This window comes from Caloenas nicobarica, chromosome Z (assembly GCF_036013445.1).
Source record: "Caloenas nicobarica isolate bCalNic1 chromosome Z, bCalNic1.hap1, whole genome shotgun sequence".
Taxonomy (NCBI): Eukaryota; Metazoa; Chordata; class Aves; order Columbiformes; family Columbidae; genus Caloenas; species Caloenas nicobarica.
The window spans coordinates 36,158,926-36,231,014 of NC_088284.1; the positions used below are offsets into that span (position 1 = coordinate 36,158,926).

The 72,089-nt window shown below is 43.7% G+C and overlaps 1 protein-coding gene across 1 annotated transcript; it reads left to right on the plus strand.

Annotated features, from left to right (window-relative positions):
- The first annotated feature begins 20,324 nt into the window (after nt 1–20,324).
- FEM1C (fem-1 homolog C) lies at nt 20,325–41,626 on the plus strand. The gene is made up of 3 exons (XM_065657639.1): nt 20,325–20,450; nt 21,061–21,790; nt 38,319–41,626. The coding sequence occupies exons 2-3, from the start codon at nt 21,247–21,249 to the stop codon at nt 39,626–39,628; spliced, it is 1,854 nt and encodes a 617-aa protein (XP_065513711.1). The 5' UTR covers nt 20,325–20,450; nt 21,061–21,246; the 3' UTR covers nt 39,629–41,626.
- The last annotated feature ends 30,463 nt before the right edge of the window (nt 41,627–72,089 follow it).

Sequence of the window (72,089 nt, forward strand, 5' to 3'; positions counted from 1 at the left end):
CAGGCTCTTCTTGGTGACAACCAATGATAGGACAAGGGGCAATGGGTACAAACTGACACACAGGAGGTTCCACTTAAACATGAGAAGAAACTTCTTCACAGTGAGGATGACAGAGCACTGGAGCAGGCTGCCCAGGGAGGTTGTGGAGTCTCCTTCTCTGGAGACATTCAAAACCCACCTGGACACCTTCCTGTGTAACCTCATCTGGGTGTTCCTGCTCTGGCAGGGGGATTGGACTAGATGATCTTTTGAGGTCCCTTCCAATCCCTAACATTCTGTGATTCTGTGATTGTAGAAGTGTGTACTGGCTATAGTAAATCCTTTCAATTTTATATTGCTTTATCAATAAATAACTTTTAAAAAGGTAAGGCTGTAGTCAATGGTTGTAACTTCTTAAACACAGTGTGAATTCTGGTGACTTGATGAAAAAAAATTAATGTAAGTGTGCTACCCTAAACAATTTCACCGTTCTTTGGTTTCTTTTGTCACTGTACTGGTGCATCATTGAACATTGGTGTTGTTGTATATATAGATGAGTTAGACACAAATCCTGATCAGAGGCAAGTTGAGTGCCTTAAAGCACTTTTCTCCTCACAGACCATGTGGATAATATTAATTTGTAGCAGGTGGGCACCTGTTAAACCAATGAGAATCTTTTTACTGCTTGTGGTCTGATTGCTACTTCCCACATGTTTCTTCAGCTCAGCTGGGGAACAGTTTTTGAATTTTATTTGTCCATGGCTTTGTATTTATTAATCATATATGCATCAGGTTACTACATTTGGTAATTTGTTGCCACATCTAATAGGAGACCATTAATGCATTGTAGAGCTTTGGGCTGAGAGGATTAATTTAGCAGAAGTTAAGCCCTCTGGCAATCTAGCTTGTCCTCAGTATTTCACTATGACAGCTTAGGTGTGGCTGGGCTGAACCCCGGAGTGATGCCCAATTACATCAAATAACCTCAACCTGGCAGGACAAATCTGATCATGCACAACGGCCAGTCTGGCGTTACGTTTACTTTGTACAGTTGGATTCACTGATAGTGCAGTGTAGACGAGACCACTGAACTTACACGCTTGCACAGATTCATGTATTGCATAATATCTACTACAAGTCTGAGTGTGTTCAACGAGAAATTCTCCTGACTAGATCCATGAACAATGAAGTTTATTAATGCAACAGGTTCAAATTCTTTTAGATTGCCATTGATAAATACACTGTCTGCAAAAACACACTTCAGTTGCAAAGTACACTTTAGTTGTAAAAACACACATTAGTTGCAAGAAATAAGTATTGGTACCAAATGTATATAAATTCTAAGATGCTTATATAGCACTACTTAGCACTACTAAAGTGATAAATACAAGCTTGAAGTCTAAGTGTCCTGGGGTCTTACCCCAAAGCATCCCTTTGGATGGAGAAGAACAGGCTCAGCTCATTGACTTGTCCCAGAAGTCCGTTATGCTGCTCCCTTAACTTCCCAGTGATGATGTCTTCCCCCACCTTCCTCTATTGTTATAGTATTTTATACTGTTTTCTACATTTAGGTGGAGCTTGAGTGACCCTAGTCATGCAGACCTTTGTTATCGACTGGTGTAAAAACTCTTGCTTCAATTCTTAAGGTAAAAACTCAACTGAGCTTGTTCAAAGGGACTTAGTGGGTGTGATGGAGGCAGCTACCCTTGGAGATGGAGGTGTGTTTTGGTATTGATTAAAATGAGAGAAGTTTATCCATCAGACAAATTTCTGGCTTAGTAACTGGCATTTTGGACAGAGCTGAACATTTATACTTCTAAATTGACAGCAGCTGTACCATCTGGTTCCTATACCTTCCTTTTCACACAAGACCTGGCCGCGATATCTTCACTCCACTCCCCTGGTACACTGTGGTTGCCCATGCACAGTCACCCAAGAACGTAGGCCAGGTTGGGGTGTGAAACATACAGAGCAAAATTCCTTCCCTGTCGCGCAGCTGCTTTATATGATGAAGATGTGTGAAGAACTTTATTCTGAGTAAGTGTAGGCTTGATAATTGGTTTCACTGTTTTTCCGCCTCAGTATTTAGTCTACAACAGCGTACTGTATCATATATCAACTTTGCTTTTTTACTGATTTTGATGGAATTTGGTGTCATCTTTCTGCTTTGGAGGTACAGCTAATACTCAAGATCTCTGCCTCGCACCTCCAGGGACCAGAGAAAATGAGCAGCTCTTGGGTGATGGAGGCTGTTGAAGAGGCATCTCTGCATATGCTGAGGAGCAGGGGGTAGGGGAATGCTCCCATATTCTCTTCTCCTGCAGCCACAGCTCCAGCCTGCGGTGCTTGGGAACAATGCTGGCCTGTATTTTGCCTTCTTTTGGCAGCAGCTAACAGGCAAAACATCTCTGGGTGGTCACAAATGCTCAGCTGCCCAGGAGGAAGAAAACCAGAATGGATGAGTTTGGTTTTGGCAACTCCAAAATGACACTCTGAAGGTTTGCAGCTGCACAGGGCAAACCCTTATCTGCCTGCGTGCAACTCCTGCATGTTCTCTGTGTGCCTGTGGTGGCATCTGAAATGAAGACAGAGAAGCTGACTGGGATTTATTTGTGGGATGCTGTAGCTAATGTGTCATATGTTAAAAAAAAAAAATCAAATGGCCTGAGCCTCCTGCTGACCTTCTTCCCCAGAGGAGCTGTTGCTGCTGTTCCTGAGAGAGACTCCTCTACAGCCCATGGCCTCCTGCTCCCAGCGTGTGCCCAGCAGCCCCTGTGCAAGGCACTCCATGATGCTGCCCTGCCTCTGCCATGCAGAGGGAGGGAGTAGGGCTCAGCACCAATGTCCCTGTGGGGATTGGAGACTTGCTGTGGTGGGAATCCTAGAGGAGGGATGTCAGGAGCAAGATCTCAATGGCAATGGCCCTGGTGTCCCTCCAGAGACATCTGCTCCGTGGCCACATCTCTGCTCTGTGAGCACCATGCTCTTGTGGTGTGGAATCATAGGTGGGATGAGGTGGAGCAGGTCTGTGCAGGTCGTGGGAGAGAAGCCATAGGCTTTTTTTTTGCCACAGGTGTGGCAAAAACAACTCCAGAAAGATCCCTTTAACTTTCAGACTTGATTCTTTTCAGCTCAGAAGTTCAAGTCCCTCTGTGAATGGGGCACTCTGCAGCCTCTTCTTGCTGGGCCAGGTCACTCCTGGTGAGCACTGGTGAGCAAGCATCAGCCAGTCATAGCACCAGTTCTGGTGGTTCGTATCTGACGAGTTATCCCCTGGGTGACATTAGCAGGATGACGTCCTAGATCCAAGCCCAGGCTGCCAGCAGCCACTGAAAACCCCAGGCTCCCTTTTGCTGGCCCTTTTGGGCTGAGTCCTGCCTCAGGGTTTATCTGTGTACCTGGTAAAAGACTGCACCAAACCAAAGATTCGATTCAACAGCTGATGCCCACTTGTGAGAGCACACGCACAGGTCAGTGGCTGGAGGGAAAGAGCTATTTGGACAGCAGTCCCACCAGTGGGACATAATGAAGGATGCTGTGGACGTCATGCCCATGGAGGCCTGGGGGAGAGCTGGCCAGTTTGCTGTTCCCACCCCCGTAGAACTTGGCTGCGCGTGAGCCTCCTCCTGGTGCTTGAGCATCCGTACTCTCATCCAGAATCACAAACACGTGAGCATGGGATGAGAGCTCCAAACCACTGAAGTGCTGCTGAGTGCCCTATTAAAGTCAGTATCAAATGAACACGCAAACCCATCCCCAGGCTGCACAGAGGGAAGTGCTGGCAGGGGTCACACCTGTGCAGCTAGAAGCAGGCGCAAGAGCAGTCAGTGCTGCAGCCCATCTTTCTACGTATCTCTAGGAAGGAGAAGACTCAGGTTTGGCTCTCTGAGCAATGTCATCACCATGACAAGTGGAAGAAAGAAGAGAAGCAACTTTTCAAGACAGCAAGTGACACATTTCCTTGGTTTTTATTATTTTCATGTTAAACATAACTTTGAAATAGTCTGGGGATATATTTACCACACTGTGAGAATACAGGATGGCTTTACATAAGTGCAACTTTAAAACACACTCCGGAGAAACCTGAAAAGTTATGTACCAGCAGTACACTGTCTTCTTCACTTTCCAGAAGTGTTCAGTGTAAAAGTTCTATGTATTTTTTTCGTGGTGAATCAAACCAACGAGATCTCTTGACAGGTCACTTTCGCAGTGTTCTTTTCAACAGCAGTCTCTCTTGGATGGCCTAGGAAGGATGTCCTGAGGGAGGGCAGTTGACTGGAGGATGCTGTTTGTGCTTCTCGGCCAAGGATACATGTCAACATGTTCCTATTGACACAAAGTAGGAGAGGTTCATAAGTCTGAAGCCTCCACTATCCAGTAAGATGACGAGATGTGGTTCCTCCATGGGATGACCTCCATTACCTGAAAAGGTGCTTTGTGTTTTCTTACACATAGGTGAGATATTGAACCAGACAGATACTGAAGGTTTGCATGTGACAAAGCACTCCTCGTTGAGTAATCAGATGGCTGCTTGTTTTTAGCCCCCTAGAGAACAGGTGGTCTGTGTGCATGGCCTGTGAGCACACAGGCTGGCAGCAAGACATGTGAACATACAGGTAGTAAACTGTTATGTGGGATGCATTTCTTTATCTGCGAACAGGATCCTGAATGACACAGACTCCCCTTCTTACAGCTGGAAAGAGACTTGTCCTGATGAGTGGAGCTCATATTTGCCGCAAAGGATTACCATTATTCACAGGATCTTCTTTTCTTGCAGCCTTTCTGACATTCATAATGAAAGATACAGGCATGTATACTAGGATGCAAATCTCTATAGAAAGCAATTGAGGCAATGCCTTGGAAGTCTGCTCAAATATTCTTCTAGGGACTGAAAAAACAAAAAATCACTCTTTTTCAGAAAAATGTTTTTATACAGGAGGTAGGGCAAGGTAGTTCATAGGTGTATAAAATAATGTATAGGAAAGGATTATGTTTGTGACAAACAGTCTCATCACTCACATCAGTTCTCTCTCTCACATACATACTGAAAGAATGACCACTGTCTTAGAGAGGACACAAGATCTGACTTCTTACAAGCAATTCCTTATTTTTCCAATGTGGAAAAAGATACAAAATGTTGCATTTTTCTTTGGTACAAGACTCTTTCTTCCATCTTCTCTGAGCGAGTGTGATTTGGTGCTTTTCTCTTCTTGACAGCTGTCCTGGTTTTGTTAAAAACAAGTTTCTCTTTTAGTGAGTTTCCCTGTCAGCTAAAGTCTTCTTACCAACTGCAGTTTTCCTGAAAGTTAGGTGCATGTTTTGGTAGACATAGCAATGGAATACAACGTCATTGATAATGATGCATCCTGCGAGATGTGCAGGCAGGAGGTGAACTGAAAATTGACCAGCTAAAGTATTCCATCCCATTCACGTCATACTTCATATAAAAGTGGGGGATCATGAGGATCTTGTCCCTTTTCCTTATGGCCAACATTGGGAGAGGAACCTTGTGAGTTGTCCCTGCGAACTGAGGCCTAGTGACAGACTGAATCCAGCTCCGGTTGGCTGCAGAGTCCAGCCCAGGACTTCGGGTGCCGGCCCTACATCTGCCGGAGCCATTGCCCGGACTTTCAAGATTGGTTTTGTGTATTTTGTATTATTTTTTCTATTTTTATTAGCAGCATTAATAAAACATTTTTAATTTTTTCCAACTCTCTTCTCTCTGTCCTTCTTTCCCTCCCAATCACCTGTCCTTAGTGGGAAGGGGGGAGAGGGAGGGGCTGAAGGGGAAAGGCTGGGGAGAGAGGGTTAACAATACATCTGCCACGGTTTTATTGTCACCCCGCAATCAAACCACGACAACAACCTTAATTCTGTTTTCTTTCCTGGAGGTTGGTCATGCGGCCCAGAGAGGGCAGTAATCAAGCACAGAAACTCCATGCCTGGCCCTCTATTAGGTCACATGGGGATTTAATTTAAGGGATCATTGGCACAGAAGCCTCTGTCTTACTGTAATTACTGCTCGATGCTCTTAGCATGCTGCCAATTTTTTCTCGCTGCAAAACAAACCCTGGGAACTCCCTCTCCTCTCCTCTCCGCTCCTCTCCTCGATGAGGAGCTGGATGGGGCTATAATGGTGGGAGAGCAAAAGGGATGACTCCTGCTGCCTGGTCTGTGCTTAGGCTTGAATGGACTAATGCTGGCTTAGCCTTGAGTGTAAAAGAAGGAAAAGCTGTGGGTCAGATTCAGACCTAGTTGTGGGAGATCTTGACAGGTTTCTCAGAGCACGAGGAACTCAGAGAGCACCAAGCCCACAGGGATGGTTTTCAGCCAGTGACACATCTGTTTGATTTGGGCAGGGGAAAACACCTGCAGTCCTCCTGGTGATCCTGTCCATTTCTCCTCGACCAGGAGGCTGCACAGCAAACAGCATTTCAGGGGTAAGGAGATCAAAAGAGAGGTGGGGAAGCACGGGGAACAGGAGTGGTGGGGCTCCACCAGGCAGGTGCTGCTCTCTATGCAGGTACCACTGCTCTAAACATCTCAGCCTGATCCCGTGCCAGATGTCCCCTGTAGCCTCGCTGAGGGCACTGAAGCCCACATTAATTTCAAGGCCGATTCAGTTGCCTAGATTCCCTGGTGGGTAGGAGCCTTGGCTGCACTTTCACACTACAGCTAAATGGATCTTGCAGCTGCTGAAAGCGGCAGGACCCCTCCTGCCCCGCTCCCTCCTGGGAGCTTTGCTCAGGTCTGCAAGTGACATGGGCAGAACTAAAAACCCCAGCTCCTCCAACTTCTCTGCACGAAGGGAGGATTCTTCTGTAAGTTCAGCTCAACCTGTGCAAACGACAGTTAAAGAGATCATTAGGAACCAGAGAGCAATAGGCTGGCTGTTCAGCTTTCTGCAGGTGCTGTGGCTCTATCACCTCCACAGAGGAGCCAGCGTTGGCTTCACGGTGCTGCTGGCAGCTCGGCAGCCCTGTCTGTAACCTTCACTGCTTTCGGCTGGGGTGAGAGTGCAGTTCACACAGGGGACAGACAAGCTTCCCCCCTGCCGTTCCTATGCCAGCATCTTCAGCAAAGCACTTCCCTTTGCAGCACAGGAACCGCAACAAGGGCTGGAGCCCCCTGGATGGACTTCTCAATTGGCAGCAGCTGGTGGGACTCCATGGGAAGTGCCTGACAAGTGCTCAGCACTAAGTTCATCAGCAACAAGTGCTGGGAAGTATAGAACTCCAATATCAGGTTTTCCCTCCGCATATTAATAAATTATATTAATAAAATTTCTTCCTTCTTTCACTAGCACAAGTAATAGCTTCCTCCAGTCAAACAAATTTGTTATTTAAAAAATGCAAGGATTTTTTTTTAATATTGTCCTGTGCTTTTTTATTTCTCTGACCATTTTTTTTTTTTTAAAGAATGGAGAAAACAGTATTAGTCACATCAGCAAATAATTTTTCAATGTGTGTGTGTTTGTTGGAATGAGCAGTAAAAACTCCAGCCAAACCACTCTCGGCAAAGAGCAGCCAAAGTATTACAGGTTGAGCAGAGGACTAAGAGCCTCCAAGCCAGGTAATGAACTGTGTGACCTCTCTGTTGAAATCAGAGCCCACAAGCAGGGCTTCAGGTGTTTGCAGCAGTCGTGAGACTACTTGAGGCTGTCTTTGGTGTGTCTGTGATTCTGTACACTTGGTGACACAGATTAATCCATCCACATCTAGAACTTGCTGCACAATGTATTTTGTGTTAAATATGGAATAATCTTTGCAGTGATAACTTGTAGTGAACATGTCTTGGAAAAGTTAAGTGATGCTGTGAATGGCTCAGCAGGGACTATTATGCTACTGACAAAATTCTCTGAATGGATCTTGGCCTGTGTTTCAGTCTTACACCTCCTTTAACAATGCTCTTAACAGCATAAATTACGATTCTGTGATACCTGTGAGGCCACTGAATAACCTGTTTACCCAGGAGAAGACTTTTTTTCTTTGCTTTGCAGGCTGTTAACGCACTGTAAGAGGATAGTCCTGGCTTCGCAAAACAATTTTCCAGGAGTCTACATAGAGGCAACAGTGAGAGATATGTAGGGAGGAAAGGATGAAACAGAAACCAGAGCACTTGTCATGGTGAAAAACAGTGAAGACAAACCATGTTTAGGCTAAAGCAGAAGTGATATTTCTTGCTCTTGCTTTATAAAGGAAGGGAAACTCTTCTTTTGACAAAACTAAGTTCTTCGCCAAGGCATGTTAATTAGGTACTGCTGAATGCATGCTGTATATGAAGGCACACCTGGCACTGTGGCTACTCAGAGGTACAAAATACTGCCAAACCCAACCCTAGATATGTCTGGCTTTATCTGGTGAGCTTTGCTAGGTGTGTGTTGTTTCCCATGAACAACACACAGCTCTTCATCTCTTGTAGCTGATAACAAAAAATATTAATAAAAGCGGAATGCTAGTCATCTCAATGAAACCAATACACTATGAAAATCGCTCTATGAAATATGCTGTTACTTTGAGAAACAGGAATTTCAAGGTTATTTTATTTTTGTTATACTTGAGATTCTTTTTCTATATAGAAAATACTTTCTGATGTGGTTTCTTATTTCAAGAAACACTTTCTTGGCTTATTTTGACTGAACTTTGTTTGCCACATTCTTTAAGGGAAAATATAAGACAATACTTTTTGAGAGAATACTGTGGGATGCTGTGTTTGTCTTCAAGGCAAGTCTTCTGAGCTCAGGCTGGAAAAGGAGGAGACTCACAGAAATGGCCTTGTTTTAAATTACTTGCATGTTTTGCACTTCAGATATCCTAGTTCTTAAGCATATTTGAACAGATTTAAGACAGATCTTCAACGTTCCTTTTGCCTCCTGTATGCGATAGGACTGAATGACTGAAATCTGGCTATTCCAAATGTAAGAACAGTCAGCTCTAAGGAAAACAATTTGTTCCTTGCTGAAGAGAAAAGGCAGCTAGAGAGGCTTGGTGTCTGGATCAGCATCAATGCCATGCTCGTGGGAGGCAGCTGACATGATAGCTGTGCCATCGCTTGCATGCAGCGCGATTTTGGGCACAATGTTTTGTGTTCTGCCTCTGTTCCCTGTTCTGCAAATGAAGAGAATAACAGCTATGTATCTCTGGCTTAAAAATTGAGGGCAAGAATAGGTTTTGGACATACCACACATATCCTGTATCCTTGTGCCACGGGAAAGCTGATTTGCAGAGCTGGAGGAGCTGCTGTGTGTCTGCAGCCCTTGAAGAATTCTCTCGGTGCAGCCAGTTACGGTGCCTGGGACGGCAGAATGTCCTGAGCAGTGTGCAGGGGTTTTCAGTTCACCGCCCCCGATGTCCCTGATGCTGTAAGTGATGCCCACTGACATCAGGCAGCTGCCCATAGGCAGAGGGGCACTGCTGGCTCCACCGCTGGGGAACAGGTCACCATGACTCGGGGCCAGATCTCTGGTCCCTCTATCCCCTCTGCGCCCCTTGCCATGGTGGGGCACCTGAGCTCCTTGAGGAGAGCCACAAGCACCGCAAGCATGAGTGAAACATTTTGGCTGCCTGAGGCTTTCACAGTTCTTCAGCCAGTGCTGATTCATTTAAGTGCTGCTGAGAGTATTTTTTTGCCTTTTTTATTTTTCCCAGCAGTGTAAATGTGCTTTTTCCTGGGATGTTTAAAGTGGTACATGTAAGACAACCTGTCTATAGCATACGGTCTATAAACCATATCGATGGCAGGATTATGCAAAGACAGAAGAAGTCTAAGAGAAACAAGACAAGATGTGGTTTGTCCTGGGCTGTTATGCAGATAAGTGTTTCCAAAAAGGGAAACCAGTTCTCAGGCTCGGATTGAACCTCAGCAACCCAGAGACTCCTGTTCTTCAGCTACCAAGTTGCTGTGTTGTTGTTGCCAGTTATTTCTTCTGTCTCTATAACACCATCCCTTCTGGCTGCTTGCAGGAGACACCAGTTGCTCTGCTGGTGAGAAGCCCATACTTGCAGGTAATACCCTACTGTGCAGGTCTCAGGCAATGCTTGAGAGTTAGAGATCCCAGAGTCATTTATGCTTTAGTGTTGTTCTCTTTCAGTAGCTAGTTCAGAAAAAAATAGCATTCCTGCAATGTGTTACTGCAGCTCGTACTGCTGCATACTGCCTGCAAGAACCACATAGAAAGATATCTTGTCCTCTAGGTGCCTACAAATAAAAAATGCCACCTCGTTTTCATGCAGAAATGTGTGCCTTGTCACTACTGGTCACTGCCTGTCCTCTTGCCAGTCTCACAGGGATGCTCAGTGTGCTGCCCTGACAGCTGACAACTGCCTGGACATTGAGCGAGGCTCTGCCTGGGAGCTGCAGACTCCAGCCAAATGAAACTCCTGTTACTTGTCTTAGGCTGCATTTGCTCCCAGTTCCAGCTCTGATGTATTTCTCCAGGGCATGTTTCATGCTACATGTGGAGTTCCCTGAGTCCTGCAGCAGAATGCAGTACTTAAAAGGGTACACGGCGGTACTCTGGTAAAGGGAGGAAATTTGCATCCTGTGCTAAGAAAAGTGTATCTCATCCAGCCGTGACCTGCCCCTGCTCTCATGCTCATGGATGCAAGTGCTGGAAAAGCAAGTGAGGTGACCCTACTCTGACTTTGGTGCAGTAAGAGAAAAACAGCTCAGGAGTTGTGAGCACACTGCTGGCTGAGCAAGGCTGCACTATAAACTGGATATTTGGAATTATGTCTAAAGCTGAATTACTGCTCTCTGAGAGAAGCCGAAACGCTGTTGCCATGACTATCATGTCTGGAGGGAGACTCGCTTGCATCTTGGAGCACTCTGCAGCTGCAGCCTCTGTGCTGTTTCCTCCCTCTGCAGGTCCCAAATGTCACCCTGGCACCACCTCCTCCCTTGATACTTCTCTCCTGGCAGCAGTGAGCAATGGGTCAGAGACAGGGAGAGACCTCAGGGATGCTGAGCATCCTACTGGACTTGGGTGAAAGGCTCCTGGCCCTGGGTGAGGGAGGCCTTTCATGGTCCCCTGGTCTAACAATGTTTGAATCAGGCATCTTATCAATGGTTGGAAGTTGGACGTGCCCGAACAGACAGGGGACGTGAGTGATAAGACCGAGGACTGGGACAGCAAGGCAGCACACTGGAGAAATGCTCTCTGGCATCAGTCGGAGCCCCTTGTCCCCAGAGCAGGTTAGGTGCTTGGAGATCTCTCTGTGCTTTGCTACGTTCAGCTGTTAAACAAGAACAGCGATTCTTATGTCACAGAAGGCTATGTGTATCTTATTTACAAATCCTTGAGATAGAAGGCGTTGCACAATAGGCAGCAGAGCTGGCACATTTTGTAAGCCTAGTGGTATATTTGGCTTTCTTTGCAATAGGTTATTCGTGATTTTAAATTTTCCTTTGTTCTGCCTGAAGGCCTATAAAGACCTGCACAAAAAATGCTGAGACTTATTAACTGGAATAAGCCAATTTCTGTTTTTCTGTTTTTTGGTTTTTTTCCTCTTAAAAGTACAATCCTATTACAAAATTTCTGGCAGTTGTCTCAGATGTTTCCCAATCAACTTGACCTGTGGAAAATATGAAGCTTTGTGGCTGCCACCTCGCACTGCACTGCATTCATCCCTTAGAGAAAGGGCAGGGTAAAAGCAGCAGCTCTTCCTTCTCAGAAAACCATCAGTATCTCATTTGGCATAACCACTAAAAAGGGAAAAACACCTCTAAAACCAAAACCGAGGTAAGGCACCTTACTGGATTTCAGTGCTGAGGATGGTTTGGTTGTGCTCCTTGGCTGAAAACCACAGCTGGGGGGTACCCAAGGAAAGGACAGTGCCTGAGTACCCAAGGTACCAGTGGAATAAATCCAAGAGATTTATCAGTCTTAAATATGCTAAGGCAATCTGTGGACAACAGTTTTAATAAGCTCAGTGCAGTTAGCATTAAAAACCAAGCAAACAGCTCCAGTCTGCTGCAAGTGAATCTTCTGAGGCGTGCACATGAGACGCCGTAGTAAAGTGTGCTTTAGTAATCCAGCCTGCAGAAGACAATGGAGTAGATGTTCGTATGCTGCAGCAGTGGAACTGACAGCCTAGATATGGAGGCAATCGGTTATATGGGTGTCTGTGGCAGACTTGCTCAGAAATGTGAAACCTCGCTGTTAAAGGCAAGTGCTAAAGAGCTCGTGGTGTTTCCTCAGGAAGGTCAGGCACCCGGAGGGGATGCCCAGGGGACAGCTGTGGTCAACGGCAGCTCCACAAGGAGAAGAGCCACTACTGAAATTATATGGGTCTTTCCTATCAGAAAACCACCAGACAGACAGGCAAAGACGGCCCTGTGTAAGGGAACTGAGAAACTCAATATTTGAATCTTTCGTCATTTATAGAAACCACCACGAACCTCTGCTTCCTAACCTAGAATTAAGCCAGGTTTGGAAATAGTTTTCCTGTTAGTCCATGCCCCCTGATTCTTCAGGGTCAAGCTAGAGTCAGCAATCATAGGCAGATTAACGGAAGAGTCCCTAGTTACGATTTAATAAGGAGCTACTCCCAGAGATCTTTTAGCTAAGAGGCCACACGCCTCTGACCAGCTGCTTATGGAAATGATTAGAGGGCAGAAAATGAGAGCAGAACTCTCCAAAGCACATAGGCGTGTGACTGCATGTGTGTGTATGCACACACACACACCCACATGGCCAGAAACCACTGGGAACTGGGATTCTTTGCCACAGACAGAAAGGTTTCAGGATATATATCTATATGGCAATGTAAAGGTCACGGCTAGTCTGGACTGTTCAGTGCCTCTGCAGACTTTCAATGACAGCCACAGCTGCCGATGACTAAAATGCAGGGACACTTATAGCACTTGCATCTGAAGCCAAGGACTGAAATACCACCGGCATGCTACCAGCCCCTCCGCAGCTTCTGCAGGAGCTACAGCGTGCGGCACGTTGCGATCCAGGTGGTTGCCTGGCACTCGTACTCTGTTTTGTTTGCTCTCTGTGCTTATGCTGCCTGGTGATTATGGTAAGTGGAGTATTTGTCTGACTACTCTCAGTCCCTCCCCTGCCCGCTACTGATTCCTATTTGAGGAAAAGTAGCTTTACCACATAGACCTTTGCTTCCAACCATTTTGGTCCCCCTGGAGCCTTTTGAGCTTTCCACCAGCTAGAGCGCTCCCTGGCCTATTACAGCTCCATAATTTTTCCCTGCAGTGAATTAGCAGAGGGGTCTCTACAAATGCCTGCGAATTAAATGTGCATATTCCCAAGTATCGTGACTAGCCTAGTAGGTTTCATTGTAGGTGAAATGTCTGTTTGGAAAGCAGAGGATATTATGTATTTTTTATTCCACTCACAGTGGCAATCTTGTGAATTTAATAGCTAAAATTCTGTATACCTTTTTCAACACTGTCGGGACTGTCCTTTCCTTGGCCTGGAAGTTAAGAAGGAAAAATAATAGGGAGATAGGGAGATAGGGAGATAATAGGTATATGGTAAAAGAAGGCAGCAAAGAGACTGTGACCAGCCTATTCTGTAAGTTTTACATCTATAATATACCAGAATGGGTATAGCCTGCAGGATGGGAGAGGCTTCTTGTGTCACAGGGGCACAACTTGAAGTTTAACAGAACTTAGTTCAACCGCATTAGTCCAACCGATCGATTGTAAGCAAAGTCACAGTGCATGCCCTATGTACCTCTGGGAGAGGATCATGCCATGGCAGACCATGGTTCAACCCCAGCATGGCCAGTAATATGAACATGACTGGCTCTACCTGACCATGGCACGGTTAAAGTATAGTGAGCTAATTTTTAAACATAAGCTAATTTTTTATGCATTTGTGATCTACAGCTTAGCCAACTGTTAACTTAAAACAACTGTACTGATGAATCCGAGATTATTTTTTAAGTTGCAAATCTTGCTTTGGCAGAAAATCTTACTCTGAGAGTTGTTTTGGTTACATTTAAATTCTGCCATGTTCAATTTACAAGTTTTACTGCTCAAGATATGTTATGCAGCCTAGGGCAGCCCTTCCCAAAATGACAGGCTATTGTTATTGAAAAGGCAATGTATGATCTTGCACTGGCTAGCAGGAATGTCTTTGGGTGTGTGAATTAAGACATGCAGGTCTTTAACAATGCATGCTAGGAATTGCCAGATGAAGAAAATTGGGTTTGTTTTCTCAGAGGGAGATTCAGCTTTCACAAGCTTGGCAAATGCTGAACTAAAATCTAGGTCCACACCTGCCACTGCTTTTAACAAAAGAGATGATTGAATTTATGAAAATTGCAACCTTTGTCAATGTACTTTCAACCTCTTGAATTAGCACCAGAGGCAGTGGCCAGAGAGGAAAGGAAATTTGGCAGCTTGCACATCAAATACTGAAACAGTGAGGAAAGATGTAGGTTAATCAGGCTGTTTTAAAACCCCAAACCCCTTTATGAGGATATTTGTAAACTTGCCTTATTTGCAGCTTTTAGAAATGCTTACATCATGTGGAATTAGCACCTGTAATGTATTTCCAGTACTAAACCGCTGTATGTATTTTGGGGAAGTTAATATATAAACTATTTCCATTATATACGCATACACGTATACATACATACACACACACGTACAAATGTACAATTTAATAGCCTATAAAATTACTATGATTTGTACAAGCTTTTTACAAATCGTGAACAAACCGATCATCATTTTCTTCTTATTTCCCTGTTTTCATAGTACAACTAGAGAAAATTGGTCAGGCAAATATTGTTACAGATACTGGCGGTAGAACCCGTGCTCAGCTGACTTCACTGGTTATGGGAATGTAGTGGAAGATTTGGCGAGGAGGTTAGTTAAATGTAAATATGCTCAAGTGACTTGCACCTGCCTGTAGAAAAAGCACATACATCACACTAATTGTTTTACTGACCTTGTGTGCGTGATGAGTAGAACCTCTGTGTTAGATAACATAGGCCTGTGAGAAACTCTAGGCACTTTATCACCATGTCTGAGATTCCTGCTTTGTTGTGAGAAAGAGCAGGAGGCTGCGCCTGCCTGAAGCCTTGAAATCCAGGTGAGCTCAGCAGGCCCAGCGATCTTCCAGCAGGGCTGAACTTACCAGCGCCTGCGTCCCCACTTGTGTCACCTCTGCCTGGGAGCTTAGGTGTGACTTTGGAGATCCCCCAGTAGAGAGGTAACTAGAATAAAACTTGCTCTTTGCAATGCATTCGTGGCCTCTGGCTCTTCTTGCGACGTGCCTGCGTATGTGCACACAACTGGAAGCAAAATGTCATCCTTACACTCCAGGGTGAACAGACAGAGACGCTTATTTCCTCTTGAGAAATGAGGTGCTTCCCAGGACCAGGCTTCTGTGTCTTGGTCTGCATCCACACGCGGGCGGCAGACGGTTCCCACTGTTCTCTGTGAGTTAAGTGCCGAAAGACAAGGAAAGCTCACAGGGGTTCAGCAAGCCCGCCAGAACTGTTGAGTTCCTGTAGACTCACATCTCCAGGCAGCTCGCTACCTCTCTTAAAATTTTAACACAAGTCTGCACCAAGTTTGTCCACTTGCACAACAACTAATGAATGCAGCTTCCACAGTTTTGTTGACAGGATGATACAAGCAAGAGTTGCCTGTTAAAGAAGAAACTTGTCATCTGGCTTGCCCACAGCGGACTTGCGAATGAAGGGCTATGGTTCTGGGCCGAAGAGGGAACATCTGGATCACTAATGTCACCTCAAGTAAGCAATCATGCTTTAGGAGGCTTAGCCTACAGGTGCAACTACCTCATGCACGCGGTCTCCCCAGCCCGAGTGTGTGTCCAAGGTCCGTGACACTTGTCTTGAGGGACAGAGGGATGTTTGGCGACGCAGCACACGCAGACATTGCTTGGGCTCAGACAGGGTGAGGAGGTGCTATTGGTGCCTTTAGCCCTTGCCCTGGCCCCGGGGTGCATGTTTGCATCCCCTGGCTCTCTTGTGTGGTGCAGGGATCTCCCACTGCTGCAGAGAGTGTCACAGTCCCTGGGCGCAGATGTTTCCAGAGTGAGTGTCTCTGTCAGTCCTCATGAAGCTCTTCTGCCTCGTATGAAAATGCATGAATATTCACAAGTAAGAGCGAGTGCCAGTGACTGCATGTAGCACCACTGCAGGCATCTGTGCCACCGCTGGGGCTGCCAGAGATGTGGGCAAGGACCGGCAGCCAGGAAGGAGGCTTTACTAAGGTAAGTTGGGCAGCGGATGACAGGAGTTTGCCATCACCATGTCCTCGCCTGGTGGTCAGGGTGCCTCAGGGAAGGCCTAGGATTCTGGCTGTGCTTTAACAGGTATTTCAGTTTATTGAAGAATTTGGCCTTACCTCACGTGAGCATTTGCTCACAGATGCCTTAGGCATCTCTCTGCTCAGCTCATTGTCTGCTCTGGCTCCCCTTCCTGGGAGCCTCCTTCCTCATCCTTCACCCTGTATTCCCTCCTGACCTAACTCTCAGCCAGCTCTGTGTACGGGACCGAGTGCCAGTTTAGGTAAGACATGAGCTACACACACCACACAGAGCAGCTGGAGTGCATGTCCACCTTGCAAAATGCAACACAGGGTTTTCTGAGTTAGCTCAGGGCCCAGGAGAAGTATAGTCATGCTGGGGATACTGCCTGGTGCATGATGAAAAGCAGAATAAAGAATTTGAGGAAATCACCATGTTCATGTAGATATATTGCTTCTAGTACCAAAGCTAACAATAGAGATGTGGCTGAGGTTTCTTTTTGCTGTATTGGTGTATACTGCTCACCTCAAAGGGAAAGCAAGCACTGCACCATCCTCTTCTGTCGTTTGGGACATATGGATAAGGAACCAAAGGGATAAGAGGAAATAATGCAGCACTTTACAACTGGATCTCTTGCTGAAAACAGAATTTGCCTCCCAAAATGTTATCAATGGCAGTCCTGAAATCCCTCCTGCTCGTTCAGACGAAGCACTCTATCAAGCATTGTCTGGTGACCCGTGAGGTTTTTTTATGGTATTACCATTTGTACACAAAATCACAGAATGACAGAATGGTTGGGGTTGGAAGGGACCTCTGGAGATCATCTAGTCCAGTGCACCTGCTAAAGCAGGTTCACCTAGAACAGATCGCACAAGAATGAGTCCAGGCAGGTTTTGAATGGAGAATGGTGAACATCTGATCTTCAATTGGGAGCTGAGGCTGTGGATGCAACAGTAAAACACAGGCCTAATGAGACACAGCGCCACAAAGGCATGACCCAGGCACTGAGGGAGGACCGCTCAACACCAAACCATAGGTGTCTGCAAGGTGGGTAGCACATTAGTCTCTTGCGTGTGTGACAGATCTCTTCTGCTGTTTCCTGTGAATAGCTGTGAGGACAAGAATATCCTGAGATGAGAACTAAGTAATCTCAGCACATGTTATTTTTCCACTTAACGCCATTCTACATTCAGAGCTTTCAAAATCAGAGCCAAGAGAGCTTCTCCTCCCCCTCTACTCTGCCCTGGTGAGACCGTATCTGGAATATTGTGTCCAGTTCTGGGCCCCTCAGTTCAAGAAGGACAGGGAACTGCTGGAGAGAGTCCAGCGCAGGGCCACAAAGATGATGAAGGGAGTGGAGCATCTCCCTTATGAGGAAAGGCTGAGGGAGCTGGGTCTCTTGAGCTTGGAGAAGAGGAGACTGAGAGGTGACCTCATTAATGTTTATAAATATATAAAGGGTGAGTGTCACGAGAATGGAGCCAGGCTCTTCTTGGTGACAACCAATGATAGGACAACGGGCAATGGGTACAAACTGGAACACACGAGGTCCCACTTAAATATGAGAAGAAACTTCTTCTCAGTGAGGGTGACGGAACACTGGAACAGGCTGCCCAGGGAGGTTGTGGATTCTCCTTCTCTGGAGACATTCAAAACCCGCCTGGACGCCTTCCTGTGTAACCTCATCTGGATGTTCCTGCTCCGGTGGGGGGATTGGACTAGGCGATCTTTCGAGGTCCCTTCCAATCCCTAATATTCTGTGATTCTGTGATTCTATGTGAAAGTCGATCAAGCATCGAGGCTAACTGGTCTTTTCAGTGACATGGGCTGCGTTTGGGGGCGCCACCAAAAATCCCAGTCTCATAACAATGTGTCTGCTCCCTGTGGGCATGAGGCCATTATTCTCACATCCACCATGGATCCACAAGAGAGGAGGAGGTAAGGTAGGTGAAATTGTTCCCAACATGCTGTCCCCACACAAGATTGACGGGCAACAGGTGTTTAAAGTCGAAACCTTAAAGAAGGAATTGCTATCTCTTGTTTTTCATGGTGCTTCAGATACATGGGGTGAAAATATTTGCTTTTGACCTCTGGGAAGCAGGGCTTAGATCCATTCTGAGAACTGGAAGATAACTGCAGCGGGGAAGTGCTGGCTAGTGCCATACCCGGACCCATGGCTCTTGGTGCCCCTTCACAGCCAGGTACTGCTGAGCAAGCGCTGCCTCCACAGGGCAGCATGGAAGGATGAAACATGTACAACAGTGCTCAGGATGCAGCTGCATTGTCAGACCTCCATGAGTCCACTTGTGTGCTGAGAACAGCCTCTATAAAACATAAATATGATGAAATAATTGTTGAAGACATATGTATAATGAGGTGTGAAAGAGAAGGATGGCAGCAGAGCACTTGGACAAATATAACTCCCGTAAAATTTTATTTAATAATTTATTTCTCTGCTTAATTCATAGATGCCCACACCTAGGGTCTGCAAGGTAGATTTCTGAAATATCAAGGCAGATCTATTATTTGCCGCAGGAGACAGAGATTTTAATTTAAAGAGGAAATACGGTGGTCTAACAGGCTGTGCCAAAACTCACTGTGCCTCGCAGCTGCGTGCCACCTTCTGCCATGGTCCAGACAGGAGGTCTCAGCAGAAGCAGTTCCCATTCCCCTCTGCCCTGCCTGCTCAATTTTCCTCCTGTGGACCCTGTCCCAGGACTTTGGCCTAATTTGGAGCCAGGAAGGAGTGGGGACGTACCCGTGTTTGCCGTCTGTAGAAGTGCTGCTTCATCCACCACTTCACAAGCGACTGTGAAGCTCTGCAGTTTGCAGGTCCATCAGTGCCGACTGCATTGCAGACAGCCCGCCCTAAAAACTCCAGGGACTGAAGTGGAACGTTCTGTCAGGTTACCATCTCCATGTTCCCTCCAGCACAGAACTGTTCCCTTCATTTTCTTCCCAACTGCTGTTGACTAAAGCTTGTAGAACTCTTCAGATAACTCCTCTGTTCCACTCATGTCTCTTGAAAAAACTCTCTGTTTTTCTTTCCCTCACTTACTTCTAATTTAGCATTTACACACAGTTATATCTTTAATATATATCTTTTATATCCATAAATTAGTCCTGCCAGCTCCTTAATAATTTTGATTGCTCTTCTCTAAATCCCCATCAGTTTGTTCTAATCTTTCTGGTTCTGAGGTTTGTAGACAAAACGATCAGTAGCCTATGTACCGTATGCCAGCACAGGGTACTAAGGGACGAATTGCACAGTTTCCTCTTGTTGGTTGTTTTGTGTATGTGTATGTTTTGGGGTTTGTTTGGTTTGGTTTGGTTGGGTTTTTTGTTTTTGTTTTTGTTTTGTTGGTTTTTTGGGGGTGGGTCAGGAGGGATGTGGGTGGGCTACTCAATCATCCAAATTACTGCCTGTTAACAACCATGGGTCTCCTCCAAGTTTGTTGCTGCACATGGTGTCCTCCCTTTTTGAGGCTTGCAGGTAATACATGTGGTAGTGACAGAAGTTACCTTGCTTAGGTGCAGCTTTTTCAGGATCTTTCTCCCCTTTTTATTATTACAGAAACAAAATAAACGTTATGTGCTAAGCCCACAGTAAGCCACAGGCAACGTCAGAAAAAGCACATTTTATGCCAAACGGTGACGTCGTCCAGAGCCAGAGCATCCTTTGCGCTGCAAAAAACCGGGCATTTCACCCGCAATTTGTTAATTAACGAGGCATGTGTAGATAATTCTATCTTCTGCCCCACGGGGTTGTGCTGCCCCCACGCGAGGCCCCCGCCCCACCCCGCAGGAGGGGCGGCACAGACCGCTCCGACCCCTGCCGTGAGCCCCGACCCCCGACCCCCGCCCCGGCCCCGACCCCCCGCCCGCGCTGGAGCGGGTGCGGCGCGGGGAAGAGCCCTCGCCCGCCCCCTAGCGGCCAGCGGCCACCCGCCGCGTTCTGCGCCGCCGTCGAGCGGCGGCGTAGTCCCGCCCCGAGCCCAGCTGCGAGTGGCTGGCGGGCGCCCGCGCCCTTTTCTGATTGGTCCCGGCCGCGCCCAGGAGGCTGCGCCGCGCCGCGCCCCGGGCATTGGGCCGTTCCTGGGCGGTGCGGACCGGCTGACATGGAGGAGCTGGACGGGGCCCGGGGGGAGGCGGCGGCGGCGGCGGCGGCGGGGGCTTCCCTCTGAGGCCGGCTGCGGCGGGAGGGGGCCGATAGCGCCCCGGGAAGGTAACCCGCAGCCCGGTGGCCTTTTGTAGCCGGCGCCGGGCCGGCGGGGAGGCCGGGGTGGGCCGTGAGGGAGCCGGGAGCGGATCCGGGGCCCTGGGGGGCAGGAGGGTGGGGGAGGGGGCGTGCTGAGGGGTCTCGGTTTGAGGACGGGCGGCGAGCCTCCTGGGGAGGCTGAGGGTGGTCGCGAGGGAGAGGGCAGGCTCGGGCTCTCCTCGCTGCCTGAGGCTCGGCCGGGGCGTGCGTCGCCTTCCCTGCTGGGCTTTCCCCCGTGAGGTGCGTGTCTGTGGGGCTCTTTGGGGGAGCCGGGGGGGGCGGCTCTTGCCTTAGACTACGCCCCAAAAACCAGTCGGGACTACGGCTCGTAACGCTGTAAGGGAGAAGAGGATTTTTCTGCGGCTGGTATGGATAACACGCTGGTAGGATCAGCCCGTTCCCCCCAAACAGCTTTCCTGGGAGGGCACCGCGCAGCCCGGGGGGGCTCCAGGGAAGGCAGCTGGACGTCGGTACACCGCAACAGCGAGTCGTCTGGGGACAGCTGTAGAAAAACACAGTTGTGGTTACTGGTTTGCCACGTTGGAGGCGAAAACACCCAGAATTCTTTATCTTGCAGGTTTATAACGAGCACAGCCTGTGCTTTGTCAGGACCCTGTTCAGAGTCTCCATGTTGACCCATCTGGATGAAACTGATTTGAGAAGAAGCTGGGGACATTCTGTTTGGTCTGTGAGTTTCCAGTGAGCATTTGACTCTGAAAAAGGCAGGCGTGTATCCTTAAAAAAGGTGAGAGGTACAGACTAAATGGATCTAAAGACAGCAGTGTTCAATGCAGCTCGTGATGGGAAGCTGCGGCTCCTATCCAAGTTACTGGCAAGCAAAACAAGAGAAGAGGTAGCTCTGCTGATGTCAGAGAAAACCAATGGTGCCACCCCACTTCTAATGGCAGCCCGTTATGGTCACCTGGACATGGTGGAATACTTGTTGGACCATTGCTCTGCATCAATAGAAGTTGGTGGTTCAGTGAATTTTGATGGTGAGACCATCGAGGGGGCTCCGCCATTGTGGGCAGCATCAGCTGCTGGCCACTTGAAGGTGGTTCAGTGTCTGTTAGATCATGGTGCATCTGTCAACAATACAACTCTGACGAATTCAACACCACTTAGAGCTGCCTGTTTTGATGGTCACCTGGAAATAGTGAAATACCTTGTGGAGCACAAAGCAGACCTGGAAGTATCAAACCGTCATGGGCATACGTGCTTGATGATCTCGTGTTACAAAGGCCACAAAGAAATTGCTCAGTATTTACTTGAAAAAGGAGCTGATGTTAACAGAAAAAGTGTGAAAGGTAAGTTATTTTTTTCACTTTCCTTGTGGTAAGTCAGGGTAAAGTTATTCATTTGCCTTTCTTTAGGAGGCTGACATCCAAAAGTATTGTTTTAGTTCCATAAAGTGGATGATTAAGATATAAAATGTATTTGGCTATGTTTTTACTATTTTTTATTTCGACGTACTCCTTTGTTAAAACGGGTTGTATAATTTCCTTCTAAGTTCAGACATTTTAATCTTAAACCTCTAATTCTTAAAAAGACTTAGTGATATGAAACATCACGTCCATGTGCAAAAAGGCGATAAACTTGCTGAGACTAGCAACATACTCAAAAATATGGGCATATATTCTTGTGTTTCATGCTGTTTCTTAACAAACGAAGTATGTTGTACATAAAACTGACCGGTGCCAATAAGGCTAGTACAAGGATGAAGCAGAGAAAAATTATTTTCTGTATTAGAAATTAATAATGACTTTGCTCTTCATCCACCTCTTTCTCCCAATCACTAAATAATTTTGGGCCTTTTTTCAGTGTTATTAAGCAAAAACATAAATTAGGATTAAATAAATGAAGGTGCAGGTAACTGCGATCCCAACAGAAGAATTTCAGTGGTGCAGAGATCACGAAGAACATCTCTTTGCCTCTGTTTACAATTACCCTGGTGTTATTGTTTGAAGGGAAGATTTCTGTTGTTTTTGCTGTGATCTTAACTATGTGTACCTCTTGGTTTAATCACTGGGGTTTTTATTACATCTCAAACTTTTAACTGGGTATGATACTAATCTGAGAAGCATACCAATTATTGCAGGTTACAGTTAATTTTTAGTTCAGTGAGCCAGGATTGTGTTTCAGCAGGTTATTTCTTATATAGATACTACTAATCTGCTAATAAACCTCTTTGTAGCGTAATACTTCCACTGCCTGTTTCTGGACAATCGCATTCGTAACAGTATACTAGACAGTTATTTCTGTTTAAGTGTACTTTGTGTCTAGAATATTGTATGATACTTGTAAATGTCAAATATGATAGTAATCTTTGGAAAAGCTGTTCAGTTAAATATGCCTTTTTTCAGCAAATCGTGCAAATATGTGGGTTTAATGTAGAGAAAGCTAAACTACAGATTTGTCATAGAGGTGGGCAGAGCAAAATAAAACTTCCTCTGTAAGGATTTAAGGTTACTTATGAATCATCATGGACTTGTGATAGGATAAAAATGTCATTTTTTCTAGACACAGAGTTCTTGGAATAACAGGCTAAATATAAAATGTGTGGTGTTTTTTAGTTTTAAAACAATCCCTTTATATAATAGGTACAAACAGAGCAGCACTGTTAAATATCTGATGTAACAGGGAAAAAGATGGATCTCTGCAGCAATTTTTCACCTTCATTTTGTGCTAGTGGAGTAGACTTACTTTACTGGTCCTTATTATTCACTTTACTAGTGCATTAGTGTTATTTGTCTATGTTGAAACATAGACAGTTGTGGAAGTGCACAAGTACGACTAGGACATGATTAAGGTGTTCATGAAGACTTCAGAGTCTGTGTCAGATAAGATGCTGCACCAGGGAGAGTGAAGGTCTGTCACTGTCTTGCAGGAGGAGGTGGTGAAGAAGGAGGTAACAAGATATTTGGGGTAGATGAGTGCTGTACTGTGAAAGATGGCCAATAGTTTTAAATTCAAAGTATGAGCCTGTAGTTATCTTTGTTTCTGCTGTTTTGCAGATCTGAACTTTCACAGTTTCCCCAAACTTTTATGAAGCACATAGGCAACACAAATGTAAACGAAGGATTTTTTAAGAACATGTTTTATGTTACATGAACAGTGTTAGTGGGGATGATAACTGATACCTGGGGTAAAAAGGGTGGGGTTTTTCTCCTAGATTTGTGGAAAATAGCAAAAATATCTGTAGAAATTTGGTTTTCTTTGGTGGTGGTTTTTGGTTGTGGTTGGTGGGGTTTTTGTTCGGATCTTTTGTTTCTGTTTTGTTTCTGTGTTGGTTTTTGTTGGTTTTTGTTGGTTTTTGTTGGTTTTTGTTGGTTTTTGTTGGTTTTTGTTGGTTTTTGTTGGTTTTTGTTGGTTTTTGTTGGTTTTTGTTGGTTTTTGTTGGTTTTTGTTGGTTTTTGTTGGTTTTTGTTGGTTTTTGTTGTGGTTTTTTTTGAAAAGCAAAAAGCAGCCAAAGCAACACTTAAACTGAGTTAATTCATCACTGTCTTCCTAATTCAGAGGCTTCTCCAGTATATTACTCCTGTTTTTTCAGATTAAAAAATAACAAACCAGTTACACTGGTATATAATAATATCAATAATAAACCAGTCACACTGGTATATAATAATATCTCAAATTGCAAGTTAGGTTTGTTTGGGTTTTTTTGTTTTATTAAAAAAACCCACCCTCTTGGAACGTAAAGATCTTAAAGCTTTTCTGCTGCTCTTAAGAGGAGGAATGGTGTGGATAATGCTACAGTAGCAGAAACCTGAGTTTTTTTTACCTTCGTGCTGGATGAGGAGGATGTTCAGTGTATCGGCCACATGCAGTTTTCTGTTCTGCTGTGTTGCAAAGCCTGACAGTGACCTGTTATTAGAGTGGTACTCCCTTGCCATGTTCAGAACAGACCTCTGCATTCTTCAACAGTGTTTCACTGATGTGTTTCTGTACCCTGTCTTCATTTGGCTGCTATGTGTGGAGACAGAAATGATTACTTTTGCAATTCAAGTCGTAGCAGTCTTTGGCCTTTGAATTACAGGTTTGAACTCTCTTGGTTATACACCTGGGGCTGTGTTTGTCGGTTTTTGTATTTAAAATAAAATATTTCCTATAAGTGCCTTAAAATTATTTTGCATGCAGACTATTTTAAAAGGATCTCATACTACTGTTCTAACGACAGGGCAATTAGATCTTACATTTTAAAAATTTGCAATGCACGTTTTTATAATTTATGTTATGGTTTATCCTCATCCACCAGACTTGCTGCAGTAATCGAGATTCATTTGCTTCCTTTCTTCAATTAACAAGTTAAATTGCAGATAAAGTACACAGGAGCTGAAAGCCAGGATGGTCTGAATGTAATGGCGCAGGGAATAAGGACTCTTTTCCAAAATATCTGCTTGAAAGGCAGATTTTTTTTTCTGAATGTGGCTTGTAAGTCTTTCCTTTGCTCAGTTGCTTGGTATGTGGTTTCTTTCTCTTCAAGGCAATATTCACGGGTTTTACTAGTGGTCTTCACTAACTCTGTCCCTCTTCTGTTGTTAGCAGAGTCATCTACTAGCCAAAAGAGTAATTTTTCTCCTCCTGAGTATTAGAAAATATTAAGAACTGCTGGACTAGGTGTTCCTTTAGGTATCTCTTGAGATCTACACAGAATTGTTTGCTGCAAGCCCTGATTCTTTGTCATCTATGATCCTCCACACTACCGTAGAAGTTGGAGGGGCTCCTGTATTTTGAAAATGCAAAATAACACTATTATTCAAAATCTTGTTGTTCTTAGATTCTACTGGCACAGTATTTTATTAGAATAGCTTTGTAAAATGATGTAGAGGACAAGGCTTATTGACGCTGCTTCCTCATTTTGGTAGATATGGGAGCATGCAGACCTTAATCTATGGGTTACTACATCAAGGTTATATGTATAGTAGTACTATAGCAAGGACTTGCACTATTTCAGTATTTTATGTGGGGTAGTGGAAAGTGTAACACTCAAACCTGCTGGTAGGGGAAAGAATCTTTCGCAGAGTTGGCAGACCCAGAGATAGAGGGATTAGAGAGATTCACACTCTTTGCTCTGTGATCACTGTGGTTTAATATTCGTTAAAATAATTAATTTTCTCTTGCAGTAAACATTAAGGAGTCTGACAAGTTTTTTTTTCATCTGAGTTTTTTTTTCTTTTTGTCTTGTCTGCTTGCCAAGATTAATTTTGGAGTGGGGGGAAGGGAAACACCAAACAAAAAACTCAAAGCAAAGCACCCTTTTTTTTTCCTTTCCTTTCTTTTTCCCTCCTTGTGAATAAGTCTTTGCTCTAGAAGTATTCTTTTTTTTTTTTTTGGGTTTCTATTTTTTTCTCCTTTTTTGGTCAGTATTACATGGCACAGTGCACTGCATTTTGTAAATATTTTGTGTGTGACACTGTGTGGAAACAACTTCATAGGAATGTCTGTAAATAAAATAAGGATAATTCCTTTAAACAGGGAATAAATTATTGAATTTCAACTAAAAAGGAGTTTATATTGCAATTAAATGATTAACAGCATGCTTTTTATTGGTAATCTTAATAATACAAGTTCTCATGGAGTACTTCAGTGAGCAAGAGAGCAATTATTCCATTGTGGAATATGGAAACTAGATTAAAATAACTTCTTGAGATTAGAAAGTCTTTGTACTTTTCACTCGATTTCTTCTTAAAACAAAGACATACCTTTAGTTTTTCTTTGTTCTGCATGCTAAGTGTAGGTATGTATTTTTCTGCAGTTTTCATGTGCACTGTCCATGTACAACTCCTGAAAGACTTAATTACTTCAAGTCCTCTGTTAGAAAAAAAAGATCAATGTTACATGAACAGCTTCACTTAAAACGATTGATTTCATTTGTACAGCAGCAAAAATAAATACATGTGGTTAATTTTACATACTGTTCGGTTGTTTAAATATTTTTTTCATGTTTAAAGATCTTGGGTATGAGATCAGTTTGATATTAAATTTTAATGTAACTTACTACCCAGAAGTTCGATCGAGCATTTTGTAATTGAATGTACTTAATTGGTTGCAAATCAAGTCAAATCACTTTCTGTGCCATTGCTTCATTTTCTTTCATTCCCATGTCACAAGCTGCCAGTCTATTTTGGGAATTATTTGCTTCTGACATGGCCTCATTATGAATTTGAATGCCTACCCCCGACTCTGATAAGCTTTTGGTAACACTGGGTAGCTGGAGAATTAGCTCTGTGATATGTGAAGTGTTTGTGTAATGTTCATACCACTTTTAACGGAGGACTGTAACTGAAGAATAAAACATGGAGCTATGGTGGCAGCTGACCATAGCTTTTTCCTTAATTTGTTTTTGCATGATTTGAAAGGACTGGAGGTCCATTTCTTTGTTGCAGTTTTTAATTAGAGGAAGTTATTAGGTAATGTGAATAGTGCAATTTTGTACAGATAGAAACAGTTTGTAAGCAGTGTTAGCAGCATAGTATAGTGGCACTCACTTTCTAGCTGAGAAGTACTGTGACTAGCAAAACATTTCCAGTCCAATTTTATTTCTGTGCAAGAATGAAGAGCCTTTAGTCTTGTTGTAGTAGTAGCAGTCTTCTCTATGTGGTTAAATTCCTGTAGATCATTTTAGAATTAAAATGGATTAAGAAAATTTAGTTAAACCTGCTGTGAAACACCATCATTCACACCTTTAAAAAATACTTTAATTTGACCAACGACTTTGTTTGTGTCCCTTGGAAAACTGCTTATGAAAGAGAATGAGTGTCAAATTACTTCTATTTTCAGCCTTTTTCCTTTTTTTTAATACAGCAGTAAATATAATGTTGACTTTGAGTTTTGTAACATGGTTTATTCAGTAACAAAATTGAATTAACTGCTTAATTGTGTTTGGCCGCTGCTCTTGACACTATAGGCAATATGGTGTTTTTGAAATGAGTCAGTTAATTCACAGAATAATGGTTGATTTGCCATAGTTATTTGAACTATTGAATTCCTGGCCAATATATGGAACGTAGACTTTGAATCAGATATTAAGGTGATTGCCATGTTTTCTTTCAAGTTCTTCCTCAGGTTTAACGCTTGACACTTGTTAAGTGTAGATGCCTGGTAATCTTGTTATTTCTTGAGACTGGAGTTTATGGTTTTTTAAGTTGGCAGCTCTCAACTGTCTGTCTACCTGTGTGCACTTTTAGTCTATGGAAACTTGGTTTTTTGCAATGTGTCCTTTCCACTGCTGTACCTGCTCCATCCAGTCAAACTGAAGTGAGGTGCAGCCACTAAAAATTAGTGCGGATGACCTTCCTTTATTGTTTGTACATGGGTTAAAATAACTGTGATTATTTTAACTCTTAAGGGCTACTATAAGTAGCTAAAAAGCTACACTGCTACCGATATGTTGCCGGCAACAGCTGTTTAAGCTTAAGTCAATAATTGTAATACAAATGAAAAACCCAATTGTTTTTTTTGAATTAAGGACATACAGTTGGACAGAGTAGTGAAATTCCTAGGAACCTTAAGCATATTTTGACATGTTCTGCATAGCTGCAATGTGAATTAATGACGCATAGACTGTTGGATTGAACCTGAATTTGCACAGACAGTGGCCAAGCTTAATTTGTGTGGATTTTTTCAGTATTAATGTGTCATAGCATTACCTGGCAAGTAATAAAAGAGTGTCAAAAGCAGCATTCTATGGTGATGGATCTACAATACATAATATGAATAGCTGCCATTGGTCCTGTTGTCAAAGCCAGCAAAATGTATATTAATAGTTGTGAAGCAACAGTAAGAACTTAAGTGTTACTAATACCATTTGTTCAATTTGTCTTTGATATGCTTTTATGTTACAACTTTCAAAATATCTCAGAATGTTGACTTGTAGGTAGAAAACAGGTGACAATTGCAGTGTTTCAGAGCTCTGCTGTGAGGCACGGGTATGTGGACTGGAATACATCCTGAAATGGCTGCATGAACTGGTGGCTCAGCCAACACACAGACGCATCTGGTTTTGCCTTCATCACCGAGTGCGGAAGTGCAGGTGCTTTGAGAAAACTGCCAGTCTTTAGTTCTCAATTGACCGCAGTAGTTGTGTTTTTAAAAGACTTTCTCCAGCATAGGGAGATGAGTTATAATGGATGTGAGTTGGCAAGTTCGTGTATTTTTCTGTCTGCTTTTGACACCATTCTATCATAGGAATTTAATGGTCTCATGCTCCACAATATTCAGCTATTGACGGTTTTCTGGTCTGCGGTGTGTGATAAGGACAGAGGGAATTACAGCTGAGAAACCATGCATGCCATAATCGCTGGACTTCACCTAAATTTAGTTAAATCTCTGTTCCTGTGATTGGAAATTTTGTTGGTTTTGGTAGAGACTGTAGTGTGGCCAGACCTCTCTATTACTGATAAAAATTGCCTAAGTTACTAAAGATTGAAAATCACTTGCCATTGTATGAACTGATTTAGCTCTGTGAATCTTGATCTAATTGATATTTTCAGGTGGCACTTTGTGTCAGGATGTCTTCCTCAGCTTGCTTGTTAGTAAATAATAGTAAAATCACTGACCACTATTAAGAAATGTTTCCAGAAAGGAATATTTTGCAAGTTCACTGTCTGTTAATGAAACAATCTGATATTTTCTGTGTGGTTTTTTTGTTTGTTTGCTTGCTTGCTTGGTTGTTTTTTTGGGTTGTTTGGTTTTGGGGTTTTTTTTATGTTTGGAACTTGCACTTAAAATTCTGGTTGGGTGATTGAAATATGTTCATAGTTCTGCTATAATTGCAAGAACCTGTCAAACTTGAGCCATAAGCTTTTGAAAATAACTTTTGACATGTCTTTTATATGAATTTGATTAGTGTGTCAGCTGAATTTTGGTATCTTGTGAGCCTGAATTGAAACTCGGTGTGTCTTGAACAACTACTGTTCCATCTTACTGTTGTTCTTCTGGTTGCTGGAACTGAGAGCAACTAAGAGGTCTTGAAATGTGCTGTCAGGTTTTCTTCAGATGGTGCACATACAAGTTTGAGGAAGAAGCAGCAGACCAATTTAGCTGTGAAGTTTTAAGAAGTTGAAGATTAGAAGAGAAGGAGTTGAGGAGGGATGATTGGGATACTAGTGGGGAAACCAAGCCAGAATGCCCATTGCACATTAGAAAATTTTCACCTTAACAAACCTTGAGTTGCTACATACTTATTTTTCTGCATACCAAAACTTGAAAAAGTGTTGGATGAACACCTTGTTGTCTCAGTGGCTTGCCACCAGAAGATAAAAGCAAGCTGTTACGTGATAATCTGCTAATTCATAACACAGAATAGAGGTCTACGTTGTGGATATAAGGTATCTGGCTCTGCTGGCAACAAGTAGGTGTTGAATTTGGAGGACAGTCATTGTGGTTTGGCCAGATATTTCTGAATTTTGCTTTTGCGTTTTTTCATCAATTTGACATCCTCTTACTGTGTCTTGTTAGAAAGAAGCTAAATGTGTTACAAAGTCATGTATGCAAAAGCTAGAGGATGTCAGAATTATTTATATAGACCTCCATCAGGTTCTTATAATTGAAATGAAAATTGAATAAATGTTCTATTTCTGAAGTGTATTTTATAAGTGAGTCTTTTTCCTTATATCCATGTACTAACTTCGGATATTTTGCTTTTGAATTTATCATATTTATGACAGCGTGAACAATATGTTAGTGGCAGAAAGAATGCATTAGCATGAAGATTTTACCTCCGTTTTAGTTTTAGTTTATTTCTATACAGTGTTCAGCTTTTAAGACAGATTGCAGACACATTTTTGATTTGAGTTTGATTAGCTAAATACTCTAGTATAAAGTATGAACTGCATATTCTAGAGGGCCTGGAAAAATAAAGTGTATGAAGATAAATACAAAATGTTTCAATGAGGAGATTACATATCTATAAATACACACTTATCCCAAACATCAGCTGGAGATTTCAAGACTACTGCTTTGTTTCCTAACCCACTGTAGTTCCATTAGAGACTAGAAATACTACAGCAAAGCACACTTAGTCAGTGTCTTGTTGGCATTAAAAAAAAAGCCTGCCAAAAATGCAAATAAGGAAGTTTCAGGAGACTTCTATCTCAGCTTTTAAAAGCCAAATTTGATGAGTATGAATGGGCAGAGAACCCTTAGAAAAAAAAGTCTTAATTTATGAGTGTGGAAACTTGCTGACAGTGTAGCAGAAGCTGATGATCTGATGGGTAGTTAAGTGGAGTTTGCAGGGCTAATGGTAAGAAATCTTAATTGAGGTGGAATTTTCACATGAGCTTTCTGTTCGTAACTTACATATTAATTTAGTTGGAGGCTAAAAAATTGCTATACCTGAATCTGTATAATATACTTGAAAGAACAAGGTGGATTTAAATCCTATAATTTTTAAAAGCAGTCAACCACATAGGAAACTTTCTTATGTTGGGAGGGGACCAGGAGAGTTTGTCTCCATCTTTTTCCTTCTCCTACAGTGAAGTGCTCATATTTGAAGTTAAGCAAAATTTTCATCTAGTTGAAGACTAATAGTTAAATATTTAACTGTGGTGTCCAGTGCTTGCTTTCTGTTTTTCTGTGGATAGCATTTTCATACAGGTGGCACTAATGCTTACTAGAAATATACCCACATGGTGTTAGGACTAGAGTGCCTTTAAATAAAAGTCTGTGCAATGTTCTGCTAATGAGAAATAATCTGCATGTAAATGATAAGAAGTTTATAGGATAGATGGGTTTGTGTTTAAGGCATTTTTTTCTTCTTGGCTTTGGGAATCCTAACCAGAGGAGCAGAGGGATTAATGAGGGACTTGAAGATAAAGACCTAAGAAAGCATTAAGAATAGTTTGGCTGTATACCTGTGCTTGACAAAATATCCAGCTCTCCCAGAATATACTGTCCGTGTCAAAGGCCCCAGCTGATATGAAGGGCCTGTTGTGATGGATTGTATTTTCTGTTCTGTACAATTATTGCTTCAAAGCATCTAAATCAGAAGAGCGGGCAAATGGAGGGAGGAAGAGGCATGGTATAGAGGCAAACAAAGCCAGTGTTGAGTCAGCCCGGGTTTAATTTTCATATGGATTTTTTGGGGTTTTTTGGTTTTTTTTTTTAATTCTTGCTAGAGACAGAGAGGAAGGGCATTTTGACAAGGGAAGAAGAGAAAGTGAAACAGCATACAGATAGCAGGCCTAAGTTTCTCTTTCATGCCTGGAAACAGATACAAAATCCCTTACAGTATAAAATATTTCAGTCGGAAGGGACTTAAAATGGTCATCTGCTTGACCCCTTCAGGGTCGACCTAAAGTTAAATCGAATTTTTAAGGGCATTGCCCAAACATCTCTTGAACACCTCCCATGGCACAGCTTTGAACCATTCCCATGTGTCCTGTCACTGGATCCCAGAGAGAAGAGTTGAACATCTCCCTCTTCATGTCCCCACCTCAAGAAACTGTAGAGTGCAACAAGGTCGCGCCTCAGCCTCCTTCTCTCCAAACTAGATCAGCCCAAAGTCCTCAGCCGCTCCTCACGGGACATGCCTTCCAGCCCTTCCACCAGCTGTATTGCCCTCCTCCGGAGGCATTCAGGGACCCTCACATCCTTCTTGAATCATGAGTCCCAGAACCACGCACGGCCCTCTTGGTGAGGCCACACCAAGGCTGAATCCAGGGGACAGTCCCCTCTCCTGAGCGCTGGCTGTGCTGTGTTTGATGCCCCCAGGACGGGGTTTGCCTCTGGGCTGCCAGGGCACACACTGCTGACTCACACTGAGCTGCTGTCAGCCAGCACCCCAGGGCCCCTTCTGCAGGGCTGCTCCACAGACACTGCTCTCCCAGGTCATACTTCTGCCCAGCGTTACTCCATCTCAGTGCAGAATCCGGCATTTGTTCTTGTTAATTTTCATCCCATTAATCATTGCCTAATCTGCTTAGATTCCTCTGCAAGACATCTTGTCCCTCAAGAGAGTCAACAGCACCTCCCAATTTGACGTCATCAGCAAACTTGCTAGGGGTGCATTCAAGTCCTGTATCTAGATAATTGACAAGTAAAATGAATAGCACTTTCTGTAGGACTGAGCCCTGAGGAACACTGCTGGTGACTGGTCACCAGCCAGATGTAGCCCCATTTGCACACACCCTTTGAGGTCTGCCCTTCAGCCAGTTCTTCACCCAGCGTGCTGTGAACCCGCTTATCTCACAGCTGGACAACTTGTCCAAAGGATGCTGTGAGGGACAGTATCAAAAGCCTTACTAAAATCCAGAAAAACTAAAAATGACATCCACTGCCTTCCCTTCATCCACTAGGCTGGTGACCCTATCGTAGTGGGATATCAAATTAGTTAAACGGGACTTTCACTTTATGAGCCCGTGTTGACTGTGCCTGATGGTTGCATTGTCCTTTAAATGCCTTTCAACAGCACCCGGTATGATCTTCTCCATATTTTTTCCAAGTACTGAGGTTAGACTAACAAGTCACAGAATCACAGAATGTTAGGGATTGGAAGGGACCTCGAAAGATCATCTAGTCCAATCCCCCTGCCAGGGCAGGAACACCTAGGTGAGGTTACACAGGAAGGCGTCCAGGCGGGTTTTGAATGTCTCCAGAGAAGGAGAATCCACAACCTCCCTGGGAAGCCTGTTCCAGTGTTCCGTCACCCTCACTGAGAAGAAGTTTCTTCTCAAATTTAAGTGGAACCTCTTGTGTTCCAGCTTGAACCCATTACCTCTTGTCTTACTGTTGGTTGTCATCGAGAAGAGCCTGGCTCCATCCTCATGACACCCACCCTTTATATATTTATAAACATTGATGAGGTCACCCCTCAGTCTCCTCTTCTCCAAGCTAAAAAGACCCAGCTCCCTCAGCCTTTCCTCATAAGGGAGGTGCTCCACTCCCTTCATCATCTTTGTGGCCCTGCGCTGGACTCTCTTCAGCAGTTCCCTATCCTTCTTGAACTGAGGGGCCCAGAACTGGACACAATATTCCAGATGCGGTCTCACCAGGGCAGAGTAGAGGGGAAGGAGAACCTCTCTTGACCTACTAACCACCCCCCTTCTAATACACCCCAGGATGCCATTGGCCTTCTTGGCCACAAGGGCACAGTGCTGGCTCATGGTCATCCTGCTGTCCACCAGGACCCCCAGGTCCCTTTCCCCTACACTGCTCACTAATAGGTCATTCCCCAACCTGTACTGGAACCTGGGGTTGTTCCTGCCCAGATGCAAGACTCTACATTTTCCCTTGTTATATTTCATTAAATTTTTCCCCGCCCAACTCTCTAGCCTATCCAGATCTCGCTGGATGGCAGCACAGCCTTCTGGCGTGTCAGCCACTCCTCCCAGCTTGGTGTCATCAGCAAACTTGCTGATAGTACACTCAATTCCCTCATCCAAGTCACTGATGAATATATTGAATAGTATTGGTCCCAGAACTGACCCTTGAGGGACTCCACTAGATACAGGCCTCCAACCAGACTCTGCCCCATTGATCATGACTCTCTGGCTTGTCTCCTTCAGCCAGTTTGCAGTCCACCTCACTACCCGATCATCCAGTCCACACTTCCTCAGTTTTGCCGTGAGGATGCTGTGGGAGACGGTGTCAAATGCTTTGCTGAAGTCAAGGTAGACCACATCCACTGCTCTGCCATCGTCAATCCACCTTGTTACGTCTTCACAAAAGGCTATGAGGTTGGTCAAACACAACTTCCCCTTGGTGAAGCCATGTTGACTGTCCCTGATGACCCTCTTATCCTTGATATGTCTTAAGATGGCACCAAGGATAAGGTGTTCCATCACTTTCCCAGGGATGGAGGTGAGGCTGACCGGTCTATAGTTGCCCGGGTCCTCCTTCTTGCCCTTTTTGAAGACTGGAGTGACATTTGCTTTCCTCCAGTCCTCAGGCACCTCTCCCGTTTCCCAAGACTTGGCAAAGATGATGGAGAGCGGTCCAGCAATGACTTCAGCCAGCTCCATCAGCACCCGTGGGTGCATCCCATCTGGACCCATGGATTTATGGATGTCCAGATTGCTTAACTGGTCCCTAACCCAGTCCTCATCAACTGAGGCAAACTCCTCCATTGCCCTGCCTTCCTCTGGGGCCTCAAGGGTACGGGGCTCCTCAGGACAGCCTCCGGCAGAGTAGACAGAGACAAAGAAGGCATTCAGTAATTCTGCCTTCTCTGTATCTTCTGTCACCAGGGCACCCACCCCATTCATCAGTGGGCCTACATTGCCTCTGGTGTTAGTTTTATCTGCCATGTATTTGAAGAAGCTCTTCCTGTTGTCCTTGACCCCTCTTGCCAGGTTTAACTCTAAGGAGGCCTTAGCTTTCCTAGTTGCCTCCCTACATCCTCTGACAACAGCCTTATATTCTTCCCAAGTGGCCAGCCCCTCCTTCCATGATTTGTAAACCCTCCTCTTCCACTTGAGTTTGCCCAGCAGTTCCCTGTTTAACCACGCAGGTCTCCTGGCTCCCTTCCTTGACTTCCTGCGCATCGGGATGCACTGATCTTGAGCTTGGTAGAAGCAGTCCCTGAATGTTAACTAACTATCTTGGGCACCTTTACCTTCAAGCAGCCTTGCCCACAGGATTTCCTCCAGCAATTGTTTGAAAAGGCCCTGCTGAAGTCCAGGGTTGCAATTCTGCTCGGTATTCTGCTCCCACCACAGGAGATTCTGAACTCCACCATCTCATGGTCACTGCAACCAAGGCAGCCCCCCACCTTTACTGCTTCAACCAGACCCTCCTTGTTAGCGAGGACGAGATCCAGCAGCGCACCTCTCCTAGTTGGCTCCTCCACCATTTGCATCAGAAAGTTGTCATCAATGCACTGGAGGAACCTCCTAGACTGAGGCTGGCTGACTGAGTAGTCCTTCCAACAAACATCAGGGTAGTTAAAATCTCCCATAACAACCAGAGCCTGTGACTGTGAGGCCACGCTCAGCTGCCCGTAGAAGGCCTCATCAACATCCTCACTCTGATCTGGTGGCCTGTAATAGACACCCACAACAGTGTCACCCCTGCCAGCTTGCCCCTTAATTCTCACCCACAGACTCTCAACTCGCTCCTCAACCGCACCTGGACAGTACTCTATACATTGTAGTTGCTCTCTCACGTAAAGAGCAACTCCACCACCACGCTTGGCTGGCCTGTCTTTCCTGAAAAGGACATAGCCATCCATGACCACATTCCAGTCATGTGAGCTGTCCCACCATGTCTCTGTTAATGCCACCAGATCATAATCTCCTGACCGAACGCAGGTTTCTAACTCCTCCTGCTTATTCCCCATGCTGCGCGCATTGGTGTACAGGCATTTCAGGGAGCGAGCCGAGTACACTGACTTCACCCTAGGGGCCTGAGGGGCCTCCCGGTCTTTATGGATTCCAGCGTGCTGCCCCACTGATGCAAGCCCAGCTACAACCCCATCCCCCTTCAAATCTAGTTTAAAGCCCTGCAAATGAGCCCTGCTAATTCCTGTCCCAGCATCCTTTTACCCCTGTGGGATAAACCTTTCCCACATATCACTGACCGGACTGGTGTCTTATAAAACCAGCCGTTATCAAAGAACCCAAAGCCCTGCCTGTAGCACCAGTCCCGAAGCCAATCATTTACAGACTTAATTTTTCTATTCCATCCCACATCATCACCCAAAAATGGAAGGAGGGAAGAGAAGATAACTTGAGCCCCAGACTCTTTCACCATTCGTCCCAAGGCCTTGAAGTCTTTCTTCATTTCCCTCAGACTACGGGATGCCGCTTCCTCCCCATCTGTCTGGAAGATCAGTAGGGGGTAATAGTCTGTTGGGCGCACCAGTTTGGGGAGCGCCCTGGCGATGTCCCTGATCCGAGCTCCAGGTAGGCTACAAACTTCCCGATGCTGAGGGTCAGCTCTGCATATCGGGCCCTCCGTCCCTCTCAGAAGGGAATTGCCTACCACAATTACCCTTCTTTCTTTTTTGTCGGAGGCAGTCTTGAGGCGTGGAGTCAATCGCCTCTTCCTATGTGACCTCATAGGTGGCCCTTGCACCACGTCCCCACCTACGTCTTCTTCAATATCCAGGGCCTCAAACCTATTACGGAGGGGCACCCGGGGAAGCAAAGCAGGTAGGGAGGGGGGTTGTCAGCGATGCCTAACTGGAACTTGCTTCCAACCCTTCTCAGCTGTTTGGCCCCCTACTTCTGCCTGACAGCGACAGGGCAGGGGCTCTCTCAGATCTTTCCTCTCTGCCCGACAGGGCAGGGGGTCCATCACCAAGTCTGTAGTTTCCTGGGTCTTCCCTCATGCCCTTCATATAAACTGGACTAACATTGGCCAGCTTCCAGTCAGTGCAGACCTCCCCAGACTCCCAAGACCTTTCGTAGATGACTGAGAATCTTAGAGAAGTTCTTTTTCCCTAGGTTTCCTGTGGCAGAGACTCAGATATGGATTCCAGAAATGCTTCTAAAATAAATAACTGATTTGCAAGGTACAACTTAAAGCAGCTTGAGCTGGGTTCCTCCTGAAGAGGGATGCTCAGCAGAAAAGAACTTGCTCAATTTTACCCCCCAGCCCAAGCCCCTCTGTGCATCACCCTGGGCCTGTTGCAAAATTGGAGTCTGGAGTCCCCCTGTTCTTCATTGGGTCTCTTCAGTTTTGTCAGGTTGACTGACAAAGTTCTGACCTTCAGTTGCTGTTCTGTCACTGGAGCTGGAGAAAATAAGTTATTTGTAACAGCCAAAACATTCTTCTGTTTGATGCTGTTCTGTTTGTTTACTTATCTCCGAAGACACAGCTCCCTTTATCTTGTAGCTTGAAGACTCTGTGGTCGTTTTTACTTGATGAAGCATAAAGTCCAAAGGTTATGCTAAGCAAACTTACGCTAAGTGAATTCTACGTTAAACAAGTTTTATAAGAAGCAGTATACCAAATAATTCAATACGCTAAGGCAGTCTATTCCCTAACAAGAGGGGTCCTGCTGTAACATCCACTAGCCTCTTCAGTATCATGGGATGAATCCCACCAGGCCCTGTGGACTTGTGAGCATTCAGCTGATACAGCTGGTCCCTTACAAATTCAGTGTCCATGAATGGAAAGTCACCTCTCCCACAGTCATGGTTCTCTGTCTTAGGGGACCAGGTGGCCCAAGATCTCTCTGTATTATTAAAGACTGAGGCAAAAAAAGCACTAAATGCCTCTGTTTTTTCTCCATCCCTATTAGTCATGTGGCCATCTTCAAAAAGTATCAGTCTGATGTTTTCTTCAGACCTCCTCTTGCTGTTAACATACTTAAAAAGCCTTTCTTGTTGTCTGACACAACACTGGCCAGTTTCGACTCTGAGCTTTGTCTTTTTTTGTCCCTGTGTAAATGAACCACAGCTCTGTAATCTTCATGAAAAGCCTGACCTCGCTTACAGAGAGTGTACAATTTCTTTTTCCTCTTGAGCTCCATGAAGAGTTCTCTGTTCAGCCAAGCTGGTTGTCTTCCCCCTTGATTGGCTTTTCAAAACAATGGAGTTGCTTGCTCCTGTGCTTTTATGTAGTGGAGAATTCAATTTTACTTACGTGGTTTTTGGTTTTTTGGATTCTTTTTAATAATGAGACAAAAAGGTCCTTAAAACCTCTTTAATTCTTTCAGGCAATAATATCAAGCATTTTGATTTGTATAACTGCCTGGCAGACTTGGTATTTAATCATATCTTGAATATTTTACTTGGTCATCCAAGCCTTTCATAGTCCATAGATGTCAAAACAACTATTTTTTAACTATTAACGTTTGGGCATTTTAACTATTTTTTTTAATTGTTAGTGTGGTGGGGGTTGGACCATAATTTGATTACAATTTGTGTAATTGTGTTTATTTTCTTGCAGGAAACACTGCATTACATGACTGTGCAGAATCTGGAAGTTTAGAGATCATGAAGATGCTTCTCAAGTATTGTGCAAAAATGGAAAAAGATGGTTACGGCATGACTCCCCTTCTGTCAGCTAGTGTGACAGGCCACACAAATATTGTGGACTTTCTGACTCAGCATGTACAGACCAGTAAGGCTGAGCGCATAAATGCTCTGGAACTTCTAGGAGCAACCTTTGTGGACAAAAAGAGAGACCTGCTTGGTGCTTTGAAATACTGGAAGCGAGCTATGGAAATGAGATACAGTGATAGGACTAATATCCTGAGCAAACCTGTGCCACAAACACTAATTATGGCGTATGATTATGCCAAGGAGGTAAACAGCAGAGAAGAGCTAGAAAATCTTATTGCAGACCCTGATGAAATGAGAATGCAAGCACTATTAATTAGAGAACGTATTCTTGGCCCTTCTCACCCAGATACATCCTACTATATTAGATACAGAGGTGCTGTCTATGCAGACTCTGGAAACTTCAAGCGTTGCATCAACTTATGGAAATATGCTTTGGACATGCAGCAGAGCAATCTTGATCCACTGAGCCCTATGACAGCCAGCAGTTTACTATCGTTTGCTGAACTTTTCTCCTTCATGCTGCAGGATAGGGCAAAAGGCCTGCTAGGCACTACTGTCACATTTGATGATCTTATGGGTATACTGTGCAAAAGTGTTCTTGAAATAGAACGGGCCATGAAACAATCGCAGTGTCCTCCTGATCCAGTACAGCTGAACAAAGCCCTTTCTATCATTTTGCATTTAATTTGCTTGTTGGAGAAAGTACCTTGCAGCTCAGAACAGGAGCATTTTAAGAAACAGACTATTTACAAGTTTCTTAAGCTTCAGCCTAGAGGGAAGAACAACTTTAGTCCCCTTCACCTTGCTGTTGACAATAATACTACATGTGTGGGTCGTTACCCAGTTTGTAAATTCCCCTCTCTACAAGTTACTGCTATCCTGGTGGAATGTGGTGCTGATGTAAATGTTAGAGACTCTGATAACAACAGTCCATTACACATTGCTGCACTGAACAACCATCCAGACATCATGAATCTTCTTATCAAGTCAGGTTCACACTTTGATGCCACAAACTTGCATAAACAAACTGCTAGTGATTTGCTGGATGAGAAGGAGATAGCAAAGAATTTAATCCAGCCCATAAATCATACTACGTTGCAGTGTCTTGCTGCTCGTGTAATAGTGAATCATAACATATACTACACAGGGCACATCCCTGAAAAACTAGAGAGTTTTGTTTTGCTCCATAGATGATAGTGTGGAGTCCCAGAGTACTGTTTTTGAAGCACGACTTGGTGATGGTATTTTCCTTTAGCACTGTTGTGATACACCAGCGTTCCCTTAGCTTGCTTCATCTTGCTCTCATTGGCTAAAGCATTGTTAGCATCAGATCTGTAGAGCTGGTTACCCAGTATTTAATATGAATATGCCATATAATATATTTTGTGGATTATTTAGAAATGTAATGCCATATTTAGACTGTTAAAGTTGTCTGCCAAAGGCTTGTCTATTCTGGTCTTATTTGCTTGTTGGGTGTTTGGGACTGAGTTAAGTATTTTCCACTGATGTCTTTTTACTATAACTGTTATGTGGATTTTATACACTTGGAAGGTCATAATTTTTTGGTTTTGCTTCAGCATTTCTACTGTTAATCTATTCTTTTTCTATGGACTCATTGCTAAACTGTACAAGTTGTATGGACTTGTTAACATTTGCAACTACCATAAGTGCTTTTATCTTCTCTATGCACTGGCTTAAACATGACTGTTGTGTGTGAGCATATTTCTATGCAGCACTTGGCCAATTTCAACTTAAATGCCAATTTTATTTTGCAGTTTGTTTGGGGCTCTTTTGAGAATGCTGTCTTCGTAGCATGATGAATTTTAGAGTTACTTATCAGCTCTCCAAACTTGGGTTTGACTTTTTTGATTGCTTTAACTGAGGTTGCTTTCATTTTGATCTTCTGGAAATTTGTCCTAAATTTGGGAGAAGAAAATCTCGCTTTTTCTCATCGTAGTCCACTTGAACTTTGAATCTGAAAATCATTTTATCGCATCATGCAGTCAGGGGAAGAGTCCTCCTTATGTACAACTGACACCTTCCCCTTTGCACTAATGTCTTGCTTGTGCTGGTTTTGTGACTAGATGTGAAGTTCGCTCAAAGTTTAACCTCAAACTTAATGATACGCTTCAATGCGAAATAGATCAAATGTATGCTGTAGTTTAAAATTTACAAATCAACTTTAGCTACAAAAGAAACTAAAGCATGTTGGTGGCATGATGTTAATCAGTCTAGATCTAGACATCATCTAATATAGTGAGTGGCTGTATGCCAGGGTATTGGAAGTTCTATAGCAGTGTCCTTTTTTCTTCATTTTAAGTCTCTCTATAAATACTTGCATGGATTTTTCATCTCTACTATGTCAGCTGTACTTAACAAAAAGCGGAAGTTCTGTTGTGTATATAGCTCCTAATTAAAGTACCTATTTTTATAATATTTGCACAACAGCTTAGCTTTTAAAACAGAAAGGGCTCTTTTGACTTGATAAAAAAATCTATAAATGAAGATCATAAATGTGAGTGCGATTCAGGTAATTAATACAATTCAGCACTTTACTGTTGATAACTAGTAGAATTTATTATGGCACATTAGCCCTGCAAATGTCTTAAAGCAAAATTCATTTCTGTTGGATAGAATGCAGTTTACTTGCAAGTTTAGTGGTCTAACATATTGGATATTTTTGACTTGATGTTTCATTTCAGTGGTGGGCAGTAATTGTACCTATGGGGTTCTTGCTCCAGAAATTTAACAAGTTGATTTAGGCCTTTGTTAGCGATAGAGTTATTTGGACGCCAAGTGAACTAGATAAAGGTAAAGTTGTTTTAGCAGGGTCTTTTTTAAGTTGATATCAGAACACTTTTTTTGTTTATGAATTAAGATGAGGAAGAATGTGTCTTGGGAGCATATAAGAACAGTTCTTCCTTGCTTTCAGGCTGTTCTGTGGTTCCTGTTAGTGTACAGTGTGTTGCCTACTAGCTTAGTCATTCTTGAGAAAAATATGGGGATATTTTAAACAAAAGTATGTTGAAAGCAGTGCTGTTTGTGTATTATTACTTTCTTACTCTATTTTGAAACAACTTTCACCTGTTTGTCCTATGCCATGTCTATGTTGTATGAAATTATGAGAATGAAGAAACCCTGTTAGTTTCTCTTGCAGATACACAGGAGTAAAATTATATTCAATTGGCTGAATTTCTCTCATTTGTAATGATTAAAACACATGCCACCCAATTTGTCATTTGTGAAAACGTCTAGTTTGATTTTTTTTTTAATGCTTTTCTGCTATTCTTTAAGTGTCTACAGAATCACAAATCACACCACCCTAGAAATGATCCACATAATTCTTCAAGCCATAAAAATAATTCTTTTTATGTAGGCCACAGAGAAGGGGATTTTTAGATTTTTAGAGTTTGATACTCTAGAATCTGTAATGTTCTTTAGTGGTTTTAGTTTACATTTCTGTCTTCATAACTATCAAATATCCTGTTTAAAATTAATTGGACATCATTAGTCCAGAAATATAGTCTAAAAAATGTTAATTGTTAGCAAGTTTTTGGGTGGAAAACATTCCCAAAAGAGAAAGCATATCACTATTAACTGTGTGTGAATCTAGTGAAAGCAAGTTATCTGCTGTTAGCTACTCTTTAAAACCAAGCCAGTTTAAGAGGCCATACTGATTTCTTGTCTGTAGTTCTGTCTAAATATCTACCAATGTGCATCAGTCCTAAAGACTTTAACCTCCATGCAGAATTTAATTTTTATGGTGATGAGGCTATCTGCTGAACTCCTGCCTTGCCAGATACTTGGACTTAGGTGTCCAGGCAAATGAGTTCATACATTTAATACCACTTTCAATTAGCCTTGGATGTTTACATTATCCTGATTAATTTTTCTTAATTTTAAACCAAATTGGTCCAGAGCCTGTGCTGGATAATGTGTTAGGGTTTAGCTCAGGATTTACTAAGTGGGAGGGGGGTTTGGAACAGCAGGCCCTGTCTGAGATGCATGTGCCACTAAGGCCAATGCTAATGTGTAGTAGCACTTTTGCCCCCTTGGCAAACCAGTTTTGTCTCCACATCAGTTTTCTCTCTACTCCTGTATAGATACCAACTTTCAGGACCAGCATTTTTTTTTTCTCTTCCCCCCCTCCCCCCCCATTCTTACTCTTGCTACTTCAGAGGTAGGAATAAGTTTATTTTAGTGAAACATGTTGATGCTAAATGCAGCAGTGTTGGTAGCTGGCCTCAAACTGTGGTAAGGACAAGGAACTAAAGACCATTCAGAACACAAAGAATTGGGGGTTCTTTGGTCATATGTTTAACTACTTCTTTTCCTGTTCTTTTCTTTTCTTCCTATTCGGGCTTTTTTTTCTGATGAAGTGTACTGCTTCCGAGCTACTGATGCAGAAAAATGTTGAGAACACTGCAGAAAAAAATGTGTGCCCTGCAGGGGTGAAACAGGTTTTAAAACCAATTAAATAATGTACAGGTGTAGCTCTGGAGAGACAAAGGCACTGATACCTCCTTGCTTGTTAAGACCTCTGAAGTTGTATTTTTTGGGGTAGGGGATAAATGCTCAAAGCAGTTTTTCTTGTAATCATCTTGGTTTTCAACTGAAATACTTCAACCAGGAAGCTGAAGAGCATTCTCATAGAAATGAAATGCTTTCCTTACCAAATTCTAAAATTGTATTCCTATTTTCGCATCACTTACGCTGGTAACAAGATTCCAGCTGTCTGTGGTGTCTCTGTTCTGTTTGTTAAGAGCAGTGTTAAGACACTTTCTGAAATGCATGGCAAGAGTGTGGTTAGTTTTCCATATATACTTTACAACAGTCCCTGGATAGGAAGTAATTTTGTGTATTTCTTAAGTCCCCAAGGAGCTTTCTTTTAACAACTGTTTTGCAATAGGTTAAAATTAACGTCTTTCAATTTTTATGAAACACTACTTTAAAAAAGGTATAGAGTGCTATAGCAGAATGTTTACAGGAGGATTTATAAAAAGTTAAAAACCTTATGAGAGGAAAAATGTGCCTCTCCTCACTTCTATGTCAACTGCAAGGTGACAGTAGCAGGATAAAACTGCTTTTGAAACAGCTTCCTCATGCTTTGAAATATAGAGTGGAATGCACCTTATACTCTAAAATGTTGACAAACACGAGTTAAGTATTCTAAACACTAATTTCTCTCTTCTGTGACTACAACAAAGTCAGCTAGTATTTAACGCTTCAAATTAATTTTGGGGAACTGATGTGAGACATACTGGACTTCTTGTATCTCTTGGCTTTGAGTGTGAAAGTAACTGTTGGCCCCTCAGTGAGGGCCGAATGAAAAGCTCTTGCTGGTTTGGTTTTAACATTGTATTTGTGTTCCATTCTATCACAAAGACTTTCTATGGAGGGCTAGCTCCATGTATGGAAATATTGCAGTTTCTTTTTTGCGCTAAGTGATTTATCTTTAATGGTAATGTAAAAAAGGAATAACAAGCATATTTCTCTGTTCTTACTCTCTTTAGGCTCCAAATGCAGATTACATTAAAAATATGTTTTGGAGGACACCTCTCTGAGTCTATATTATAATCTGTTACTGTTAGGGTTACTGCAGTATTGTTTCTTAAGCCCCTTTTTCTGTTGAATATAAATTGTTAAATGTGAGTGATGCAGCTTTAGACATTGATCTTCATGTCATTAAGAATTGTAACTTAAACAAAATGTCATGTTTCATTTTCTTTCTTTTCTGAAATGGTGGTCTAGCCAAACCTTGAAATTAAAAGTGGGTGACAGCGAAGAAGAGGCTTAAACTTGGAAATACAGGAGAAGTTGTTTTCCCAGTTTCTAGAAAATGCAGTTAGTCATGTTATTAACCCTGTTAAAACATAGTAGTTTTAGTAGTTAGCAGGACCTTGTAAGAAGTAAGCAACAGACACTTTTTTAAGAAAGTTGCACAAATTAATTTTCTCCTTAAAGCTTTTTAAGTCTCTTCCCTATTGCATTAACAATTTAAAAAAATAGAGGAGTAGAATTCTCCAAGGGTTAGAGGAAAAACTGTGAGAAGATCCTTATTAAAGGCAGCTGGATAATGGAAAATTTTGAAGAACATTGCAATTGTAATGTTTATGGTTAGGCATAGTAGTCACAATTCCCTATTTAAAGGCAGTGTACACTTCAGAGAGCTGAAATTTTAGGTTTAGGCCTAATCAGTAACAAACAGCATCAAAAAATAAGAGCTGTTGGATGAAGAAAACTGATCCAGAGCTTTTACAGTAAGATAATTGTCAGACAGATGGCTTTAATGAATGGAATGTACATTCTCCTAATTAGAAAAGGAAGAATTGGAAAGGATCATTTAGATCGTTATTCATCCCTCTGCTGTTGCAGGTGGTGAAAAATGTTTTCGTCTAGAAGTGGCTGCTGGTTATCTAAGCCCCATACCCATGCAAAAATGCTTCTTGGCAGTAGCAAACACTGGCTCTCAGTTGAAGACCAAAACTCACCATACAAAATAGCACGGGAAGAGGACAAGTGTATGGTATGTTTCTCTGGCAAAGGCAACACATTTATTTGTTTCCCGCATGATATTCAGAGGGCCATATACCATCTGCAGTGAAAAGCAGAAAGCCCTTCCACCTCCTGCCAAATCAAACTCTCACCTTGCAGCTGATCTCCAGCATTCAGAAAAACTGAGAAGTTTCTATACTGAGACTAAAGTTATGGACAACCATGTTGAATTAGGAAAAAGAATTGCTTTCTGATCCGTACAAGTGTCCACCAGAAGCCAGAGGGTGTGAGGCTACCAGTTAAATGGGGGGTTCCAGTCTGAAATTCAAAGGGTTGCTTCTATTGTATCTCCTGAAGATTTATCAAGTCATAAGTTCCGTGCCATATTTTTTCTTTAGAAAGATATTTGGAAGTCCAGTCCTTCAATAATTAGGAACTTAATTAGGATTTGATTTTTTTCCACAGTTTTGTGTGTTTGACTGTTTACATAGTTTCAGCACTTGTGTCCTTCAGACACAGTTATCCTCCCTCAGCCTTCATGTGGTTACGCTAAACCCAAAAAACAAAACAAAAATGTTGTAAGGATGAACAAAGAATAGAGAATAGTCCAGGGTAGAGTAAGCTGATTAAATGGTTCAGTTCTAACTTTTCCCCTCCCCTGCTTGTATGTTACACACACAAAAAAGGGAATCACCGATTCACTAAACCTTTGCTGCTGCTGAACCTGCAACGTAATTTGCCAATTCTTTCCTTGTTACAATGGGAGGGTTTCTTTTTTTACAGTAAACAGAGTCAGTTGTTTTCAGATAGTTTAGCTTGTATTGTCCGGTTCTAATTTTTGTTAGATGCCATTTTCTTCTATTCACATCCAGCATTATCCTAACCTGAAAGTGAGGCAAAATGTTCAGTGGATGAGCTGGGCTTGGATTATTTTTATTTTCATCCCATAGTTTCAGAATAGTAAACTTTAGAGTCCTCTGAAGCTGTGTGTGCTCTTTCTCCATTTATCGGGCTTTGCTGATTGAGGGAAATACATCACCTTCTTTATCATGCTGTTTTCCCTCTCATGTGTGAAGTGGGAATGCCAGGGAGTTGGGAGAAAAAAAAAAGAGAGGAAAGATAATGGGCCTGTTGTAAAATAACAAAATATGCTGTGTGAGAGAGATGCCCAGTGGGTTGCTAAATGAGGAGTCCACATGGCTTCTGTTCAATCCCACCTTGTGTTCACCTTGGACCCAAACAGCAGATAGTCCTGCAGCCAGGCTGGCCCATGCGGGGTGCACTCGCCCCATGTTTCAGTTTAGATCAGGAGCGTGCTTTTGAAGCGAGTCTCCCAATTGTCCACACTTTGCATATTTGGGTTCATATCACAGAGTTGTCTCATTCCCTGACCTGGATTCCTTCTGTATGAAACTGAGCTGAGAGATGTGCTCCAGAAGCTCACCTAATAGGCTGTGATGTCTAGTGGGTTTTCAGTTCATGGGAGCAGACTGTAAGTTGTGCTGAAATAAGCCCTTTTTCCTTTCCTGTTCCCTTCACCCTCCAAACTGTCACAGACTTGATCCTTGGCACCAACTCCACCATGCTACAGATCTGCTCCTTGCTAATACAGGTGTAGCCACAGTTCACTGTTTCTCTTCCTATGTTAATCATAAGTTGACACACTGTGGTTTGTTTTGAGTTTGTGGTTGTTTTGGTTTTTTTTTCCGCCTCTTGCTTGTAAGTGCTAACTGCCTATCCAACCTCACATCCCATAGTCCACATTATGCTTTGAGCTGGAAAATTAAAATGAGATAATGTAGTTGTTTGCTAAGGTGGATCTGCCCCATGATTAGCTGTTGGAAAATTACTCAGCCGTGCTGTACGTGTCACTGATACTTCCTCCTGAGAGCATGACTGACCTTAGCACAAAATGCTGTTGATGTGGTGTAAAGAAATATTTTCTCTATTATACAAATGCAGAAACTAAGGCACAGACTCAGTGACCTCTTCAAATGACCATAGGGAGTTTGTGCTGTAGCAGAGGACAGGCTTTAGGTCATCTGGCACCAGGGACTTTAATTTTCAGACTCTTTGCTCCAGGTATGGTTTGACATCAGTAATTTCATACATGAACAGTCTGCTAGGAAAACAAACAAAACCACCGAGAATTTCGTAGGGAAATTAGGCTGATGTCGTTGTGCAGTATTACTGTGTGTGTAGCTTTCTTGAGAAGAGCAGACTGGGCAGAAGGCAAAGGCCCTACTAACAGATCCCACTGAAGAGGATTCAGCATGAGCTTGACTCTTGCTAGGCATGAGAGAATCCACACAGGGATTAAAATACTTAGGACCATAGAAAAGGCTTTCATCACAGCCGAGGCTTTACTAGGGAGCAGCAGATCCAGTCACCAGTCATTAGATCGTGTAGTGTGGAGTTCCTGCACCTGCTCATCAAGGAGGTAGCACCTGACCAACAGATTATCCTGGTTTGTAGGGCCTAATCTTCTTCATTAGCTTCCCAATGTCCTGAGTTGTAGTTAGCTGTAACAGCACAGAATGTAAATGAAAACTGACTAAGCTGCACAAACGAGAAACTCTAGGACCATCTGTGCCTATGTACTGACTATTGCACTACATTAAATCCATTTAGCATACGTGCCAAAATTGCTTACAGTTAATTCTGTTGAGAAGTTATGATTGCCTCTGAAGAGGGTTGGGGGAAACAGTCCTGTTTCAGCTATATGGGTTTTGACCCTCTTTGTATCCTGCTTTCTGTCAACCTCAGTGCAAGTTATGAGCAAGACCAGACTCCATAATCATCCTCTTGCAAAATCCTGCATTTCAGTTCTCCAAGATAGTAACAGGTGCATTAAAAAAGTTAAAGTGACATAAAATGAATTCTGGAAATCAAACGCATGTCTGGTGGAAAACAGTTCTGTGGGAAAAGGGATCTGGCACTTTGGAAAATTTGCCTGGTGAGATCTGCTCTCTCCCAGGTCTCCAGCAGGAATTTTCCTGAGATCCTCACCTCTGTCCATGCCTGGGGTTAATTTTCCCGCTCTCTTGGATTCCCTTTGTCCGGCAGCATTTCTCCAGCCACACACCTTGCCCTTGCTCCCCACTGAACTGGCCAGGCATTCTGCTTGGCCGCGGCTGTCCTCGCCCCGTGCTGCCACTGGGAGCCAGCTGCCAAACCAGTCAGCCCTTCTCTGACAGTGATGTCTGGGGAAGTCTGGTGCAGAGGATGAGCAATGGTGGGTATTAAAAAAACAAAAACAAAAAAACAACTCAGATTTCCCTCCATCCTTCGTGACCCTTTTCTAGCCATGCAATTGTTGCTTCTCATTGTATTCTCCATCTCCTCTTTTCTATGCCCAGTCACTCTCGGGAGTTCCCTGTTTCCCACTTTCCCCTTGCTGCCACTGTGGCTGTCTCAAGCCTGCGCTGAAATGGGAGGTGTTTGGGTAGATACGTCCCTTGCTATGCCTTGAGCAGCTTGTGCTGTTTCTAAGCTGTGTCAGTTGGGAAGTGGGAGCACTGGAAGAAATGCAGGGTTCAGCTTGCTTGTCCTTTCTTCACCTGCTTGGTTCTTAAGCAAGGTAAGTCTCCTGATCAATGTGAAACGTGGGCTCTGCTAACCACTCCGCACAATGTATTTTGTCTCACTTGAGGTTGTGGGTGCCCTCCATGCAGGTACCACTGATGGAAGCTGTTAACGATTCCATAGCAAGTCTCATCCTGGAATTAGTAACACTGGATTTCCTCCCATGCAGAATGTACTTAAAAACCTCTGCTCTGTTTAAACACTTGGTCCTACATTTTCGAACTTGCTGATTTTTCAGTTTGTGGCTTCTTAAAATCTGCTTTAAAGAAGTTGTTCTCTCAATGTCTTTCCAGATTCTACTAGTTTGTCTCGCGGGCTGCTGCTTCATGAGCCCATTTTGCCCTTCTGTGCCTTGGAAATACATGTGAATATTAGGAATGTGACATTTCGTGTTTCTTCTCAAGATGTTTGTTGACACCACAAAGGTGGGAACTGCATTAAAATTGCCTCTTGCCATGTGTTCTGTGTGACTATCTTGCCATTCACAAGGCAAGGGTCACCTACCTCAGAGGATAAATTCTAGTAAGCTAAAAAATATTTTAAAATGGGTGATAGTGAAAATTTGTAGATTGCTACTGTAGAAGCATGGTTTAATAACCTGTATTGAATATGGAACTATTTCTTAAATCCAAATAAGATTAAAAAAAAGGAAGCTGGATGTACCTCTGGAAAGTGTAACACCAAGCATGCTATGGTTGCATCTTGGAACAAGGCACAGGCACCTACTGGTGGGACTGGAGAGGCAAGTAAATTCGCTTTTGACCCTCTGCACCCAGGCTACTGCTGACTTCACCATGGCCGGGTAATTAGATCTCTGTGGACATGGAGCAAATAACTCTAGCTGCACAGAGCTGGCCAAAGGCTTCTCAGAAAACCAGGAAAAAGAAAACCTGATCTTGCACTGGCAGAGAGTTGTGTTTTGGAACAGAAGAGGGAAGAAAAGCAAGAAAAGGTCTTATAGAAGGAGAAAGATGTGATGGGCAGTTGGACTTTAACAGGCTATAGGTCACTTAGGAGTGCCACAGATGGATGTCTGTCATCAACCCCTGCATTCACCAGCTCCTTGTAGCAAGTCTTTTCTGACCACCTTGCATTTTCCATGCTGTTGGGCAAAGGTCTGAGCTCATTCCAGCTGCAGAAGTGCAAAGGATGAGGCCAAAGAGCACACCTTCTGCTTGTGCTTTTGCAACCAGCAGCGACAGGGATAGTGATGGCAGCTGCTAGAAGCCCCCTTCTATCCCTTGTGCACAGCAACTGTTGCCTTCCTGTTGTCCAGAACAGAGACTGGCATAAGCAGTGTGTTGATCTAGACAGCCCGTCCTTTGAGTTGTGGCACGATCTGGGGCTAGGATGAAATACCAGCTGAGGTATCTGAAGTTACTGCTCTGACTGCAAGTGGTATGGAGACGAGCTGGTAGAGCGCCACTCTTTCCTAGTAAACCCTTGGACCCTGCTCCTTTTAGTCTTCGACTGTGCGATGTTGGTCTTACACTGGCAGAAAACAGCAAAGAGAAGTGAAAGAAGCGCAAGCAGCTACTGCAAAGCCACACTGATTTAGCAGGCAATAGTAAGTTTTATTTGGGGGGGTGACAAGAAGCTGGAAGAACGCTCAGTGGGAAAATGAAGTATAGTTACTGTACTAATGGCAAAAAGCTGTGCAAGGCAGCCACTATAGATAGATCAGGGTCTGTGCTCACATATTGTCAGCTGCCAGGCTGGAAAAGAAATCTGAAATATCACCTATGTAATTTTAGCAAGCTTTGATCCCAGAAAAAGAAACATAAGTCGAAATGTAGCTTTGTGTCTTACCCAGGCAGCTAAGATTTTATGCGTAGTCATTGAATGTTCTCTGACATGATGCTAAAAATTCCTGAAATCTCCACCATGATCAATGTGAAGTCACTGCAATGTCTTCTATAAAGCACCTCTCAGCACAAACTTTGTACTTTCTAGCAGAGTTCGCCTACATAGTCAACTCTTCAGCAACCTACTCAGATAAAATATCACTCTTGAAATAACAAAATAGTGTATCAGGGACAGAGACAAAAATGTTCTAGGTATTGTGCAACTGCGATAGAAAACTAAAAAGCAACTCAGTCCTGAATAAGTTATTTTTCAAAAGAGGAATTTCAGAAGGTGAGGAGGAACATACATCCTTTCCTTAACTTGGGAAATGCGTCTGGACCTCAGAGGACAGCTGGACATTTCTTCAGAGGATGTTTCCTTTATCTGTAAAAATTGGATAAAGACCTCTAGAAGAAAACAGCTAAGTGGTGTTGTCCAGATCTTCTATTAGGTGTTCTCTGAAAGATGGCTGATGATGCTTCTTCTAAGCAAGCTGTTCTTAGCTCACAGTGAGGGACAATTCAGTCAAATGGCTCAGTTCTGGGAATGTTGCCGTTATTCATCAGGGAACTCATCCACTTTTGTATAGAGGTAGGGTTTTTAATTAATCAAGCATATCAGAAAGCCTTACCAATCAAAAACCTTCCTAGAATTTGTAGTCTCTGTCTCCAGCCTGAACAGTTAAACTACGCAGGCTGCTGAAAGTTGTCCTGAAGCTCCTGGACTTACCACCTGGGGTTGAACGCATGTAGGTGCTGAAAAACAACTTGGAAGAGGCTTAAGACATTCCATCGCTATTAACCAGGCAGGGTGCAGCAAGTGCGCCTGTATTACATCAAAACACGTGTATGGGTCATGCCATAAATGTGCAAGTGCACGTGTAGCAGAACACTCTGTGCATAAGAGGCACATACTTACAAATACGGAAGCAAGTTCTTTTTGCTGCAAAAGCTGTGAACCTTCCTTAGTAATTAACCATGCTTTTAATGTGTCTCTTTTCATTTGCCTGAGGTAGCAAAGGCAAAGCAGAAGGACTTAAAGTCATTAAGCCAACTGCAGAGATACTAGATAACTAAACTGAAGCACTAAGGGAACCAGAAGTGTTAACCATCATTGTTTTGTGGCTTGTGCGGCTGTTTGATACTGGCCACTAAGAAAAACGTGCACTTGGACATATACATTCACCAAGCAGAAGATTAATTTTCCTAGAGATTACTGGATTTTGTGTATTTAATGGCATACGATGCACCTGCATATCTGGATAAGTAGACACTATTTTTCTGTTTTGGCATGGTTTGAAAAATGTGTGACAACTTAGTGTAGAAGGAAAAAGAATCCCAAACTGCCTTTGTTTTGTTTCCTGCTGTGAGCATTTTACAATCAGTTGCAAGTCACCACATGTACTTTTGCCCTGCTGCCCCTGCAGCTACCTCTCAGATGAAATCTGGCAGGTATTCACAGAACATCTCCATTGAGGCTGCTCAGTGAATGGGAAGAGGAAGAAGAGTGTTTTACAATATTGATAAAGATATGATTTTTTTAAAGGAACACCTACAGAGTCAAATTCTGTAGGATTTTTTTTTTTCTTACAAGCTTTTGTGGGTCGGCTTCCCCCCGCCCCAAATTGAAGAACTGTATGTAAAAAAAGAGCTGCAAAAAATTACTGTGTTTTACCTCAAAATGATCATGCTACCTGCAAAGTGGAAGTACAGTTTGCTTAAATAGCTCACTTGCAAAGCTATTTGACTGAGAACTTGTCTAATTCTTCACAGAAATTAAGACTAGATATCTCTTCGGCTTGTCTCCAGTGTCTGAGAGAGTTCAAGGCACAGTAATTCTCCATCATGCCCGGTGAAATGCTGCAGTAGTAAGAGCGTGGTTTAGTTGGTGTGCACTTCAGCATGTAATTACTATTACTACAATATGTCCCTAGCTATAGTTTGTGCTGCAGAACATGTACTGGTTAGAGACACCTCTGAAGCGGAGCAAATTATGAGTGCAAATATCAACAACAGGAAAGAACAGAGAGAGCAGGTTGCAGAACTAGCATCCATCCCCTTTGCCTGCTCCCTAACTTCAGACTTGTGTTTTTTGAAATTAAATGAAGACATTAGTGTTTAGTGACTATGACATGACCATTCAGGAGTGTACCAGTGGTAGAGATCTCATGTTAGCTTTAGCATTCAGAAGCAAGTTGTTCCCCAGCCATTTCTCCGGGATGATAAGGGTGAAAGCTCACAATGGTATGGCACTGTTATTAACTGTGCAAATGCCAGCTAAAGCTTCCAGGAAAGGCAAAGAAATATCAGACTTATTAATAGTCTTGTGCTGGATTCCAAGACTTAGCAAAGCATAGGAGCGTGCCATCATGTTCCCTGTTTTTCGCAGTTCCTGCTGTCTCCCACCTGGTGCTGGGGTGTGCCCAGGTGCAGCTCCCCAAAAGGCTGCACCTGACTCGTGCGCAGCCCCGCTGCAGTGCTCCTGGGGACTCCCCTCACCTCGCACCCTTGAAGGTGAGCTGTGAGGGTTAACACCTGCTTTCTTCTTCCCTGGTACTGAAGTCTCCGATTTTTCTGGTGGTCATGCGTTCTGCCAGCTGAAGTAGATATTTTGCTCACCTCTGAAGTCAAGAGTCTTCTCTGGAAGTCCGTGTTGTGTAAGGGTTTACTGATACAGGGAAGTTCGTGCCATCAAAACACTCGTGCAAACACAGCGCTATAATGACAGCCTGCTGGGACTCTCCCTGTCCTCCAGGATTTCAAGGTATTTCTTAATGCTTCAGAGTACTTCTGGAGTCAAATTTACTAGATTTTGCCAACTAGAGTATGGACGGTGTGCAAGACTGCAATGACACAGCTGAACCGGTGAAGGGCAGAGGGAGGAAAGAAGTTCATTGGCCTTCTGCCTTCCATCGGTGGGATCGAGGCTTCTCTTCAGGGAGGGACTCTTGTGCCAGCCATCTGGCACAGGTGTCACAGAATCACAGATGTCCCGAAAAGTTAAGAAATTACTCAAGTCAAGAGGAGTGAAAGAAGCTGAATTGCTTTTTCTCTGGCCGTATTCTTGCATCTTCTGTACGAGGAAGCCGATGGGGACAGCCAGTAACAGTGGCACTGTGCACATGGGAAATGAGTGAAACATTTCTGAGGGGGGCTGCTCCCCACAGCAGCTCATGTGGTCCTCAGCCCTGAAGGGTGTTTTGTCAAGCAGGCAGCGGGGAGGCTGTGTGATTACCTTGTTCTTTTGCTCCTGGGGGAATTTTGCAACTACAGGGTTCTGAATTATTGGTGTGTTCCCTTCTTATCAATCCATAGTAAGTTAAAACAGGATTAAATTGTTCATACAGAGACAGAAATACACTGTGTACTCTGCTGTGCAAAGTGGAATTTTGCCAGTCATGTTAAGCCATTTAATAATATAAAATCTAGGTTGTTACAGAGTACAGGGAACTTCTGATTAAGCTCGCTGTAGTTGTGTTTTCAAACACATAAAAACCTTTCAAAAATGTATTTGCAGATAGTCTTATGCTTTTCAGCCAACTTTCATTCTTGTGCTGTTGGAAACTTAGAGATCAGAGTGGGTTTGGAACAGTGTGTTTTACAGGATCACAGCCCATCACACCAGGCTGATAACTAAGAATGTACTTCTGCTCAGCTTCTTCCTGTGAGTAGTTTGGCTGCTGTCAAGGAGACTGGAAACGTCCCTTATGTGTGACTCTCAGCCAAATGATAAGTATGCATGAGACGCTGCTTGTTTTCTAGCTGTTGGTGCCATTAATTAGTCTTTCACAGGATAATCTAGGTTGGATAGGAGCTCAGGATGTCTCTTGTCCAACCTCCAGCTGAAAGCGTGGCCAGCTATGAAGCCAGGCCAGGTTGCCTCAGGGCTTTATCCACCTGAGTCTTGAAAATCTTAATGGTAAGTGTTTCTCATAGAATCATCTAGCCTCTCTCCTGAATAGCTGAAGTGAAAATTTTCTCATTTATGCTCCGTGATTCTTTACTCTAGAACTATGAGCATGTTTTTACAGAAACACACAGAATCACAGAATGGCTGGGGTTGGAAGGGACCTCTGGAGATCATCTAGTCCAACCCACCTGCTAAAGCAGGTTCACCCAGAGCAGGTCACACAGGAATGTTTCCAGGCGGGTTTTCAATGTCTCCAGAGAAGGAGACTCCACAACCTCTCTGGGCAGCCTCTTCCAGTGCTCTGGCACCCGCAAAGTGAAGAAGTTTCGTCTCCTGTTTTACCAGAGTCAAACCAAGGTGTGGGCTATTTCTGCTTTTTGTCCTGGCTGGCTCAATGCACCAGCCACTGGAGAGTAAGATCCATAAATACATCATCTGTAAGTTGCATGCGTTGTCTGACATGTATTTGTCTATTTGGATTTGTGATTTTCTTCCTCAAATATTAAATTAATAGATCAGCAAACTGTAAATTTCTTTCCTCAGAGTTTTCTGATTTTCTACGGTTGTCTTATTTCTCCTTTATGCTTCCTCATCTCAGATTATTCTTCAGCTGCAAGATGCAGTCAAAGTTCCTATTGCCCTCACCTCTCTGATCCCACACTTCTTCCTGCATCATCTAGACTCTCTGAAGAGCTTCCTCCTGTGGATAGACATATGTGTATGTAATTATGCAAAAGAGCAAAGTTAAAGGGAAAATATGATGACAAAGTCAAACAATGAAAAATTCAGTAAGGACTGCCAGCAGTCTCATTTTGCATTCTGACATGCACATGGTTGATCAAGCTGCTGATAATTACACGATCAAGTCATTTTATTCACACAACCCTTCCTCGTTCCTTGGACAGGATGTGATCTGGGTGTGAGTCAGGGCTGTGCATTGAAGGAAGCTATTTGCTCTTGCAGGAGCTGAAGCTTTTGTAGCAAAAGGGCTTGATAATTGCAGGAAAAGCCAAAGAATAACCTTGTGGTTAATGGGACTGACCACTGCCCTGGCCAGTTGGATAGTGCCTGACTCTGGTACAGGATTTTGGTGGTGCAAAGCAAGTGGCTTCCACCTAAATTCTCACGGGTGGTTACACTGGGCATTTTGCACGTCCGGGGTGCATAACACTTGATACTTGATGTCAGAGACTCTGTATCTTCACAGATATAACTGAAGTCAATAGGAAAGATTTGCTTTAAACATGTAAAGGAATACAAAAAGGCTGATTGTTTCTGTATTCTTAAAAAATAATCTGTGTTTCAAATAGAACATAAAAAAGTTAAAAGGAAAGGAGGGACAGCTTGTTTAAGACAGCATTAGGAATGTTTCTCAAGCTCTAAAATGAAAAGAAGGTCACAATCAGATATGATGGGTGTGCTGAGAGGACTCAGTTCATTCGTGTCCGTGAAGTGTTCATGGTGGGAGTTCCATGAACATGCTGAGGAGGAAACCTCTCTGACAGCTGATGCCAGGCTCAGAGGTGTCCATTAAATGCCATGCTTGGAATGAAGGGAATAAAAGGAAACTGTGATAACAGCTTTGTTCAAAGCAGGGAGTGTTAAGCAGGGAGGCTGGTAATTACCTATATTAGTTACAGGGGGATGGGGTGTGTGTGCGGGGCAGGGTGTGCTGGTCCTGGTGCTCCAGCCTCTTCTAGCCCCAGAGGCACCAAGCCTCCAGAGAAAGGAAATGCTGAGTGTTGTTCATGAGGCTGGTCCCTGATGTTCTCTATGTCCTGCAGGTGTTCTGCCCCGTACACCACTCTGAAATGAGCCGGCAAAAGACCTGGCTTTCCCATGAGGATCAGAGATGACTGCTGTTGTGTGAGGGAGCTGGTAACCCCGTGGCATCTCCAGGCACTCCTCTCCCAGTGATGAGCCTCCTTTCTGCCCTCTTGCTTTCAACAGCTGGACCAGAAATGAATTGTTTTCATAGCCCAGTTCTGCAAAGGCAGAGCTACAAAGGCAGTTGTCAGTCGTGTCAGTGTCAAGCATGCAAACAAGAGGGGTGAAGTAAAGTTCCCTGTGACACCTTTGAGTTTGGAATTTTCTGAATAAAGTGTTTGCAGGTGACAGGCTGAGACGAGAAAGGTGAGATGTGAACACGTATATCAGTGACTCTGAGTTGACATCCTTTGGGTGTCATTCACTCAGTTGTTATTTAAAGCCTTACACATAAATTTATTACTCAGTATTTACTGAGATTTCAGCTAATTTTGGAGTTTAGTGTAAGGAGAAATGAGCCAGTGTACCAAGGCACTTCTACTGGAGCTTGCATTGGCTGCCATGCACCTCCAGCCATCTAACACAAACCTTAAGTCTGTCACTTAACCTCCAGTCATGAAATATGAGGTGTGACCTTTATAGGGCAGAGTTCTTCCAGCTGTTGAGGGAGACTTCAGTGCTCAGCCCTGTCCTGGATGTGTGGGGTGACCTGATGTCACAGGACAACTTATGTCCAAGCTGCTGGGGAACCTTCTCCTTCAGATACTGCCCCTTGCCCTTGTTCACATGCAACTAAATGGCCTATTTGGATAGGAGATGTACGGTTTACTTTCAGTTTCCACCAAGGATGGAGAAATAGGAGACAAATGTATAAACTGCCATGTGTCTGGGAAAGTGTAGTGCTTTACTGACTCTTGGTCCTGTGGTCAGTCTGACAAGGTGCATGTTGAAGTGTAATTTAAGCAACGTTGGTGTGAGATGAGTCAGAGAGGACTGCACACATGTTGCATGATTTCCTTATAAAAAGCGTTAACCAGCTAGAGTACGACATCAAGCCTGTCGTTTCAGGATAGAAATTTCAAGCATGCAAGTAACAGGTGTCCCTGCAAAATGCTGGACCCTTCGTGAAAGACTGCTCTTTAAATATACAAGTGATTGCATTTGTTTTGGTGACAAGTTACCAAGCAACCTGCACTGCACCAAGAAAATAGAGTCTCAGCAGTGCTTCTCGGTACAGTCGGTATCTTTGGTGTTGAATCACAGAACCAAGAATTAGCACTGACAGGAGCCATGGGGCTTAATCTGCAGCAAAATAGTGGGGCCAGATACCCAGCTATGCCAGTGGTTTCAGGTATTAATCAAAAGGCAGGTATTCTGGTTATAAAGTCCTTGTTTTAGAGTTGCGTACAGTATTGTCAGTTTTGCTAGTTAGCATGAAAATGTATTAATAGTTACTAAAGTCCGTAATCAAATGTGGCAATTTGAGCATAAAAATTACTCTTATCTGAACACTGCTAGAAAGCAAACTTCTGTTGCAAAAATGGAGGCAACCAAACTGGCTGAGAAAGTATTGGAGAGGAAAAAAGGGACACTATCTCTTAGAGGCTGTGTGTATGTAAAATACAAGATTCTACACCTCTATGACTGAAACCCAAACATACTAGGTGGCCTCACTCAGTTGTTCCTCAGCAAGCTCAAGCTCAGCGTCTGTCATATCTAACCGTTGCAGTCAGTCACATGAAATTTAGTTTAGTGAAGCAAACAAGTGGGTCATTTGTCATTATGGATATATATCTTTTTTTCAACTTCTTGTAGAGAGTTATGGGACATCTTTCCTAAAACAAATATATTCATGACGTCTGCCCAAGATGTTAGGGAGATCTGCCTGTAGATTGGAGCAGGACATAGAGGATGTAGTTACAGATTAACATGTATCGTACTAATACCTTCATGGTCAGTAAAACTTGTACCTAGCTGATCGGAACTGTGTCCCAGTGCCAGACCACAGGAGAAGACACAGGAGCTCTCCTGCACTTTGCTGTCCATGGAGGAGCCACCTCCTTGGGAAACCAATGGCTGCAGGGTGCTCTGGCATGCCATAACCTAGACCTGGGCATGCCCTTACTTTTGTTGATATGAGACTTGTTAACGCTTCTAGCAAGCAAACTAGCTGAGAAGGGTGAGATCTGCACAAGACCAGTTTCTAGCTCTCCTTTGCTGATGGCAGTGCACTACCTCAGGGTACAATCTGGCCACGGGCTATGTGAATTGCAGGAGGGAGTAAACTATAACATCGACAATTATCCTAGGAAATCAGTTGAAAAGGCATTATGGAGCCACTAAATAGCACTTATGTAAGTAAAATGGGTTGGCGCGAGCTGGAAGGCTGGGTGTTGGGACTGACGGTATGCCCAGTCATGGCCCTGTGGTTTTCTTTTGTAACAGGAGGAGTGGCCAGTGTGTAATCCTTCACGCTGAATTTTCTGCTTCGCTTCCTCTATGTCACAACATCAGTGTTGCCATAGCATGTTTTAGCGTGTCTGCATTTGCTAAAATAAGTGTTACTTGAGCATGGAGAGATTTGAATGGGAAAGACTTACGTGATGCTCCCTGCTGCCCCAGAGCAACGGCAGATGTGCCCCCAGTGAAGTGTGTAACTGATGTGAAACGAGTGTGATGCTAATCTTCACCAAAAGATTGTGAGGAAGCAACCTCCCTTTCATTTCCAAGGAACACTGGTTTCAAAGGAGATTTAAACCAGCTGTTAATTGGAACTGACACAGCAGTTTTATAAGAAAACTCTGGAAAGATTAGTTTGTTAGACACACAACTGTTCATCTTGCATTCACTGCATTTCCATATTGTTTTAAGACCAGTTCCAAGAATGTGTTTCTCAACAGCTCAGCCCATGTCCTGGCAGCACAGTCACTACTTTGTAAGAGGGACTGACATTTGTGGGACGGTGTAAGGGATCAAAGATTAATTTAAGCTTCTTCTGACAGTGCAGCTGCTTGGTTACATTGCCTGCCTCTCCCACCTACCACGTTGATGTTCATACCAGCTCTCTGGTTTATAGTTCTGTGCATTTATTAATACCAAGTATCTAGGTACTGCCAGCAGCCCACTCAGGTGTAATCTCTGCAGGTCATGTTGCTGTTTGTTTGTCTGGTCACAGCTGAACTGCCTCTCACGAAGTCCTCAGGAGGAAAGTAATGCACCCAACTGCAACAAACACAGAACATAAATGTGTTTTTTCTCTGTCCCCTTCTCTTTTTTCTGTCCCCTTTTCAAATTTCATTAGTTTTACAGGTCTTTGGGAACTAGAGCTCACCACAGCTAGGAAGAGAGCAAATGTCGCTCTTGCTCTGGGACAGGCACATGCTGCTGCTGACATGACAAGCCCCAGAGCACAGGTGTCTGTCCACGCACTGGTAAGGTTCTCCAAGGAGACCCTAGCAGCATGAGAGGGAACCACCCACCTTCTGAAAATATAATTTACGTTTACAATTACCTTTACTGAAATACCCAAGAGACAGAGTGGGTTATCTTGCTAGCACCAGGATCTGCCAACTTTTAAGAAGTTACTCAAGTCCACTAATTTCAAATGCATCTACTTATTTTGTGTGTCTCAGTTTATGCATCCCCAGTTTGGAAAAGTAAAGCATGGGAACTCAGGTTGTTCAACAGCTGTGTAAATAGAACCTCGGGTATTGCAGGCTGGGTAAAGGAAAAAAGGAGATCCCAGAGAATGATGAACTAAGTTGATGCCTTGCAAAGACTTGAAGATATTAGTGGTTAAAAAAATTACAGGGTTCACTTTGCTTACTCTTGATGTTATTCCTTGTTTGATTAATAGTGCTGAGGGCTTAATAATCCTTGAGATGACCACTCTTCATAAACAGAAAAAAAATGCAGGCTTTTAAAATAAATATGTTTCAACATTCACAGCAGAAGGAATCAAAATAGTGCTGAGCTTGTCTCTTTTAAATTTGAGGTGATCTTTTCTTGACAATTCCTTGCAAATCTGTTTGCATTTCAATAGTAAAAGTGTTTGTTAGATGGTCTTGCAGCAAAAATGCTGAGAACCAGATGAGAAGATGTTATTTCTTCAGCTTGTAAAAGTTTTCCTTTAAAGGAAAAATACTGCCTTTAATGCACATATGATGTTCTGCAAAGTGTAGCAATAGAGCAAAGATCGGTGTGTGAAATGTTACGAAGGCTCGAGCGCACATCTATATCTGTGTGGCTTTAACAGCTTACACAGAGGTGCCATCACCTATTTGTAGCAGGTGCTGGACTGTATGGGAGAAGCCACAGCGGGGGCAGAATACAACAAAGCACTCAGCTGCTGCAGACCCCATCTGTCTTCCCTAGGTCTGTCCCTCTTCCACTTTCTGCCAAACGAGCACTGGCGTGAGAAGCTTGGTGGTTTTCCCCCAATCCCCACCACGTGCTCTGCAGCAGCCAGAGCTCATGCGGGCTGGGGGACGGCGGGACGCGCGTGGGGTCGTCGCTGCAGCTGGGGGCTTAGCTTTGAACGACCCAGCTGCAGCCTCCAGGGTAGCCAAGAAGCCAGGTGATTAATTATTCTGCCCTGCCAGGGATGCTTGTTGCTGCCGGTATGTTGGGTGTCTTAAATCAGCCCTGCACTCTCCCAACTGCAGCAGCATCTACTCTGTATGATGCGCCCGTGCTGGGGGAGGCGAGGCTCGGGGTGGCAGCGCTGGGGGCTGCATGCAATGCGTTTGCCAAAAGCGAGTGCCCCTGCAAGGCGGGGCAGGAAGGCCTGGGGGGCCGTGACCACCTCCCAAAACAAGCTGAGGTCCCTTCACGTAGCGCCAGGTGTCATTGCTTGTAAACCGGGGAGATATTAATGTAGTTCTGGCTTTTTGGTACCAGTTGTTTTGAGCGCGGTGTCTCTCTGGGAAGGAAATCCAGTTACGGCTCTTGTGTAATGTGTGTGCCAGGGTGTTACAGAAAGGGAAGCTAAAAGCAAAACAGAAAGAAACCAATGCGTATATTGGGGGTCGGTCCTTCTGTTTTCTCTGTAACTCTGGGATGCAGAGGATTTCCACTTGTGGATTCACTTCTGAGGAGTCCAATTCGTTTTCCTAAAGAAGTATTCTAGGGAATTACATGATTAATTTATTGTTTAATTGGATAAAATATTGCATTTTAGAACCTTTCCTGAGCATTAGTTAAACTTTAGAAAGGTGAAATTTCACATAAATGAAAGGTTTTGCTTTTCAGGTTAAAATTTTCCACTCTGTCCTCAGGTGGAAATGAGTGGTGTGGACCTGTTTTAACCCAGAAGAAGGTGGCCTTGGTAGCAGTAATCTTGGTTTTAGACCAGGCACAGAAACCAACTGATCTATGAAAAGAGCTGAAATATCTCCAAGCTATGTTGTTACACTTCTACCAACAAAGCTTCTGAATACAGCCATTGCAGTGTGAAAAAACAAGAATAGCCCAGCACACACTACCAGCAAGTGTGCGACTTCTTCACATTTTAGAAATTAATTGAACATCTTTGTTAAAAGAAAACAAACAAACAATCTAAGAGCCCCTCAAAGAAATATTAGTCAATTTTTTTTTTTTAAATAATAATTAGCACCAGCTGTCTGTAAACCAAGCATATTACTTCCAACCAAATAAAGTGATTTATGTGTTTAGGGGATTCAGAATGAATGAACTAAATTGAATCTGAGGGCTAGTTTATTGGAAGATGCTTATATAAATTCACTGGTTCAGTATGAAAAAACATTATTTCAGAACAGTTAGGTGCTGGAAACTCCCTGGGAAAATCATAGAATTGTTTTGGTTGGAAAAGACCTTTAAGGTCATTGAGTCCAACCATTAACGTAGTAATGCCAAGTCCACTTCTAAACCATGTCCCTAAGAACCTCATGTATATGTCTTTTAAACACCTCCAGGGATGGTGACTCCACCACTTCCCTGGGCAGCCTATTCCAGTGCCTGACAACCATTTCCATGAATAATTTTTTTCCTAATAGCCAATCTAAACCTCCCCTGGTGCAACTTGAGGCCATTTCCTCTTGTCCTATCCCTTGCTACTTGGGAGAAGAGATGAACACCCTCCATGGTACAAGCTCCTTTCAGGTAGTTGTAGACAGCAATAAGGTCTCCCCTCAGCCTCCTTTTCTCCAGGCTCAACAGCCCCAGTTCCCTCAGCTGCTCCTCATAGGACTTGTTCTCTAGCTTCTGCTGTTGAAGCGCGTAATTTCCTTGCGGATACTCAAGGCAACTGGAAAACCTGTACAGGCTAGGAGAGGGGATGCTAAAACTGTTGCCGAAGCTGCCCCATCACCAGGAACCGACCAGTGGGACCCCACTGTAAGCAGCGCCAGTGCTGGCTGTCGGTGCTGCCTGTGCTACTTTGCCTGCAGTTTGCGCTGCTCTTTGCAACTTTGCCACAAGATTGAGGTGCCTAAAAGTAGCAGTAGGTCCAGAAAGGGTTTAGGCATGGTAAATTGGCACTTCATGGAAACGCTGTATGGTGTGCATGCACCAGAGCCCCTGAAGTGTTTGTTTCCAGAGTATGTGTTAAGGAAAGGATTGCTTCATACTTGTGTTGTGCTTTGCACTCTTGCCTTAGGCATTTATTGCTGGTTGATGTTTGACTGAAATACGTGACTAGACTGGAGTCATGCTAGTAAGCTGTTCCTCTGTTTTGCTGCATCTTGTCTCGCACCACTGAGCACACGCTGTCATCTCTGCATCTCTACCTTTTGCATTGAAGATCCTGAACCTGCCACCTGTGGGTCCTTCTGCTAGACAGCAAGGACCTGGCAGGGGTCTGACCCGCATTATTCTACACAGTGCTTGCTTAGATGCTTAAGAATGGGCTTTTTCCCCCTTCATTCCTTTTTGTAAAACCAGGACCAGGAAAATCCCCCTGCTCCTCTTCCCTGGGCCTGCACAACTTCTTGGAAAGTAGTTTGCAGCTGCCTGGGTTGGCACAGAAAGGTGCTGATATCTGTGGACAATGAGCCTCAACAGGAGCAGTTAATGAAGTTTTTGCTTCAGTGGTTGTGCTCCTCTCATCCCTAGAATAGCCGGAGACATGCAGTACAGGAACATGGTGATCATTGCATGGTGCTATTTTCATCCCTTTTCCCTTCTTACCAGCTTTCAACAGTTTGCTGTGTGGATCCTCCCCCTGTGTTGGTCTGGTAGCTTACGGCAGTGGTCTCCAAAGTAGGGGGGCATGCACCCCAGGGAGTGTGCAAGACAACCTACTGAGATGCAGGAAGAAAATATTTTTTGTACTAGTAATAGACAAGATAAAATCATACTTTTAAAATAGTGTTTATTTCATCTGTACCTCATCCTTTTAAAATTTCTGTGTTTGTATATGTTTTCTAATGTACCTCATATATTAGTACAGTAGTATATGTATATTATTGATAAATAAATATACATATATTGGGTGTGCATGTCAAAACAATTTTTTCTGATAGCGGCGTGCAATAAAAAAAAATTTGGAGGCCACCAGCTTAAGAGACATCTTGGAAAGCTGACTTCTGCAAACTCTCCTGCTCCTTGAAGAGCTGGTCTGTTTTTCCACTCCGAATCAGTCCACCCAACTGGGGCTGCTGTCTGCCTGATTGTCATACACACTCCAAGACTGCTTGCTCTGCGATTTTCAGTCCTACCTGAGGTCTATACAAATGGCGGCCTAATCACCAGTTATGTTGCGGCGAACTGGTTATATGTCGCAGGCAGAGCTGGAAGTTAAACAAATTCATCTGGCAAATTTCTGAGGGGCCTGTAAAAGCCTGCATATAAAGATCTGTGGTCATTCAGCACAGAAAGAGCAGGCAGGTCTCAAGCACCAATCTGCTGGCTGGAGATTTGGCTGGGAAATCAAAATCTGTGTTAGAAAATGATACTTGCATCTGAGCGGTGAAACTAATATAGTGCCACAACAGGCCTGGTGTACTGTCCATCCCCTGCCACAGGCCTGGGATGGCGGCGTCCTCTCGTAGTGCCTCCTTTTCATGTTTGTGCAATGAAGGTCACCTTTCTTGTATTTGCGCTTTCTGTTTGTTTTGACTTTTAAGGCCCTTGTGACAGTGGCCGTAGCTTGCTGCAGGGTCAATGAGACAGGCCTCACCGTCATGCTGGCAGTGGTCTCAGGTGGAGGGTTTAGGTCCTGCTGTGGTCCTCTCCTCGCAAGTGCAGCTCAGCATAGCTGCAGCCGTGTGACGGGTTGGGTTCATACAAAAGGAGGGCAGCAACTAAATTCAGAACAACCTACTTAGACCATGGATATTGACGTAGTAGATACTAACAAAATTCATTGTAAAGAGCTATGAGGCAATAAGGAAAGGAAACTGCAGTGACTGCGGAGGGTCACCTTCAGCCGTCCCCTTCTAGAGCAAGCCTGTTAATGGGGAAAGGTTTGGAAACTGACATAACCGAAACAGTAAATAAATCCCCTGCCTGAAATTTCAAATCAATACACAGGAGGATTATATCTGCCTTTAAAAATGTGACAGTAAAACTGCTGAATAAAGGGCAAGGGGAAATTATCCTTATGTGGTTCAATAAAGGAGCTGTCCCCCTGCCCCATTTCAAGGTGTCCATCTCTTCCAGCTGAAGTACCACTGGGAATTGTGAAGGAGGAGTCTATGAGGAAATGGAAGGGTTTTTGATGTGATCCCCCTTAGTAAGACATACATGGATGTATTAATATATGTGGATTTTTGTGAGTATCGGTTGGCTTTACTGAAGGGGCACGTAGTTCACTTTGATGTGATGACACACTGGGACACAAGCAGGTCTTTCTTGGAAGGAATTGCAACGTTTGGGTTCTGTTCTCAGTAGAGTTTCTTCTCCAGCTGTTTGAGAACAGAAATTTTGGTGTCTGTGGGTGTTTAATACCTGAACTGTGGCTGGCAAGGGCTGCTGTGAAGAGATGAGCCGGACCTCAAGTAGTAAACTCTCTTAAGCCCCCGAGAGATTTGCAGATCAGGACCTTGATTCATTTTATGGAATGAATATGTAGGTGATGTGAGCCTGCAGACCAGAGGTGATTTACAATGATGTGAGGGTCTCCCCATTTGACACCTGGAATAAGCAGGGTCATGGAGCTGCCAGAAGGTTGGCTGCTGTAAAAACATCCTTGATAAAAGATGGAGGTAGGAAAAATGGGCAGTAACATGGTGACATGGGTGATCAAGAAGGGTTTTTAAGCAGCAGGTCTGATCAACTCATTATTGATCCCGGATAATTAATTTAAAGAAGAAAGAACCCTGTTATTAATAACTTTGTTTCCCAATGTGAAATCAACAGCTCCTGGGGTGGATGGAGCCTGCCTCTCGCTAAAGGAGGGTCTTTGCCCTACACGTATCCTTGCGCCCTCAGACCAGCAGTACACACCGCACAGGGCACTGCGGAGTCTGTGGGCTGCAGTAACTATTTAGGACTTCCCAAAGAAAGACAAGAACCTTATCAAAATAAATTAAACAATCATTAATAGGCAGGGATTGATTTATAATCAAATGTTTGCATGCGCCTTAGCAGCCTACATCCAGCCTTGTGGTTATTGTCTGTAACATCTAAGGTAACTACCAAGACCTCTCGAAGTGAAACGTGGCTGTCTCCTGGCTACGGGCACTTGCTTGTCTTCAAAAACGTCTATTACTGAGAAAATAACCAACCATTCTTTTTATGTAAGCCAGCACTCAGTAGGTCTGTGTTTGAAGGGAGGTCACCACAGGTACTTTTGGTCATTCCTCCCTAATCTCAGATATCAGCATCTCTAGAGGGGAATGCACCGTGAGCAACAGGCAGCTGGCACATGGCAGCTGTTGTTAGTGGTGCAGGCTGCGTAACCTGTTTGTTGGCATTGGGGGTACAACTTCTGATCTTGACCCACTTTTGTTTATTTTTCAGCTGTGTGTCAACAAGTACAATGGCGAGCCTGATAAATGTCAGATGAGTCATTGTGCCCATGGGTTTAACATGAGCCAAAAACAGCTTCTTGCCCCGATAGAAGTGCCAGGCTGTGCAGTATATATATTGTAGGTCACTGGATGTGGAGGCAGAGTTTTGCTCTGCACTGCAACCAGCGCTGCACCTTACCACTGTCTACTGAGTCATAATTCTATAGCAACTCATACAGAACAACACAGAGTGTAGAGCTATTCAGGATATTTATTTTAACACTTCCAACTTAGGTTCAATAAATTGCCCCTCCTGTCCCTGGGATGCATACTGTTCTCCATAACTGGAATGTGTTTTAAAGGAGGAGGCGTAAATACTTCTTCCTATGTGATTTGTGCTGAATAAAAAGTTAATGGTGATGTCTATCCCAGAGTAAAACATCAGTAGAATTTTTTTCTTTTGTTTGTGTCAGTATCTATTGTACAAGTCCATGGATCTGAAGAAAATGATTCACAAAGCTGGCAAGATAAGTACTGCTGGTCTGGATTTCTTTCCAACAGGGGGTGCAAGAAGAGACTGAAAACTGAAGAAAACTTCCCAGAAGCACAAAATCCTGCTAAGTTATTGACACGGAAATTTCGAAAGCATTGCAAAGAACACCTGGCAGCTTCTGGTTTACATTTCCTATTTCCATAAATAATCGGAACACTTTAATTAAATTGCAATCTTGGCAATTGCAATAACTGGACTTTTATGGAGCCTTTTGTCCGAGGTCCTTAAAGCAAATAATTTAAGTCACAAAACATTCTCAATTAGACGCACTGTCATTTTACTGGTAGGCAAAGAAGCAGAGGACGCAGAAATAGTCCACTGGCAAGACAACACAGGAAACTTTTAGCAGAGGGAGGAAGGAAGCCTGGGGTCTCTTGGGATGTCAGGCAGTGTGCTTTCAGCTGCAGCTTCTTTATGGAAACCAAGCTTGACTGTAAGATAGCATATCTGCTTTCTATTACTTCAAAGCACTTTTACAGGAAAAAGTATTTTTAATATTGGAAATAATGACTAAAATATGCATGCACTTTTCCAAGGGGAAAAATACTTTCCTAAGCTTCTGCAAATGCTATGCTCATGCAAGTCAATGTCACAGCACAGTTCCTTCTGCTCTCTTTAAAAATACTTCACAGTCATAACAAAAGTAAAGATATTGGCAGCTCCCACGATGGGCCTCTTAAGTGCTCAGCTTGACATCCCAAATAAAGTTGCTAATAAATAAATAAATAAATAAAGTCATGCTGACCTTTCTAGATACTAAACCCTTGTATTACCTGTCCCTTTCATGAAAATTACCATAATTTGATTTCAGCACTTTTCAGAGGGCTGTGGTCTGTGTAAGACCTCCTCTAACATGGCCCCTAATTAAGCTACTTGCATGAGAAACTGTTTACAATCATCACAACCTTCTTCTGAGCCTCCCTGCAATGCTGTTTGTACTACCCTTCTCAGCTCCACTGAACTTGCGAATTGCTTGCTTTTATGACTAGCATTTTTCTGCCTTATCATGCCTACATTGCCGTGCTTAAAACGGTATGGCTACACTATTACTTTGCAAACAGCACATCTATGTTTGATTAAGTTTGCGGTGGAATTTAACAGAGATGGTGCTTCAAGCAGGCTAGTTCTTACCCCAAGTGAAACTTTCTCGAAATAGTATGTCAACATCTTTATCAGATCCTTCTCCAAAATGCTATTCTTAATGAAAAGGGGAAAAAATATGCCTTTTCCTACACAGAACTTGATTATACTTCAGTTAAAGAAAAAAAAAAAGACATTCCTCACCTGCATGCACAATGAAGCATGCTAAGATTAATTATCCATCTAGCATGTAAAATGCTCCTGAGCATAGATTTACATCTGCTATTGAGCCTCATGTATCATTTCATAACTAGCATGAATGTACTTGCAGAGGGGTGGTCAAGTATAGTTGATACACCCACACAGAAGGGCTATTGCAGCAGGTGCTGCAGGAACTTGTTATGTACTTCTGACTATCGTAGTTCTCCTTTAACCACTGGTCACTCTCTCAGGAGCCTGTTAAAACTTATAAAACAACAGCTTTGAACTAACCAGTCAGAGAGAAAAAAACATCTGGTGAAATGTCATGCCTTTCTCCTTCAAAGCGATGTACTTTTCATATATTTGTCGTGCTGCCTCAGCTAGTAGTGAGAGCCCTCCCAAGGGACATAATCCCTGAGCTGTGGCCAGGGAGGTGGTGTGGTCACTGTGATGTGCTGTCACTTGTAGAGCACCAGTGACAGCAGCAGTGGTACATCCTGGCAGAGGAGAGTCTGGGCCCTCTGTAAGAATCTAAATTTTCTCCAGCCACAGTCAATGACGTTGCTGTGGCATCCTGTGCCCAAGAAAGCCCTTTAAAAGTCCTCTTATGCCTTTTAAACTCCAACTTTAGAACCAAGGAAATGCAAGTCTGAAGTGTTTCTTCCTTCCTCCCTGACCCCCACAAGGACCTGGGTACATTTCTGTGTCTATTGATGTACATTTTTGTATCTGTTGTTGCTTTATGGTTGACTTTTCCCTCTCATCCCTCATTATCTGAAGCCAATACAGGTTGCGTGTTCAATAGTTTTTCCTTTGGTAGGAATTACTGGCTAGAGGACAGCCGATGTGTTTCAAACAGTAAGAACACTTTTGTGTGTGTGATTAACAGGATACCGAGTCACGGGTGCATGCAGATTTTTTTACTGTTCTGGGTCTGAACAAAGCAATCATCTCAAATGTGTGGAATGGGAAATCAGAGCTGTAGTACACGTGTGTTGTGTATATATCAGTATAATACAGAACATGTCTAGACGGATAGATACACATGCACGCATATGTACATGCAGTATGTTATCTATATGAAAGAAAACACCTTAGCTTTAGGGAAGTCACTGAATGTATAAAAAGTGAACTTTTGTGTGTAACGTCTTTTGTGCTATGAACTGCATCTCAGATGGGTTGTTTACACCGCTGTGAAACTCTTCCACAAAGCATTTTACCTCAAGGAAGAGATTTATTTCCTACCAAGGGGTTTGTAGGCAATGAGACAAAAAGTAGAAAAAGCACTAGAAAGGTGCATATTTTGTTCTGTAGTTTCACACAATAGCACAGCAAGAGGGTTTTCATGGCAAGCAACAGTAAAGGGCTTCAATAAAAAAAACCCTCACAGCATGACTGATGAAATGTAGCATTTCTGTTCACAAATTAATGCCTCCAAAATAAGAAAACTGTGCATGTATTATAGAGGAAAAACAATGGAATAATAGGAGGATGGATAAAAAAGACTGGTATTGTTAACCTAATATCAAACATGCCTCTTTAATGGGCTGAGCCAGTATAAAAAACCTAAATAATCAAAATGCAGAACAATTTCAGCAATAGACTCCATATCTGAATCAGAATAACTTGCACTGCAGCTGTCCCTAGGTTTACTTAATGTATCTTGACTAACAGATATTAAAGTACAGCGGTGAGGAGCATGAACTTGAAATGGCTCTGTTGCCTGTGGGGGACATAGGGATGATGGCAGTGCCAGCCCATGACTTCCACCTCTGTGTCACTACCCAAGCCCTGCTACGATTAACATGAATCAGTTATCCCTTTCAAATTATAGCCAGGGACTTCAGTGAAATCACTTAAATGCTAATGAGGGATAATTTGAGGGTCAATTTAACCACCAACAGAGCATTTGCATTTCATGTCACAAGCTGCCACACTGGCTCGTGGCCTGAGCAGAAAGGCTGGTCACCGAGCAGCAGACAGCCGACCCCGACTTGAAGCCCTCCTCCATCAGCGCTGCTCAGCACAGAGCCAAGAGGAGCGAGGGCAGATCCTCCCGTGTTGTTGCTCCCGTCCATCCCTCCTGTAAGGGAGCAGGAGGTCATGGTCCCCTCCAGCAAGGTCCTGGCATTGCTCCTCCAAGCCACTTCTGAGCAGCCACCTCTCTCACAGCACCCATCGGGCAGCCCAGCTCCTCCAGGTATGGATGTGCTAGGACAGCAGCAGCCGGTCCCGTGGGACTGGCGTCCGCCAGAGCCCATTGGTGACGGATGAGGAGACAAATGTGGCTCTGTTCCCTTCCTGGAAGCCTGTCACGCCCTGCACAGAGCTGTCACCAGTAGCTGGGTGCCAGAGAGTGTCTGTGAAGCTGGAGAGGGGACAACGCATCCTGGGACAGTGTGGGGTGTCGGGCTTGCCAAGCTGGTTCTGAGGGCTGGCTCTTCTGTTATGTGAGCTGCTGGGGTTTAAAATCTCACCTGTGCAAAAAACAAATGCAGAACCAGCTCTCTGTTCACACCCGTGCTTACAAGAAACTATCATCCAGAGGGACCTTGACAGGACTGAGGAGTGAGCACATGCAAACCTCATAAATTTCAACAACAACACATTCAACATCCTGCACTTGGATTGGGGCAATCCCTAGTATCAGTACAGGCTGGGGGATGAAGGATTTGAGAGCAGCGAAGGAGAAGGACTTGGGGGTACTGGTAGATGAAAAATTGGATGTGAGCTAGCAATGACATGCTTTCAGCCCAGAAAGCCAGCTGTATCCTGGGCTGCATCAAAAGAAACGTGGCGAGCAGGTCGAGAGAGGTGATTCTGCCCCTCTACTCCAGTCTTGTGAGTCTCTTCCTGGAGTCCTGTGTCCAGCTCTGGAGTCCTCAGTTCAAGAAAGACATGGACCTGTTGGAGCAGTTCCAGAGCAGGGCCACAGAAATGATGAAAAGGCTGGAACACCTCCCCTACGAAGAAAGACAGAGAGAGCTGGGATTGTTCAGCCTGGAAAAGAAAAGGTTCCAGGGAGACCTTATTGCAGCCTTTCAATGTATAAAGGGAGCCTATAAAAAAGACAGAGACTTTTTACCAAGGCCTATAGTGACAGGGCAAGAGACGATGGTTTTAAACTGAGAGAGTGTAGGTTTAGATTGGATATAAGGAAGAAACTTCTTATGATGAGGGTGGTGAGACTCTGGAACAGATTGCCCAGAGAAGCTGCGCATGCTCCATCCCTGGAAGTGTTCGAGGTCAGGTTGGGCGGGGCTTTCAGCAACTTAATCTAGGGAAAGATGTCCCTGCCCATTCCAGGGCAGTTGGACTAGATGATCTTTAAAGGTCTCTTTCAACATGAACCATTCTGTGATTCGGGATGAAGACTGGCCTAAGCAGTAGTGCATCCTTGTCTGTATACAATGCATGGTTTCTAGTTGCGTAAGTTTACTTGTTCATTTCTCCCACTGGTGCCTAGTGCAGCAGCTTCCTTCTGCTGATGCATGTAGCACCCTGATGTGTAGAGGTCCCCTGTGCAAGTCACACAAGGTACCCAGGCAGCTTGCACCAGTTTTGCTTCAGGTAGATGCTGACTCATTCATGGCCAGAAGTAGATCTTCACCAACCTCTCATAAGCAAAGCTCATGGACACGACAGGCTGGGGAGGTCTGGCCTGACATGGCCTGTGCAAAAGCCCAGCCAGCAGCAAACCTCCAACTGAGCTGGTGATAATCCCATTCCTTTGGTGTTCTGAATGCAGTTTAAAGCATTAAAACAAAAAAAACTTGCAAAAACCAGCAAAAAAGGCAGCTTTTCTTAAGATACTCAGTTGCTATGCTAAGAACAGGTTGTAATGGTTATTTCAGCAAGTAAGGAAAGCATCTGTGAGAGTGTGGTGGCCTTTAAGAGCTCAGTTGAACTCCTGGTCAGATTTGGGACAGTGTGTTCTCCTCCCTGGGACAGTGGCTGACGGCTGCAGATTATCTCAGCTTTCCCAAGTTGCGAGCTGCTGGCATAGAGCATATGCTGCTACAACTCTTTTCACTCCCTGTGACAGCAGAGATCATGTTCTGCATGGACACACAGCAAGCACACAGCAAAGACATGACAGCAGCACACACGGCTTGTTTGCTCGCTCTTCTCCCCTTGGGTCAGTGTTTGAGAACTTGTGTTTACAGAGAGTAAACCAGTGCTTATCAGGGAAGCTGAGCACCTAGGGCTTGTGTGGGTGGATGTCAGGGGCCTGAGATGCCCCTTCTGCTGGGCAGGTACCGCTGGCACATAGAGGGAAGGTGGCCAATGCTGCGCTTGTTTACTGCAT

Bases quoted from the DNA above. Each gene is read 5' to 3' on its own strand.
- FEM1C (XM_065657639.1), top strand. From the start codon at position 21,247: ATGGATCTAAAGACAGCAGTGTTCAATGCAGCTCGTGATGGGAAGCTG. The intron at 21,791-38,318 runs GTAAGTTATTTT...ATTTTCTTGCAG, and splicing joins TAACAGAAAAAGTGTGAAAG to GAAACACTGCATTACATGAC.